The sequence below is a fragment of the Leptodactylus fuscus genome, chromosome 8 (assembly GCF_031893055.1).
Source record: "Leptodactylus fuscus isolate aLepFus1 chromosome 8, aLepFus1.hap2, whole genome shotgun sequence".
Classification (NCBI taxonomy): domain Eukaryota; kingdom Metazoa; phylum Chordata; class Amphibia; order Anura; family Leptodactylidae; genus Leptodactylus; species Leptodactylus fuscus.
In genome coordinates this window covers 59,930,793-60,002,669 of record NC_134272.1, presented here as the reverse complement: position 1 = coordinate 60,002,669, position 71,877 = coordinate 59,930,793, and the positions used below count along the sequence as shown (strand labels likewise).

At 42.1% G+C, this 71,877-nt stretch overlaps 5 protein-coding genes across 5 annotated transcripts; all 5 read left to right on the top strand.

The window, feature by feature from the left end:
- Positions 1-21,391: 21,391 nt before the first annotated feature.
- LOC142217251 (hemoglobin subunit alpha-5-like) lies at positions 21,392-33,075 on the top strand. Its single transcript, XM_075285446.1, has 2 exons — positions 21,392-21,477; positions 32,823-33,075. The coding sequence occupies exons 1-2, from the start codon at positions 21,392-21,394 to the stop codon at positions 33,073-33,075; spliced, it is 339 nt and encodes a 112-aa protein (XP_075141547.1).
- Positions 33,076-37,179: 4,104 nt separating this feature from the next.
- On the top strand, positions 37,180-38,766 carry LOC142216925 (hemoglobin subunit alpha-5-like). Its single transcript, XM_075285038.1, has 3 exons — positions 37,180-37,323; positions 37,633-37,837; positions 38,622-38,766. The coding sequence occupies exons 1-3, from the start codon at positions 37,229-37,231 to the stop codon at positions 38,748-38,750; spliced, it is 429 nt and encodes a 142-aa protein (XP_075141139.1). The 5' UTR covers positions 37,180-37,228; the 3' UTR covers positions 38,751-38,766.
- Positions 38,767-47,303: 8,537 nt separating this feature from the next.
- LOC142217669 (hemoglobin subunit alpha-5-like) lies at positions 47,304-48,719 on the top strand. Its single transcript, XM_075286003.1, has 3 exons — positions 47,304-47,448; positions 47,652-47,856; positions 48,579-48,719. The coding sequence occupies exons 1-3, from the start codon at positions 47,354-47,356 to the stop codon at positions 48,705-48,707; spliced, it is 429 nt and encodes a 142-aa protein (XP_075142104.1). The 5' UTR covers positions 47,304-47,353; the 3' UTR covers positions 48,708-48,719.
- Positions 48,720-55,691: 6,972 nt separating this feature from the next.
- LOC142217667 (hemoglobin subunit alpha-5-like) lies at positions 55,692-56,811 on the top strand. The gene is made up of 3 exons (XM_075286001.1): positions 55,692-55,831; positions 56,103-56,307; positions 56,642-56,811. The coding sequence occupies exons 1-3, from the start codon at positions 55,737-55,739 to the stop codon at positions 56,768-56,770; spliced, it is 429 nt and encodes a 142-aa protein (XP_075142102.1). The 5' UTR covers positions 55,692-55,736; the 3' UTR covers positions 56,771-56,811.
- Positions 56,812-67,710: 10,899 nt separating this feature from the next.
- On the top strand, positions 67,711-69,420 carry LOC142217668 (hemoglobin subunit alpha-5-like). The gene is made up of 3 exons (XM_075286002.1): positions 67,711-67,862; positions 68,433-68,637; positions 69,232-69,420. The coding sequence occupies exons 1-3, from the start codon at positions 67,768-67,770 to the stop codon at positions 69,358-69,360; spliced, it is 429 nt and encodes a 142-aa protein (XP_075142103.1). The 5' UTR covers positions 67,711-67,767; the 3' UTR covers positions 69,361-69,420.
- The last annotated feature ends 2,457 nt before the right edge of the window (positions 69,421-71,877 follow it).

Here is a 71,877-nt window from a genome sequence, read left to right as displayed (position 1 = left end):
GATAAGAGACATCTGGAATATTTTACACTGTGTACATTACATATGTTGTGGCTAAATTTAAATCACAGATAACTTAAAGTGTAAAGTAACATTTATTTACTTTTTCATAAATCAATATGAAATAAATTCCACACCAAATTCAGCGCCATTTTCCTCTGTGTTAATGTACCCTACTACTATGGCAGTTGCAAGCATTGAAAATGGAGAAATCTGCATGTGGATGGGCTTTCTCTCAACTGCTCCTACACAATTTGGAAAATGGGTCACCTCCCAGAACTTGGCTGCAATGTCCTTCTATTGCTCTGTTTTTGGATGTGAAATAAATTCTTCATGCAGCAAATCCAACAGGGCCTGGCAAGTATCCCGGACAATGTGGGTGACAGTTGACTTGCTAAGGGTTGGTTCACACTAGCACTTGTATTACGTCCGGAAGGAGTCTGCATGGACACCCCCCGGAGGGAATATAATCGCAGTTGCAAGAGATGTGCTGGCAAAGCACATGTGCTTTCCGCGTAGTGCGGGCAGTGCGCGGCAAGCACACGGAGCCCATTATAGTCTATGGGGTCCGTGTGTAAAAATAACACTCCCATTGACTTCAATGATATCTTTTACACGTGTAAGAAAACACGTCACTTTTTTTGGCGCGTTTTTTATTGAAGTCAATGGGAGTGTTATTTTTACACGTGTATTCTATACATGTATAAGATGCAAAAATACACTCGCATTAACTCCGTGTGCACGGGCCATAAGACGGAAGTGGAAGTGCATGGAGGAGAAGCTCTAGCCTGTTGCCAGATAACCTTGAAATAAAAAGAAGTCTCTGTGGACTCTCTGCTTCAATAATATGTATAAGGAAAGTACTGGTGTTTCCGTAGGTATAGTTGACATGCCCCCAATGTTTTTGGACAACGTCTCAGCTGCGTATATTTTTCTGCAATGTGTGGATGGAATTCACTAGACTTCAATGTGTGGATGACATTGCAATGACTGTACAGTGGGACCCTGGCTTATAGCACACAACATATCACATTTGCTACCAAAATAAAGCCATTTCTGCAATCTGCATGAATCACCATAACCTTATATATGCAGAGATAATAAGTGTCTATATCACTATGTAATAATTATGTATAAATTGGTTAACATCATTTACATTTATCTACTAGTGCAGATAGACTTTTTATTATACATGAAGTTTACATTGAGAAAATAAATGCACTACCTTACTTCACATAGAGATGGTGTATAATCTATCACAGGGCAGCAGTTATCCATCCATCTGGACATTTCTAGATGTCAGTATAGCTCAGATAACAAGATACTGAACTACTGCTCAAAGAAAGTGATGAGTTTGGACATATGTGGTTTCAGGTGGAGTTGTGCGGTTTACACTTGTTTATGGAATGTCAGTATCAGTAGAGCAATGTTCTCTACATATCTGAGCTTTAATGTACATTTTGTTTACTTCACACTGCTATATGCAGAGAATATTGTATATTTGCTGCTACCAGTGGCTGCATTGATATTAACAGTAATCAGGAAAAGGACCATTGCGTATCACATTGAAAGCAATAGGGAAAAAAGCCTCCCATTGATTTCAATGGGTAGCGCACGTAGGCCAGCACACCGGCACCCATTCAGATCAATAGGAGCTGCTTGTTACGTGCTCTTTCTGAACAAATTTTACGTTCAGAATGAGCAGAGCGTAACATCGTGTGAATGCTCCCTAAGGCTGAGGCCCCACATTCCGGAAACACAGTTTTTTTTGGTGCAGATTTTGCTGCAGTTTTTTTACAGTTTAAAAAAAAAAAAAAAAAAAAAAAAAAAGCTGCGTTTCTGCAACGTGGGGCCTTAACCTTACCGTTTCCACAATTCAGCAGTTATACTTTCATCCTGTATTAAAAGGAACCTGTCATGTAGAAAATACAGTTCTATCTGTGGACAGCATGGTATACAGATTAAGGAGCTGAGCAATGTGATAGGGTGCATTCACACTGAGTAAACGCTAGCTTATTCTGAACGTAAAACACGTTCAGAATAAGCGGCGTCTGAAGCAGCTCCATTAATTTCTATGGGAGCGGGGATACGAGCGCTCCCCATAGAAATGAATGGGCTGCTTCTTTCACTCCGTGCAGTCCCATTGAAGTGAATGGGGAGTGCCGGCGTGTACGCTCCGGCATGAGCAGAGCTTGCCGTATACGCCGGCACTCCCCATTCACTTCAATGGGACTGCACGGAGTGAAAGAAGCAGCCCATTCATTTCTATGGGGAGCGCTCGTATCCCCGCTCCCATAGAAATGAATGGAGCTGCTTTAGACGCCGCTTATTCTGAACGTGTTTTACGTTCAGAATAAGCTAGCGTTTACTCAGTGTGAATGCACCCATATATAGTTTTGTTACAAAAACTTCAATATAACTATTATTTATTCACTTAGGGCCCTGCTGTTCTGTATATTTAGTTATTTAGTGGTCTGAAAGTTCATGCAGTTCTTCAGCAAAAAAAAAAAAGTGCTGTATATCTGAAGGCGTACACGACCGAGTTTTATCTCTGACACTCGGTCCGTGTGTTGGCCAGATTTACTGGCTTCAACTTCATGCTAGGAATGGACTCCTGGCATCCTAGTTTTGTTTTTTTGGGGGGGTTTATTTTGCAGATCAGTATTTGTGAATAGTAGAAGCTACTATGGTGGTGTGCAGGAGGCCATAGCCTATATTTACACCTCTGTATATACACTTCTGTACATGTGCCGTTCACTTTTATGCACATAACTTGTATCTATTAATTGCAATGTCTTCTCCATACAGTACAAGCGCTCAAGAAAGAAACCTTCATTGAGGCAGACATTACATCAAACTGATGCAGTGAAATTGCAGACAAATGTTTGTTTATAGTCATTTACATAACCTGCTACTCGGTTCATTCCCCGACTTACATATACGGTTTTTGCTATTTCCAGGTTGTGTGGTTGGTGTTCCTTGTAATACTGCCTGTGCTTCTTCAGAATCCTAAGGAATATGTAAGGTGAGTGTGTTTCACTTGTGCAGCCTGTGAAAGATTAGGTGAGCTTATTGCATTCTGTGTATGGTCAAGTCATATTTTTGCTTTTTTTCATGTGATGAAAACTTTTATTTGTTTAGATTTTTATTTTCATGAATATATAAAACCTCCAATAATTACTCTGGTTCCATTTGCTTAACCTCATCCCACTGCAGTCATTTTTAAAATTTTTCTTTTTTACATTTTTTCTTTTTTTTTTTTAATTTTTCTTTTGACAGAGATATGAGGCCTTAAAGGGGCTATCCAGCTTCCAAAAACTGGAAATACACCTACAGCAGTGCCAAACACTCATGGTTACCTTGTGCAGCCTTTCATGGACTTTTTTTCTTACTTTCTGCTCTTTTTTTCACCATATCTTTGCACAGTCTACATTTCCAATGATTCATCTGTTGTACTCCTCCCTTCTCCACTCTTCCCTGCAATGAAATCACAAGTAAGGCCTGGTTCACATCTGCGTTCGTGGAGTCCACTTGGGGCTCCCCCTCCCGAACGGAAACCTGTACACATTAGAAAGTGGTTAGCTAAGAAACCAGACAGACCCCATAGACTATAATGGAGTCTGTGTGGTGGCCGCAGGAATCATGCAGAGAGAAAAGTGCTGCTTGCAGTCTGATGTAGAGGGAATGATATTTGTATTATATTGTGCATAATATGGTTACTATATGAAATTGGCAAATATGTCCAATCTTATTGAAAATTACGTAACTTCTTCAGGGACAATGTAAATAATCTGCAGTATGCAGTCAATCAAGACTCTCTTTCTGAAGCTCAGAAGACGGATATCATCACTATCTGGACCAAAGCTGCTGATCAGCCTTACATTGGAGCAGAAATTATGGAAAGGTAGTACCAATCCTTTCATTATTCACATACAACAGGAAAATCAAACAAATGGCAATACCTTGCAGGGCTTCTTCTACAGTCTCCAAATTCCTGCACTAGGTCAGCTGTCTCCTGTGCTGCTCAGAGGTTGCATCACTTTGGCAGTATTGCTACAGCCAACCAGTGCAGTGGATGGCTGTATATGTACAAGTCGGTAGAGGAGATGGCCAACCCTGTGCAGGAACCATACCAATCCATGATGTAATCTGTGACTTTTACTGAGTCCAGTGGCATATCTGGGTAGCAGCCATTACCTGCTGCAGTAACCCCAACAGGCAATAGGCCCTATTTACTTACCAATCCCCACTCCTGCTCAAGGCTGCCTCTGCTTCCCAGATCACATTGCTGAGGCCCCCTAGAGGGCAGAAGGGGATGTGGCGGTGAGCAGAAACGGATCAGCAAGTAAGGTCACAGACCGGCAGCAAGAGTATTTGTTGGACAAACCCCCAACAAATACTGCTATTATACTCTGGGGTTTAACTATAGCCAGTAGGTAGAGGAAGAGTATGGATAAGGATAAACTCATAAAATGCATGTTAATGCCAGAACAAGATTGAGAAACTAGAATTGATTATCAGTGACATAACTAAAGTCAGGTGGGCTCCGGTGCAAACTCTTGTCTGGGGTCCCCTGTCCTCTACCTACAGAGAATTCTTGATAGTGAAGGCTGCAGTTGCTGCAACAGTATCTCTGATACTTGAAAGGGATAGAGCTATGTAGGTTAGACATCCTAATTTCCTAGTGTTACTAATGAAATTGCTTTTCCTGCAGGCTCTTCCTGTCCTTTCCTTCAACAAAAAACTACTTTCCCCACTTAGACCTGAGCCATGGCTCTATGGATCTCTATAACCTTGGATTAATGCTTATGAATCTGATTGATAATGGTGTCCAGCACTTGGATGACCTTGCCCACGCTCCATTCTCGGTCAGTGACAGCTATTTTCAGTATCTCTTGCAGGACGCTGATAAATACTCAGTAAGTGATTCATTTTAAATACAACAGAGATGTATCGAAACTACTGTACAAATAAATGGAGAAGTTACCAATACTTACCACTGTTAGTTTGTGTGTGTGTTTTTTTTCTTATTCTGAATTAATTTTTAAAAGAAAGGTCTCACCAATTTTATTAAAACTAGATATTTTCATTCTGACTCTGTACATGATTATGGGGGCTGCCATTTTGCCTGAGTTTTACCTTGCTCTATTTAAAGAGGACCTTTCACCTCCTGGGGCACATGTGGTTTAATAAATCGCTAGAAAGCTGACAGTGCACTGAATTCAATGCTCCATCGGCTTTCCCTTTCTGTGCCCCCGATGATGAGCTATTGGTGCCAGGACTGTAGCTCTTCACCGTCAGAAGGGTGTTTCTGACAGTCAGTCAGGAATGCCCTTCCGCACAGTAGCGTCTATAGCATACCTCCCAACCATCCTGATTTCCGCGGGACACTCACGATTTTGGTATCCTGTCCCGGTCGGCGGGAGGGATGTCCCGATTTCAACTCATGAGCTGAAAACATAGGCGTTTAAAGCAGGAGCTGTCACTGCGCTCTGGCACTCCGGCATTTGTAGCCGTGATGTCACATCGCGCCTACAACTATGTGTATGGGTGAGAGAGCGGAGAGAGCGACAGGGGAGCGTTGGAAGGTGAATGGTGTGTGTTTTTTTTTTTTGTTAAACATTAAGGTGGAACATAATGTAGGGGGTCCATGAAACTGGTGGCAGATGAAGGGGGGAGAATGGCATGACACTGGGGCAGATGAAGGGGGAGAAAACGGCATGACACTGGGGCAGATGAAGGGGGAGAGAACGGCATGACACTGTGGCAGATGAAGGGGGAGAGAACGGCATGACACTGGGGCAGATGAAGGGGGAGAGAACGGCATGACACTGGGGCACATGAAGGGGGGGAGAACGGCATGACACTGGGGCAGATGAAGGGGGGGAGAACAGCATGACACTAGGGCAGATGAAGGGAGAGAGAACGGCATGACAATGGGGCAGATGAAGGGGGGGAGAATGGCATGACACTGGGGCAGATGAAGGGGGGGAGAACGGCATGACACTGGGGCAGATGAAGGGGGGGAAGAACGGCATGACACTAGGGCAGAGACAGGGGGGACATGAAACTGGAGACAGAGATGGGGGTGGGGGGGCATGAAACTAGGGGCAGATGAAGGGTGTATATGAAACTGGGGGAGAGATGGAGGGGGGACATATAATTTACGGGTGACTGTACTAGGATTATACTGTGTGGGAGCACATAAAAAATGAATGAGAATGGGCGGAATCAACAAAAGTGGGCGGAGACAAAATTGCCACGGTGTGCACCACACATTTTGTCCCTCTTTCTACTCTTCAAAAGTTGGGAGTTATGTCCAGGGCCGGCGTCAGCGCACGGCATAGTCGGGCAAGTGCCGGGGCCCACAGAGACTCTGGGGGCCCCCCGGCACTTGCCCGCCCCAGCACTTGCCTGTCCCGATTTCAATACATAATACATAATAAGCGATACATAAGCGATTAAAGCAGGAGCTGTGAGCTCAGCTCCTGCTTTAAGGCTGTGGCCCGGCGTGCGTGTGTAGGCGCGATGACGTCATCACATCGCGCTTACACACGCAAGCCGGGCCGCAGCTTTAAAGCAGGAGCTGAGCTCACAGCTCCTGCTTTAATCGCCTATGTGAATGGAGTGAGAGAGCGGAGAGAGGAGCGTCGGGGGAACGATGGAAGGTGAGTGTAAGTGTTTGTTTTGTATTAAATATTAAGGTGGAACATAATGAAGGGGGCCCATGAATCTGGGGGGCAAATGAAGGGGAGGGGATGAATGGCATGACACTGGGGAAGATGAAGGGGGTGGGGAGAGAACGGCATGAAACTGGGGACAGAGATGGAGGGGCCCAATGAAACTGGGGGGCAAATGAAGAGGAGGGGAGGAACAGCATGACACTGGGGAAGATGAAGGGGGTGGGGAGAGAACGGCATGAAACTGGGGACAGAGATGGAGGGGCCCAATGAAACTGGGGGGCAAATGAAGGGGGGGGGGACGGCATGACACTGGGGAAGATGAAGGGGGTGGGGAGAGAACGGCATGAAACTGGGGACAGAGATGGAGGGGGCCCAATGAAACTGGGGGGCAAATGAAGGGGAGGGGGGAATGGCATGACACTGGGGAAGATGAAGGGGGTGGGGAGTGAACGGCATGAAACTGGGGACAGAGAAGGAGGGGGCCCAATGAAACTGGGGGGGCAAATGAAGGGAAGGGGGGAATGGCATGACACTGGGGAAGATGGGGGGTGGAACGGCATGACACTGGGGAAGATGGGGGGTGGAACAGCATGACACTGGGGCAGAGACGGGGGACATGAAACTGTGAGCAGATGAAGGGGGAGAACGTGATGAAACTGGGGACAGAGATGGAGGGGGGACATGAAACTGGGGGCAGAGGAAGGGTGTATATGAAACTGGGGGAGAGATGGAGGGGGGCATATAATTTACGGGTGACTGTAGGAGGATCATACTGTGTGGGAGCACATGATAAATAAATGAGAACGGGCAGAGTCAACATAAAAGTGGGTGGAGCCAAATTTGCCACGGCGCACCGCACATTTTACCCCATTCTACTCTTTAAAAATTGTGAGGTATGGCGTTGGTGACGCCACACTCCTGCGTGACGTCACTCACTTCATCTGCGACGCACAGTGTCTCAACTCCCCCACCTCCTTTACAAGGGGGCCCACTGAGGCCATACCTCCCAACTTTTGAAGAACTGAAAGAGGGACAAAATGTGCGGCTTAGCCCCGCCCACTTTTGTGTTGACTCCGCCCACTCGTTTATTTTTCATGTGCCCGCACACAGTATAATCCTCCTACAGTCACCCGTAAATTATATGTCCCCCCTCTATCTCCCCCAGTTTCATATACACCCTTTATCTGCCCCCAGTTTCATGTCCCTCTTCCATCTCTGCCCCCAGATTCATGTCCCCACATCTCTGCCCCCAGATTCATGTCCCCCATCTCTGCCCCCAGATTCATGTCCCACATCTCTGCCCCCAGATTCATGTCCCTCCATCTCTGCCCCCAGATTCATGTCCCTCCATTTCTGCCCCCAGATTCATGTCCTCTCCATCTCTGCCCCCAGATTCATGTCCCCCATCTCTGCCCCCAGATTCTTGTCCCCACATCTCTGCCCCAGATTCATGTCCCTCCATCTCTGCCCCCAGATTCATGTTCCTCCATCTCTGCCCCCAGATTCATGTCCTCTCCATCTCTGCCCCCAGATTCATGTCCCCCATCTCTGCCCCCAGATTCATGTCCCCCATCTCTGCCCCCAGATTCATGTCCCCACATCTCTGCCCCCAGTTTCATGTCCTCTCCATCTCTGCCCCCAGATTCATGTCCTCTCCATCTCTGCCCCCAGATTCATGTCCCCCATCTCTTCCCCCAGATTCATGTCCCTCCATCTCTGCCCCAGTGTCGTATGTCCGTCTCACAGCGGGGCGAGGTAGGACATAGTGTATATGAGTTCTTGGATATTAGAGAGCTTAGATGAAGGGACAATCCCAGACAGCAGTTGTTGTTAAGGTTTTACTTCTCTTCTCTTCACACAGTCTCCACAGCTATCACATACAGTACATGAGTCTTTCATAACAGATATCACTGTATACTGGCAGTTGTACTTATCACTGGGAAAGATGGATGTCTCAATCAGTTCTGGCCTTCAGCTGCTCAGCTAAACTCCCTTCTGTTATCACTGTTCTGTTCTACAGTCCAGAGTTTCTAGCTTTGCTTCAGGACCAACATGGTGTCTCTCTTCCCTTTTCCTATTACTCCCCTGGATCACTGTCTCCCTCCCAGCACACCCTGCTGTGTCAGTGACCACTTCCTGTGTCTCTTGCTAGAGCTTTAACTCCACAGGTGCTGGATGATTTTACATCACGGCTGCAGTCTGTTTCTACCTGTCACACTCTCCCCCGCTAATTTCATGTCGTCCCTGACATTGGCCCAAAAATATGGCCTACGTATGGTTAATTTGGACCCAATTGGAACTGTCCTTACTCAAAGGTCAACACCCCTTTTTCCCTATTGTAGGACGTCTCCCACATCCAGAATCCCAGTATCTAACTGGTGGATGTCTCCATTGTCCCTTCTACTGTCCTTAGTGAAGAGGTGTGAGACAGTGTCCATAGTACTTCCTTTAACATTAACACACATCAATGATAACCATAACCTGACTAAACATAACATTAACAATAACCTTTTTTCTTCAGCTGGAGCTCTTCCTCCATCTTCAACCAGCTCTGAATAACTATAACCAAACCAGTCTATTCATCACAGTTAAAGTCCTCAGTAAAGTAGATTGTGGGTAGATACCACTCTGGTTGGTTTACCTGATCCTTAGGTGTCCACACCTGTCTGAACTGGACAGTTCTTGGTACTTCTCTTGGTTCTCCTAGAGTGTCATACGTCAGGATCACCGGTTTTCTTACTTCTCTACTTGATACTTTCCTGCTGGGTAGTTCTCTTGATGATTCAGTCCTAGCAGCTTCAATGGTCTCTGCTTCCATGTCGCTTGTTAGTTCATTCTCTGATGTGTTCGGAACTGCATCTGTAGGTCCTTGCTCTTCCATTGGACAACCTATTTCTGCATCCTCTAGGGGTTCCTCTGTTCTTACCTCTTCAACTGTTTCTTCAGTAACTGGTGACTGATCATCTGAGACCATACAATTATTGGGTGCATTTCGAGGTACAAACTCAGGAGCCTCAGTACATAACTCACCTTGTTGAGGAATGTTGGTTCCGCGTCTGTTCGGTATACGGAATACAAGGGTTTGATTTTCCTCATCTGAACTCTCACTGTCATCACTTCCATCAATAACTTCCTTCCTACGTCGTTGTCTGAGAGGTTTTGATCGACGTTTATCAACTTCCTGAATAGCTTGCTGTGGTGGCAGGTAATCACATGGTAGGAGTAGATTTCGGTGCAATATTCTTGTTTTATTATCTCCTATTTCTGTTCTTACTTCATAAACAGGGCTGTCATCAGGTTTTCTCCTCACAACCACATAAACCTTTTCTTCCCAATATGATCGAAGTTTTCCTGGACCCCCATTCTCTCGTAGGTTTTTGACTAACACACGACTTCCCGGTGTCAATTCTGCTCCATGACATCTTCTGTCATAGTATTCTTTGCTCTTTTTCTGCTCTTCCGCATTCACTTTTGATGCTATGTTGTATGCTTCATTCATACGTTCCCTCCATACCCGGACATACTCAGGATACGTCTTGTATGTTTCTGAAACTGGGGTATCGAACATAATATCAATGGGTAGCCTTGGGGATCGACCAAACAAAAGGAAGAATGGCGAGTAACCTGTTGCTCCACTCTTGGTGCAGTTATAGGCATGTACCATTTTTGTTAAGGAATTCTTCCAATCTCTTTTCTCAGCAGTTGTCAGAGTCCTCAACATTGACAGTAATGTCCTATTGAAGCGTTCTACTTGTCCGTTTCCTTCTGGGTGATAGGGCGTAGTGTGCGATCTTTGGATTCTACAGTATTTCCCTAACTTGGCAAAGAGTTGGTTCTCAAACTCTCTTCCTTGGTCATGATGTAGCTTGGTAGGAAATCCAAACTTCAGAGCAAAATCATTGAAGATCTTTTCTGCTGCTGTCCTGCCTGATTTATTAGTAGTGGCATACGCTTGAGCAAATCGAGTAAAATGGTCCATTACCACTAGGATGTATTCATATCCGCCCTTGCACTGCTCCAGGTGTAGGAAGTCTATTGAAACCATTTCAAACGGGTAAGTAGTTTGGATGTGGCCCATGGGCGCTCTGGTTGCCTTGTTAGGATGTTTGTCTTTCAAACACCCACATTTTCTGGTCACAAAACTTTCGATATCTCTTTGCATATAGGGCCAGAAGAACCGTTCACGAATTAGGTTCACTGTTCTTTCTACCCCCAGGTGTCCCATCTCCTCATGGAGTTCTTTGAAAGCCAATCTGTGGTATACTCTGGGTAACACGAACTGTTGGTTTAGTCCTCTCTGACGGTATAAGATACCATCTGAGCTGAAGTATAGCTTTGACCATTCTCTCAGTAAAGTAGTTACTTCTGGTGATTCCGACTCCCTCTCTCGTCTCCCTGGAACCCTGTTCTGGTCCATATACTGGAGGACTCTTCCAATTGTTTCATCTTCTTGTTGCGCTTTCCTGATAGATTCTTTTGACAGTTGTTGGAGGGACATGGAGGTATAATCTTGTTCCCTCACTTCCATAGCGCTTGCTACTGTCAATGGACACCACAGTGGTGTATATTCCTGCTTCTGGATTTCTATCGCCTGAGTGGTGCTCCTAATGGTTCCCAGGCAGATTTCCTCTGAGCAAGCTTGCATAAATTCTTCAGGCTCTAACGGCATCCTAGACAATCCATCTGCGTCAGCATTGCATCTTCCTGGCCTGTACTTAATACTAAAGTTGAAGTCAGCCAGTTCTGCTACCCACCTCTGACCAGTCGCGTTCAGTTTTGCTGTCGTGAGGACATAGGTCAAAGGATTATTATCAGTGTAGACCTCAAACTCTTGACTGTAATACAGATAATCCCTAAATCGTTCGCAGATAGCCCACTTCATTGCAAGGAACTCGAGTTTCCCAGAATGTAGATGATAGTTTTTCTCTGCGGCTGTCAGTGTTCTGGAACCATAGCCGATGACTCTTAGCTTGCCATTCTGTCGTTGATACAGGGCAGCTCCAAGCCCCACCTGAGAAGCATCACAGTGAAGGACGAAAGGGTGGTTAAAATCTGGATATCCCATGATGGGCGGTTTCACAAGATAATTCACTAGTTCTTCTAGTACTTCCTGGTGTGCTGCAGTCCAATTGATTGGTTGCTGCGCAGAAACAGTGTTTCTTTCCTTCGGGTGTGATCCGCCTCTGGTCTTTTTCCTATTTACTGATGTGGGTGAGCTGATTGGCGTGCCCAAGAGGGTATATAGTGGAGCTGCAATCCGGGAAAAGTTCTTGATATATGTTCTGTAGTAGGAGAGGAATCCCAAGATCTTCCTCAACTCCCCCACTGTAGATGGAGGCTTGTCTTTCAATGACATTACTGGAGCGATCTCTGCTGGGTCCATGGTATAACCATCTCCAGACACGATTTTTCCCAGAAATCGAACCTGTCTCTTGAACAGTTCACACTTCTTTGGTGTCAACTTTACTCCATGTTGCTGGTAACGTTGGAGTACTGATCTCACATGTTCGACATGTTCAGCAAAGGTCTTGCTGTGTACCACCGTATCGTCTAAGTAAGGCTGGCAAATGTCATCTCTTAATCCTTCTAAACATGTTTCCATACTTCTCTGGAATTCTGCAGGAGCAGAACTAAGTCCAAATGGTATACGGATCCACTCGTACAGTCCCCATGGTGTTATGAAGGCTGTTAAATGTCGGCTGGATTCTTCCATAAAACCTTGGTGATAGGCCTTCCCTTGGTCAAGAACAGAGAACCAGGTACTTCCTGACAAATTATCCAGCATGTCTTGAATTTTAGGGATTGGGTGCCGGTCAGGAATTGACTTCCTATTCAGTTCCCTGTAGTCACAACAGAGTCTCAATGTACCATCTTTCTTCCTGACACATACGATCGGGGAGGAATAGGATGATTTAGACTTTTGGATCCATCCCCTGTTGATTAGATCCTGCAGGTATTCTTTCACTTCTTGGTGTAATGGTTTAGGTACAGACATATAACTTTTAGTTACTGGGGTAGTGTCTCTCAAATTGATCTTCAGGTTCAATGATGGTATACAGCCTATGTCAGAGTCATCTTTAGAGAATGCATGGCATTCTTCCCTCAGCATCTGTTTCACTACCGGCAGTTCTTCAGCACTCAGCTGTTCCAGAGGTACTGGGGGATCCCACAGTTCTGGTGTAGTTTGTACAGGTCTTTCGACTAGACAACCATTGTTACTGGGTTGTACCACCGAATTCATGGAAGAGAACTGCGCTGGTCTCACATTGGCAGGATACACAGTCTTAATGGTTTCTAGATGGCCTAACACAGTTTTGGGGTTCAGCCTCACTTCATGCTTTGTCGCATTTCTCACCAACACAGCCACCCGAGCAAAACCACCAGTAGGTATAGTCAATATGGTCTCACCTTGGATAATGCCCTCAGGAAGATCTGAAGAGTCTTTCGGTACAAACAGTCTCTCTTGTGGTTTTCTTCCTGGTTCCATTCGTACACCACACTTCACTCTCACCGTTCTATTTGCAGGAATGATGGTTGGACGCGAGCCGAGTTTGACTTCCTTCAACCTCACTGTGTTCTGTGCTTCCTTTATCCTGCTGACCACCTTCTCCGCTTCCCTGCCAGATATGGTAAACGAGGTGGCTATAGCATCTATTAACGGTGTCAAGGAATTAGTTCGCTGAATGACCTCATGGATCACATTGTACCCAAGGATCGGTTCTTCAGCCACCTTTGGATCACTTGTGACTAGAAAGGGTACGAGTAACTCAATAGCGTTGTTCTTCTTAGCTTTCAGCTGAAACATCACTTCCACCCAACCTAGAAAAGGGATTTCAGTTTGGTTCACGGCTCGACCACAGAGTTCTACCGGACCCATGAGTTCTGCAACTGGATGAAGACAAGTTTGCGGCAAATGACTCCTTCTCCAATCTTCATTTATAATGCTGGCTTGAGCTCCTGTGTCCCACAAAGCTTTCACTAGGAGTCCATTTAGCTTACATTGAATCAAGCACTTCTCACCAATTAGGCTAATGAGTCTGTCTTCACTACCTGAGAACTGTCCTTGGTTCTGGGGATGCCTGATCAGACTATCACACTGATCGCCGAGTGGTTGATGCCCCTGTCCGCCTTGCTGTAACTGTTGAAGACGATCACATACCTGGGGATAAGACTGATACAACTTCTGTATATCTGAAGCTGTTCTGGTGAGGGGTGGTGTTTGTTTTTGGGACTTCATCTGCTTAGAAGATCGTGACTTTGGACATCCACTGGCATAATGCCCTTCTTCACCACACCCCCAACAATGGACACAGGCGGCACTTTGATTTGACACTCGACATGCTTCACAAGCAGGTCGTCTTCTGTTCTGAAAAACCCCTCCAGATCTGACTGGTCTTGGCTCTGGTTTAGCGCGAATCAACTTTTTCACTTCCGCTAATTCAGCTCGGAGTTCCCCAAATGCTTTCTCCCAATTAGTGTCGGCTGTTCTCTCTATCAAAGATGATTTGGTGTGCACCGCATGTGTAGGAAAATCTTCTCGCCTACCTTCCGGCTGATCATTAGACATATTCATTTTCAGCTGGCCCAGCTTGGTCATTTTAGTTATAGAGCCCTTCTTTAATTTTTGTTCACTCTCAGACTCCAAGCTAGCTGCCTCGTTCATCTTCTCAATTAGGGTTTCATCTGGAATGTTAGGATCTTCCAGGTACTGCTTCATTTGCAACTTTATGTCTTTACTTATTAACCCGGTTCCTAAAGATCTCAAAAACTTCTTCTGTACTAGTCCTGCATCAAACCTTTCCTCTGCATCTACTTCACTGGATGCAAACAACAGCTTGTCTTTGAGTTCTATGGCTCTGAACAAGAAGCTTTGAGGAGATTCCTTGGTATCTTGAGAGATGTTGATGAGTCTATGGAACAGCTCTGAGGTGTTTTCTTCTTTGTAGTGCCCTTTTAAGATCATTTTCAGTTGTGGTAAGGTCAAGTGACTTTTCATTTCTAGCATGTTCCGCAAATTCAGTCCTGGGCTGATAGCTTTTACCACTGCCTCGATAATTTCTTCCGGCAGATAGCCTTTCTGCAATCCTGCCTCTATCTGGTGCATCAGGTTTGTGTAAGACAGTTTCTCTTTTTGTTCACGTTCTCCAATCTGTCCCAGGATCTTGAAATCTTTCCTGATGGTGATTTGTGATGCTAGAGAGGTCTGTTGTCTTGACTTCCCTAACCTGGGTGGGCTAAGAGTTCTACTGGGTTCTGCTGCTTGTTCAGGGGATTTGGTTGATTCTTGCACAGCTCTCTTCAATGCTACCAATTGCTCTTTTAATTCCTGCAGCTCAGTCTGTGGAAGGGATTTCTCACTCTCAGTGTCTCGCACTGCCTCTTTACTCCCCGGTCTCAAACTGGTGATGAACTTCATTAAATCATTAAGGAATGTGCACAAGACATCCTCCTCCTCACTATCCCCTAGCTCATCCATCTGCTTGTTGATGGCTGTTAAGAGCTGTCTGTGGTTGCATGTCTTAGAGATCTGTTCTTCTGACACCTTCACATGTGCAGCTACAGCACCCAGTTCCTCATAAGTCAATTGAAGGAGCAACTTACTGATGCGGTTAAGCCGTGTCTCAACATCCATAGCTGTCTGTTTGATACTGTGTCTTTAATTGTTGTGGCAGTCCTTACCCAGAATCCCACTGCTGGCAGTCTGATCTTGTCTCTAAATATCCCCGTACGGGCCACCAATGTCGTATGTCCGTCTCACAGCGGGGCGAGGTAGGACATAGTGTATATGAGTTCTTGGATATTAGAGAGCTTAGATGAAGGGACAATCCCAGACAGCAGTTGTTGTTAAGGTTTTACTTCTCTTCTCTTCACACAGTCTCCACAGCTATCACATACAGTACATGAGTCTTTCATAACAGATATCACTGTATACTGGCAGTTGTACTTATCACTGGGAAAGATGGATGTCTCAATCAGTTCTGGCCTTCAGCTGCTCAGCTAAACTCCCTTCTGTTCTCACTGTTCTGTTCTACAGTCCAGAGTTTCTAGCTTCAGGACCAACATGGTGTCTCTCTTCCCTTTTCCTATTACTCCCCTGGATCACTGTCTCCCTCCCAGCACACCCTGCTGTGTCAGTGACCACTTCCTGTGTCTCTTGCTAGAGCTTTAACTCCACAGGTGCTGGATGATTTTACATCACGGCTGCAGTCTGTTTCTACCTGTCACACCAGATTCATGTCCTCTCCATCTCTGCCCCCAGATTCATGTCCTCACATCTCTGCCCCCAGTGTCATGCCGTCCTCTCCATCTCTGCCCCCAGTGTCATGCCGTCCTCTCCTTCATCTGCCCCCAGATTCACGTTCCACCTCCACATTAAACTTACCTTCTCCTCCGCTCCCTCGCCGCTCTCTGCCCGCCTCTCTCACTGACACATGCGTACATCGCGTCTACAAGCCAGGAGCCGGCGGCAGCGGCGAAGCGAGGAGCTGACACAGGTCAGCTCCTCACTTCAGCCGCATGTGTCAGCGAGAGAGAGACGCAGCGGCGAAGCGAGCACGCGAGCAGCTTCAGCCGCATGTGTCAGGGAGAGAGGCGGGAAGCGGCGAAGCGAGGAGCTGACCTGTGCCAGCTCCTTGCTTCAGCCGCATATGTGTTCAACTCAGATCTGCGTCCTCTGGACGCAGATCTGAGTTGAAATCGGGACATACCTCCCTCCAACCGGGACCGCGGGACATGTCACCCAAATTGTGACTGTCCCGCAGAAATCGGGACGGTTGGGAGGTATGCCCACTGAGGCTCTGTTGCCCAAGGGCCCATAAAAACCTGGAGCCGGCCCTGGCTATGTCTATAGTGCTGTACTGTGAGAGGAGGCGCGTTCCTTACAGCCCAGTGATGACACTGAGCGGTGATGAATGCCTGCCCCCAACCCCCCCCCACACACACACACTTGAATACTGTGAGGAGGGGAGGGGGCGTTCCTCACCTCGCACAGTACAGCGCAATGGACGCTGCTCTGAGAAAGGGCAAAGGAATGGAAAGCCGATAGTGTGCTGAATTCAGCGCACTGTTGGCTTTCTAGCAGTGTATTAAACCACATGTGCCCCAGATGGTGAAAGGTCCTCTTTAAATGCACTTGGTAATCTGCTTTGCAGCAAATGCATGGCCATATGCACCAATAGTCTGGGGCTGACTCAAGTCATGGAGGTCTATGGGTAGATCTGCTTTGTGCAGAGAGAAGTAAATGAGACACAAGATATACAAAGTTCATTTATGCATGCAATGATGTGTTTTCTATTGTAATCCTGTCTTGGTTTTAGTGACTGGACACTTTCATTTCCATGATACAGTAGGATGGGGTAGTAGCATCTTGTAGATGACTCTGCATGCTGAAGGAAACAAAACCATCAAACAAAGCACATACATTAACAAGCTATTGGCGGAGGACTATACCGCTAAAACATTAATTTTGAGTGGATGTATTTATTTGATATCCTTATTCCTGTCTCTCTTGTATTGTAGTTGCTGTCCTACTCCATACAGATAGAATTTGCTTATCTCTTTTCCAGCGACTTCACCCCCGCTGCCCAGGCTGCTTGGGACGATTTCCTGTCTGCTTTTTATAAGCCCAGATAAACCAAACCTCGGTGTAATAGCTGTGTGTAAATGTCAAAATTGTACAATAAAACTGAGACATTCATGATTGTCTGTCTGATTTGAGAACATCAGAAAGCTAGCGGATGGGCTAATACCAAGACGATAAGGCCCAGTTCACATCTGCATTTGGGCCATTCCGTTCCCGTCAGGGCCCCCCAGAGCAGATTTGCTTGGGACACATGGCATCGCAATAGGTGCCGGTCTTACGCACGGTACACATTGAAATCAATGGGTTTAAAAGCCTCCCATTGATTTCAATGTGTAGCGTGCGGAAGACCGGCACCCATTGAAATCAATGGGATTCCGTTTTACAGCAGTCACTCTGACACGTGTTTACGTAACGTAAACGCCACGTTGTAGAGTGCAGGCAAAGTGGATGGGATTCATGCGAATCCCATCCTCACTTTGCAAAAAAGATCGCAGCGCGGACACGCTGCGATTTGCAAAGTCGTTGCGGCTTTGCAAATCGCAGCATGTCAATTATATCTACGGAAACGCCAGCGGCTTTCCCGTAGATATAATGTTAAGAGAAAGTCTGCAGAGGAAAAGTCTAAACTTTCTCTTAAAAGCACTGCGGAAAGAACCGCAATGCGTTCATGCCGCGGTTCTTTCCGAAGCGCTTTAGCGCTGCGATTACGGCCCTTTTGGCCTTAGCCTTAGGCTGAGGCCCTACATTGCAGAAAAGCAGCTTTTTTGGTTTTTGCTGCATTTTTTTGAGCCAAAGCCAAAAATGGCTACAGAGGGAATGGAGACTATATAGGAAGTTCTTATACTTCTGCTCAATCTGCTCCTGAGTTTAGCTAAAAAAAAAAAGGCAACAAAATCTGCAACAAAAGAAGCTTCGTTTCCGCACTGTGGGGCCTCAGCCTTAATCTGGTTTTAGGTGAGATTTTTATATTGCCCACACCTGTTACTTGCCACAGGTGAGTTTGAAGAAGCATCACAGGCTTGAAACAAAATTTATCCACAATTTTGAAAAGTTGCGAACACATTTTGTTTGTAATGATGTCCAATTTGCCTTTTTTTCTGTTTTTTTATTTTTATGTTGTTCCAATACACACATGAAATAAACGTGTATAGCAAAAAATAATTTTCTGGGAGAAATACATCATTTTCTGGCAACATTTCAGGGCTCCAACACTTATAGCCAAGGCTGTATATCAAATAGACAGGGGTATCTGCTCATTACACTTTCAGAATTCACCATACTTATACAGATACATCAGACTGCCAGAGTCACTCCAGGGGCAGCATGCTTTGAATGGTATAATCAATGAGCCTCAGCAGTGACTTGCTTCCTCTTTTCAATAATATCACGCAGTTGAATGTCTAGTAAAGAGCGTGTATAACTGACTTTTAATAATGGTGGCATCTTATTACATTACCACATTTGTTCAGTGAGGTTTTTTTTTACAACCAGCCGTTCGTTCACGAATGTTTGTAAAGGCAGACTGCATGGCTAGGGTCTGGATCCCTGACAAAATTGTGCCTCGGTCAAAGCTGAGCCAGAGGAGTTAATGCCCGCAATAACTGCAGGCACTGGTCATGCGTGGGCATTAGCGCCGGGTCTCTGCTGTATTTAAACACCTGACATCCGCAGTACTATTATGGCGGATGTTGGGAAGGGGTTAAAGAGACTGCAGCATTAGGGTGAGCGTTGGAGGCTCAGCATTTATCAAGCACAGTGACGTACATTTGTTCAGCAACTATGCTTGGCGATCAGGTCATATGACTGATAAACGTGACATTATATAACCGGTGAAGGGGAAGTTTCACTCAAGGAGCATCACTGTTGCTTCAAATAGCTTATCTGCGGGGTCCTGGGTGTGGGATCACACTGATCTTCAAATGACCTATCCCAAAAAAGATCATTAAAAAGTCCCATTAAACCCCTTTAACTTCAAGTTCTGTATCATTTACAAGGTTAAACCCCTTTCAGACTAATGACCCTCGTTGCGCAACCACAGTGTTTTTTGTTGCAGTTTTTTAAGCCAAGCCAACAATGACTACAAAAGGAATTGGAAATATATAGGAAGTGCTTATACTTCTACCTTTTGCTAAATTGACTACTGGCTTTGATTTAAAAAAGAAAAAAAAAAAAAACACAACAAAATCTGCAACAAAAAAAGTTGCGTTTCCGCAATGTGGGGTATAGCCTCAAATAGATTTTTTTTCGAGAGACTCTAGAACGATCCTGTAAAAAAATAAAATAAAATAAAAAAAAAATATATATATATACATATATATATATATATATATATATATATATACTGTATATACACTTTTAATATGTTTATGTAGTAAAACATTTATTTACATAGAGGGTAGCTCAGCTGATCCGGCTTTATACAAGTATCCACTGGTGTGCCCAGGAGGTGCAGGTTATGCTGCCAGCGTCTCGTGTCATCCTGCTTGTGCAACTTGCCAACACGACAGAACACTTGTGTAGCCTGTGAACATCACAACATTCATAAGGTAAGTCTTCTTTTTGCTTTCCATTTGGATGATATTTTTGTACAATATCTTCGTTTCCTGAATATATAGAGTCTCAGTAATAAGATTGATGACTAGTGATACTTTTTTCCAGAATTGCACTTTTACACTTCAGATATGTGACAAACATCTGAGAGTCGAATCTGAAATACTTTTCCATGATATTTTATATATTGCACGTTACATATGTTCTGTCAAAACTTTAAATCTAAATAGATTACAATCGACAATTATGAATTTTGGAATGCTGAGATAGAAAATACTAAAATTTACCAAGCCATTTACCAAGCCTTAAAGGGGTTGTCCTGTACTTGGATATTTTTGACACTGATGAACTAACCACAGAATAGTTAATCAATGTCAGATCGGTTAGGGTCCGACATCTGAACCCTGAACTGATCAGCTGATGCAGCCACCAAAAGTCATATACTAAGCATACAGCTAGACGCAGTCTTGCTCCTTTTCAAGTGAATAGGAACGGCGCTGCAGTTCCAGTGGCCCCAGTGTACACAGCTCTGTACACTGTATGGAGCTTCCAGCCATTAAAGTGTAGCGGCGGTGACTGGAACTGCAGCCCCGTTCCCATTCACTGACTAATATATGGCCTCCAGTGGCCAGATCAGCTGATCGGTTTGGGGTTCGGTGATCTGATACTGATGACGTATCTTGTAGCTAGGTCATTAGTATCAAAAATCCTAAAATTCTGGACAACCCGTTTAACACCCAAGTTACCCTGGAGTAATAAACAATATTACAAGTTTGTTCCCTGCATCTGCACTATTGATTTGTAAAAAAAAAATAAAAAAATTTTTACTTATACTTTTACTAAAATCTCAATATATGTCCATTTCAGTTTGTGATTTTAATCTAATCACTTGACAAGGTGAAAGAAATACAATTTAGGAATGAGAATCATAGTGTCCAACATAAGCAAAATATAGTATTGTCTTATCTGATTGTCATAATATGAATTGTATTATCTTGAGCAGAATGTGGTTACTGTATAGGGAGATAAAGAGAATTAAAAGATAAACTATTATAGACAGTATGGATCCGTGACATACAGGGGTGTAGCTTTTGGGGTGCAACAGCATTGATTAACACCCCCTGAACTGTGAAGGTCCCCAAAGCTCCATCTGCTAAAGAAAATATAGCAGTAGTCTACATGTCACTAGGTAGGTAGGGGGCTCTGTTATAGATTTTGCATTGTGGTCCATGAACTTTACGTTATGCCTCTGCTGATGTATTTTTTTGTATTACAGATAAGTGTGAGATTAGGAATTTACCTTGTCAAAATGGGGCTGTGTAAGTCATTGCAGTTTTATAGTAGACACTGTAGACACATAGTAGCACTGTTTCTTTGCAGCACTGAAGTTCTGGGCTCAGATCCAACCAAGGATGAAATCTGCATGGGATTTGTATGTTCTTAGCATGTTTTTTGGGGTTAGTACAGGTAGTCAGCGGCAATGTATTTGCGTATTGTTATTCAATTCTCTATAAAGAATATATGACAAAATCTTTAACTCAGGGGCTGTCCAGTTACTCTGCACTTACCTGAACCAACCATGAGTTTACCTGAAGCTGAGAAGACGGCCATCACCTCCAAGGTTGCCGGCCATACTGTTCATTTTGGAGGAGAGGCTCTAGAAAGGTAACACCTCTTTCATCGTTCATTTACTAAGTTTTCAGTAGCTGTCCTATAAGGCTCTGTTCACATCAGCACTGTGGCTTCCATTTACAGCTTATAATGGAGAGTGTCAGGTTCAGCTGAGGTGTCTCTTAATTTGATGGATAAGATAGCTCTGCATGTTTGTAGATTTTTTTTTCTGTTAAAAATTACAGACCCTGTGCTGTAGCTCACTAATGAAGCTTAAGACTCATGTAAATAGGGTCTAAGTTATAATCAGTAATGTTCTAATATCTAATTTGTAGCTCAACATTTGACTTGTATTTTAAAGAGGTTGACTGAAGTTTTCCTGCTTTTATGTCAAGCCTTTACCTTTCTTGTGCACTCTCACTGATCTCCGGCAGTGCTCTAGAGAATGATTAGAGAATGCCTCTATTCCCATGCTCAATGGCAACCCAACGGTTGGACCCCTACCAATTGGCATTGTATCTCCTGCTCAGTAGGAACAGGGGATGGTGAACTTCCCTCACACCAAAAGTTATTACATTTGTAATTCTCTAGTTGAGTCATATTACATATACATCTGTTATCCATCAATACATATGGTGTAACGTCTCTACCTGTCCAGGTCTCTGCGCCACCCTCCGCTTGCGCACTGCGGCGCAGGAGGTGTCTCTAGTTTGATTCCTTGCTTAGAGTTTTTGGTTGCTTTATCTGAACACTGCTCTATTACTTATCCTCTGTAATTGAATTTCCACAACACATATCTCCTGCATCTTGTTTCCCTCTGTTCATCAAATAGTTAATTTTAACCTTGTCTGTGTGATTGATAGCCTGTCTACCAATCAAGTCTGGGGCAGGTCCTGGACTTCCTATATACAGGTCATCAGCCCACACAGGTTTGCTGGCTATTGTGACTCTGTCCTGTGACTTTGTCCTCGCTAGCTTCCTACTTGCTCTTACTATTGTGTTACCTAATTCACATGGGACAATTGGGATTGGTGAATATTAATTTGCTATTACTGTATCTTGATTCCTAATGACAATTTGTTTCTTTTGCAGCCATTGTCCAGCTCCATCAAGGAAACTCTGGCCGACAACTTCCCCGATGAGTTCAATGATTTTTCTCAGGCTGCTTGCGATAAATTGATGTCTGCTGTGTTCATTTCCCTGTGTACAAATAAAGCTGGATGTCAGTGTGATAGCTGGTAGCTAACATGTCTTAACCATTTGTTCAATAAAACTGATTGAGCAGTTCATGGCTGGCTGTCTTCATTGCTAGAATTTGGAGATGTGTCATTTTATTAAGCAGTATATACTAAAATCAATAAGGAGAAGGCTGCACATAACTAAAACGCTGTTACAGGTCCACAGTACAGCTGTGGGAATACTACCCAAAATCAGGTAGACTTTGCCTGAAGCTCAGCATTTCTTTTGTGGGTTTCAACATTTGCAATACAGATGCCAGTGGGTAAAACAATCTGCAATGATTGATTCAATAATACACTGGGCTGGTGGTACCAAGAATTTACAAAATAAACACAAAAAGGGTACCCCTATTCATACTGATAAAGCTAAAACATAACTTTTATTTAATAATTAATTAAAATATATCCCCGTGTCCCCACTCAATACAGATACAAACAGGTTGTTGGTAATTACACACACACCTATTTGCAAAATTTTCTATAAAAAAAATAGGGTGGAGAGTCCCCGATGAAGGTAATATTCTTGATGCCCAATACTAAATGTGTAGCAAGTGGGCTGCTTCTAAATAATGGGGGCAGTCAACTCCATTCCCCTAATCAAAGACCCCAGGCAAAGCTATGGTAGTGGAGTTCTATGGTCCAGTGATCGCTAAATGCATAAAATGTCACCAGTGCATAATGGGTACAATTAATTGAGGGCTGCGTTGTGAAAATTGATCTGTAGAAATAACATATGAATCACGCCAATGGGTCGGTATGGCACACGTGTCTATGTCTAGTCTTGCAGATTTCCTCAATTTCCCCCCAGGTGTACACTAAATCATATGATAGTCCCCTCCACTGCCTGTCTTCCATATTCAAATCTAAATCTCTCTACGCGTTTCATTGCATACTCATCAGGAGAGTGATACATGCAGTTATGGTAGTCAAAATAATAAAGACTGCGGTAAAAAACACAATTCCTGCGGCCCAGATGGTGGGTCGCAGTACTGAAGTGAGTCCGAGAATCTGCAATGATTGACATGCTGCGGGTTTAAAGCACAGTTTTTAATGCACCATGTGGATGGCATTCCTCCCGGCTCACACTGTACAGCGCTATAGGCGCTGCTGTGGAGAAGGACGTTCCAGCGGTATATAACACCGCATGTGCCCAAATCCATGAAAGGTCCTCTTTAATTTCCCTGCACTGTCGGCTTTCTACCTGTATATAAAACCGCATGATGTGAAAAACACAATTTAAGATTCTGTTCACAACTACATCATGGCTTCTGTTATAAATCCAAAACACCACATAGTGTTGACTTCATCTCATGGCACATGTCACCTTTACCCAACAGATTTCATGACTATGTAGCTGTTTTGTTAGTAAGGGTGCATTCACACTGAGTAAACGCTAGCTTATTTTGTAGAGTAAAATTACACTTGTAAATTTTGCTATCCCATTGACTTCAATGATATTTCTTTACAAGTGTAAAAATACGCCTGTAAAAAATACGCCTGTAAAAAATACGCCTGTAAAAATACGCCTGTAAAATGTCATTGAAGTCAATGGGATAGCAAAATTTACAAGTGTAATTTTACTCTACAAAATAAGCTAGCGTTTACTCAGTGTGAATGCACCCTAAAGCTGATATTTTCAGTTTGTAGCTGAATAATGATCCCAGTTGAGCCCAGTGGGCTCAGGTATTTGCCTGGGTTTCCCAAGTAATGGAATTAAACACTCAAGTCAGTGGGATATGTTAGTGCTTCGCTGGTGTCCACCATATAATAGTTCCAGCAATGTTATTTCACTTTCTCTACTCCTCTTATGGAACAAAAAATGTTTTTCCAGGGCTTACATGTTGATGATTGATCGATGACAGTTCAACACCAGTGACATGTGCAGATCAGCTGTTTGAAGAAGCCGCAGCTGATCTGCCAATAAAACAGTCACTAGAAAGACCCCGCATAGCTCAGTCCTACAAACGACTACTAAAATGACAACAACAGTATATAAATAAAAATGAATGGGTTTTAAAGCTGGGGGCTGACGACAGAAACCCGGCGGAATGACACAGAGTGGTCACGGGCACGGGCACAAGTGTGAACGCCCCCTAACACAGCAGGCCCATACAGAAGACAGACATTTAGGAATATTTGTTTCCACTTTTTTTGCTATGAATAAACCATACATTTATTGTCAGATAAAGTAGTTAAAGTATTTACACACTATTATGCACTCATCCTATTGGTTTGGATCCAGTTTATTGGTCACTTTTTTCACAACACAGCAAGCTCTGAGTATTCTTAAAAAACACCATTACAATAAAAAAAGTTGGATTGTTAATATGTGTTGTTAATAGAGATTATAAAACCAGAAAATAACTCTGTGCAAAGGTTTCCAATACCTTTCACACGGCTCTGCTTCTCTATTTCTTTAGTATTACTTACAATATGTATTTATTCAGTTTGCTTATATAGTGCCAGCATACTGTACTTCACAGTGCAGAGATATCTATCGCTCGCACCACTCCATGTCCCTCCATTTTTCCTGCGGTATTTCCTCCGCGGGCAAATCGCAGCGTTTCCAACCTGGAGGGCCCTGGTGTTGGGTTTTTTTGTCTTTTTTTCTTCCAGTGAAATGAATGCGGGCGCAGATGTGTCCCATTCAGCAGGGGCACACTTATATTCAACTGCATTCAGGCTGAATTCATAATGGTGATACAAATGGCCCTGTTTTTAGGAGTGGTGGTCTATGATAGAAGATAAATATGCTTTGTAGGGGGGGGGAGGGGCAACACAGTAGCTCAGTGGTTAGCACTGCAGCCATGCAGCGCTGGAGTCCTGGGCTCGTATCCCACCAGGAACAACATCCTCAAGGAGTTTGTATGTTCTCCCCATGTTTGTATGGATTTCCTCCCATTATACAAAGACATACTAATAGGAAAAAAACCCATGATGCCTATATGGGGCGCTCAATCTACATTAAAAAAAAAATGCTTTGTGGTGTAGCCCCTTTAAAGTTGGGTTGACAGCAAATAAACATCACTAAAGCACACATAGTATTTACTTAAAGAATTTAATCCATTTCTGCAATCTGCATGAATCACCATAATCGTATATATGCAGGTATAATAAGTGTCTATATCAGTATGTAATAATTATATATTAATTGGTTAACATCATTTACATTTATCTATTAGTGCAGTGAGACTTTGTATTATACATGAAGTTTACATTGAGAAGAATGCAGAATAAAATGCACTACCTTACCTCACATAGAGATGGTGTACAATTATCAGAGGGCAGCAGTTATCCATCTATCTGGACATTTCTAGATGTCAGTCAGCTCAGATAACAAGATACTGAACTATTGCTCGAAGAAAGTGATGAGTGTGGACATATGTGGTTTCGGGTGGAGTTGTGCGGTTTACACTTGTTTATGGAATGTCAGTATCAGTAGAGCAATGTTCTCTACATATCTGCGCTTTAATTTTTGTTTTTGGCACTCGTGATCATTTTTTACTTTTAAAAAATGAGTTTTTTGTAAACCTACAACATGATACTATATGCAGAGAGCATTTTAGAGAGAAAGAAACAATGGGGAGGTTGCTTGTTTTATTTTGTTGTTTTTATGCCAATAGTGACAGTGACAAGTGACATTGGTAACTACAGAATTTGATGAAAGATTTGTAACACACTATCACCGTGCCGGCCAATTGACTTTCTAAAAAGGCACAAAAAATTATTCCTTTAAGGTGACATGCGCGGCACTGTCGAAATTTCAGAATTTGAAAGAGATGACATGATGCTGCAGTCGTCCCTTCTATTTGAGTGTGTCCACTTTCTATGTCTTTACTCATTGTTTTTATTTGTAATTGTCCTCTCATTAGTCAAAATATCCTCCATGATTTGTAGGGTCCAGTGCACATCTTTTTCCATACATGCTCAATGTGAACAGCCATTCAAGGTGGTACATTGCTTTGCAAAATGTAAGAAAGTTGTTGATTTGGAAGCCCAATAGTGAATTTTGAAGTTCTGGGTGACAAAATACAATGAGGAGAGGGGAAATTGTCAGGTGTGAAATGGCACAATCCAATAAGTTTGCCAAATTGGCAGATGAGGGGGTTTGAATACAGAAGTAAACTGCTGCAGAAAGATGCTTCCTCTGATAACCAGGAAAGTATCTTTAAAGGGTATGACATGGATAAACAGATTTTGGCAAGGTGGAAAAAAAAAACGAAATATACTCACTTGTCTCCAGTGCGCTGGTCTCTCCCACCACAGTCCAGCACCGCTGCAAAGCTTCTTCCTCACCGCACATGACCACTGATGTCGATCAGCAGCCTAAGGAAAGCAACCACAACATCATTCACATTACGTCACCTGTAATGTCCTGTCCCGTGAACCTGGGCTAAGGTATGTCACTGGGGGTGAATCAGAGAGTGGGAATGAGAACAGTAAGGCTAAGTTCACACAGAAGTTTTTTGGCCAGGATTTTGACTCAGAATCCACATCAAAATCCTGCTAAAAAAAACCCTCCCATTCACTTCTATGGGAGGCGGTCATTTCCGCTCGCGGAAAAAAAGAAACAACATGACCTTTCTTCAGGTGGATTCTGCAGCTGATTCAGCCGCAGATGTCCGCCTCGCCACACTCCCTCCCAACTAGGCCCATTCATTTGGGACTAATCCAAAGTGGAATGCAGTGACTGGATGGCGGTGCACTGTATGCACTGCACCGGCATCCAGACACAGCTAACCGCTTCTTGGACAGGATTTTGAGATGGCCTCAGAATCCGGTCCAAAAATCTCTCGTGTGTTCCCGTGTGAACTCAGCCTTGGTAGGGAAAAGCAGAGAGATCAACATAGGAGAACCCTTCACAGGGTAGTTGGTGAACGGTAAATCACAGCAAAATCGGGAGTGGCCTTTATAAAAGTAGATAGCTACATATATTCAGACCGTATATAATAAAAGTAGATGTCATTAAATCTGTGTTTGATTTCCTTCTTTTATCAGGTATAAGGCAGAGGATTGAACCCAGGACATGATTCATAAAAAGCAGGCGCCTTATTGACTGAGCCACAAGGTCTATCAGTCTTGATGTAAGCTTTTTTCCCTTACCAAATCATTCTTCTCTCTCAATAATGTATTGGTATATTGAGAAAAATCTCTATATTCATATATATTTTTCAGCATGCAGTGTACTGACATACAGAGATATGCATTAGCCCTAGTTACAGCAGGAATGCAGCCTACTAAGCTATATTTTAGGCTAAGGCTCCACGGGCCGTAAACGCAACGCTAAAGCGCTGGGGGAACAACCACGGCGTGAACGCATCGCAGTTTTTCCCGCAGCGCTTTGAACAGAAAGTTTACAGAGTTTTCCTCCGTGGACTTTCTGTTACAATTATATCTACAGGGAAGGCGGCGGCGTTTCTGTGGATATAATTGAGATGTGCGATTTTCAAAACCGCAACGGTTTTAGAAATCGCAGCATGTCCGCACTGAGATTTTTGCCGCAAAGTGGGCATGGGATTTGCACAAATCCCATCCACTTTGCAAATATTGTAAAACACTGCGATTTTTCCTGCGGCATTTCCACCGCAGGCAAATCGCAGCGTTTCTGGCCGTGCGGCCCCTGCCTTAGAACTTATCTAGATCCTCTGGGACACAGCAGTTCATACAGTTCCCAGCCCCTGGTGTTCATGTAACTACTGGGCCAGAAGTGGAACCACATCATGTTTGAGTATCCTTCCAGATGTATATAGTCAATGGGCGCTCTGGGACTTTAAATAAAAGTGCAAACAAGGGGGATACTGCAAATCCGTAGATGGATAAAGTAAAAATAAAACCTGACATACATGAGAGAACTGCAATCACAATTTCCATGAGGTCAATTTTGTGAAAATTTAAAATTTTAAAATTTGAGATCATGGCTTTTTTAGCAACTCAGGCACAGAGACTTCCAAGGCATAAAAAAAAGCAAATGTTAAAAAAAAGTGCAAAGAAATTACAGACATGATAAATGATCCCCAATATGTTTTAAAGACAGATGTGTGATGGCTACACAACAGTCATGTGATGGCTTTTTTTTCTTGTTTGTGTGAATAAGGCCTTATGCATTGAGTTGATATAATCTCAGTAAAAACTTCAATTTCATGGGGCCCCTGTATAGTGGTTCTCTAGTATCACATCCATTTTTTTGTAGATTTTGTGAGACGCATAGATTAAAGCATATGTCATGTGTGAGCCATGTCTTTGGGTTTTTTTTTTCCCTTTACATTTGGTTGTATGTGCCTAGTCTGTCTCCTCACTGTTGTTTGGCCTTGATTCCTGCTTTCTACAATCTGTCCAGGTGGATTTGATTAGCCAGAGACTTCATAAGGGATCTACTGACTAGTCACAGCTTAGCCTGAGACCATAAGGTGATCTGCTCATGTGAGTGGTGTCTGTAGGATGGGGGGGGGGGATTAGCTTGGCAGCAGAGGTGTCATATCTGATACATGTTGTTGTGAAGTGGATAGTAAGATTGTTGTATTCATTTTTGCAGATTTTCTTGAGTAGTGTGTATGTTGTCCAAGCCTTTGTTTGTTTGTTAAATTTGGTTGCATTTGCATGGTCTTCTCTTTGTGGTACCAGCACTTATGTTTGGCCCAGGTACAAGAAACTGTATAAGGGCTCTACCTACTAGCTTTCACTCCTTTTACGGAGACCATATAGTAAGGTGACATTTTTATGATCTGTTTGTATGAATGGTGTTATGTGATGGCCACTATTGCAGTGGTGTGGCTCTGAGCCTGGGGGAATTGCTTGGCCCTCAGGGTGCTGCTGGGTTGCTCCCACAGGGGGCGCAGTGCTGTGGTGATTGCTGTGCAGTGCTTTATCCAATAGTTTAGGGGTTGCTGTGAAGTGGCTAGTGTGCTTATACACCTTTGGTCAAAATGCATACTATGAATCTTTTGTTCATTTCTGTAGCCTTTGCTGGGACTGTATAGTACTATGATGCGAGGTCCCGGTTTCTCTCTTTTTTTTTTTTTTTTTTTTTTTTATAAACTTTCTTATATAATAAAGCTCCTCTATACTGGTGCTGTGTTTATTTAGAGAAGAGTGCCTTTAAGGCCTGGTTCACATCTGAACGGAATACTGAACGCATTGGCAAGCGATGAACAGTGAAAGCACATGGATCCCATACACTATAATGCGGTCCTTGTGTTTTCCGTGCGGGATCCGCACGCGTCATGCATAAAGGAAAGTAGCTCGTGAAGTACTTTTCTGTCCACATGTTCCATTATAGTCTATGGGGTCCATGTGCTTTCATTAGCTCACCACATGCCAGTGTGTTCGGTAATCCATTTGGGAGGGTCCCCATGCGGACTTCCCGACCGGATTACCGAATGTACATGTGAACCAGTCCTGTTTTTCTAAGGGCTGATAAAACGTAATCTATGCTAAAATCTTATAAAAGTGATGGCAATATCAAAAGTGGAGTAGAATATATTCATGTACAATAACTGTTTAATAAACTGCCGTTATAAGCCTCCTGGATAGTGACTTGTGTAACATATAAGGAGAGCTTATGGCACGTGTGCAGCCTGTGGACACTACAACACTTATTTGTAGTTTTATAGTTTTTAACATTTTCATATGACTAATATTTCCGTGCAGTATTGTTTTCCTGAATGACATAAGACTTTACTGAGGACTCCTGGCTTTGGGCTTGGACACACCGCTATTCTTTTTGTACATGGGCTGTGCTTGGTATAGCCACTCGGCCTATTTACTTGAAAGGGATAGAGCTGGGATAGAGCTGTGATAGGGCAATGTGGCCTGAGAAGTGGAAGCCACCTCAATCAGCTGATCTGTTGGGGTCCCAGATATTGGACTCCCACAGACCTTCAGATGATTACTTGTCCTAAGCCTAGGTTGTCACTTCAGAAGTATCAGACTTTCATAACCTGCAAGGTATTAACTGTGCACAATGTAGTTGCTCTGAGACGATGACACTTAGCTAGTCAGGAACTATAGATTTGCTTATTGTTGTCAGTATCCAATTGCATTGAAAAATATATAAAAACTCTATTTCAGGAATGAATGTTTTAGATAATCTGCTTTCAAACCAGCCATGAAATTCACCGAACATGAGACGACTGTAATCTGTGCTACCTGGTGCACGCTCTTGAGTTCTGGCCAGTTTCTTGATATTGGAACAGATGCCCTGGAACGGTAGAACCAACTTTTTTTTTCTTTTTCATGTCACAATTGTAAAATGGTTATTAATTTAGTCACATATTGACAGGAGGCGCAACATAGGAATGTTACAGTACTGTTGACTTGTTTTCTTACGGTAAATGTTTTTTTATAAGACTGGTCAGGAGGGTTAACAACTTCTATAAAAGTCTCATGACTCTGACTATAAATGCTCTTTTCCCCATTTTCTTACCCTAATCACTATGATGATGTCTTATGTGAAATATTTGAGAACCTTTTGGCCTTTGCTTTTGCCGCCACCTCCAGCTTCTATGGCAGTACGAAAGTTTAGATCAACATACCCCTGAATTAATTCAGACCCTGGATATAACACATAAATAAACTCAAACCCCTAATCAGACTGTGTGTGGTTTTGCCTTTCACCTTAAGCCCGGGTTCACACTGGGTTTTATAGGCCAGATTTTGACATGGAATCCATGTCAGAATCTGGCTCAAATAACCGCCTCCCTTTGAAATCAATGGGAGCAGGTCATTTCCTTTTTCCGTGAGCAGTTTGTTCCTACTCGCGGAAAAAAGAAGCGACGTGTCCTTTCTTCAGGCGGATTCTGCAGCCAATTCAGCGGCAGACATATGCCTTGCGACACTCCCTCCCAACTAGGCCCATTTGGGTGGAATCTGAGGCGGGCTCCATGTCAAAATCCAACCAAAAAAAAACCCAGCGTGAAGCTGGCCTAATGCTTGGTAGTGTCACCTTTGGGGTCTGGAACTAGGGTCGCCTCTCCTACACCTGATCCCCCACAGTTGTAGGGAAAATCAATGGACAGGACTGTGGTTATCCTCATTTTATGGAATTGAAGAATTGACTCCATTCAGCTTTTTTTTTTTTTTTTTTCAATTTTAAGATGCAAAAAAACAAAAATGGAAAATAACCAGCAACAAGGAATGTTCCAGTTTGTCTTTAGCCGGCATCTATAGTATCATCTTTTCATGTCTGCTGGTTCTCGGTATGTCCTGTGATTTTATGATCACGTGATGTTAAGGTTTCTAGGCATATGGACGGCTCCTCCTTTCGTCACGTGACTGGTTTTGATCACGTATTTCTATTGTAACATCGGTGTCCATGGAGCTAGTTTCTCTGTAATTCCCGAGTGGATAGGACAAGTGTCACCCTTTTGGATTATATTTATCTATTTTCATCTGCCGTTTTGCTTTCATCATATACGGTCTTTTTCATGGTTCATTCGGTTTATTTCGTATACAACAAAAAATGTACCTCTAGGATTCATGCATGTTATATATGTGTTCTATGTGTTTGTTTATGTGGTTTATACATCATATGCAGTAGTAGGTGTTATAAGTTCTATTAATTGCAGTAGACAGATTACCAGGGGTATATATCTGGCGTTTCAGTCACTGTTCAGTATTGCTATGACTAAGGGGCTAACGCCCTGAAACGCATCAGCGGGTCACTACTTGGTGTCTTTCATGGTATGTTTTTGTAATTTTTACTTTTTCTCACTTGATGTCTTGTGGTGGTTTTTACTATTCCCCCCCCCACACACACACACACACACACACAAACACACCATTAAAAGTTAAATTTTATGTTTATTGGAACGTTCCTTGTTGCTGGATACTTTCTATTATTTTTTTTTTGTATTTTCACACTTACCATGATCAGGAGGATTCCATGCAATCAGGAGTTCCTATGGAATGAGACTATACAATTTGTAGGCTGTGGACTACAGTGTCCTCTGTCTACCTGCCAAAAAACAAACCTTTCTCTGAATGGAGTCTATGGCTGATTTAGGATAATCAAAAGCGGTATCGCTGTAAACACAAAGCAATTGAAATATTTTTTTTTTTTATAATAAAAAACGTAATAGAAAAGCTGTGCATTACACCATTCATGAGCCGCTTGTTCATCTTCCTAGTTTCCTACTACCACTAAACAAACTGCTTTTCCTGCAGACTCTTCCTGGCCTTTCCTTTGACCAAACGCTACTTTTCCCACATGGACATGAGAAATGGGTCAAGGGATGTCCAACACCTTGGAAAACTGTTTATGAGAATGATTAATAATTGTGTCGAGCACCTGGATGAGCTTGAGCATCATAAAAGTCTCTTCTCTGTCAGTGACTGCCATTTTCAGCAGCTCCTAAATAACCCTAGTGAATACAAAGTAAGTGATCCATTTGCTATACAACAAGGAAGATTTGTCTAAATTGCCAACAGTAGCTATTGAGTATTCAGTTTCTTTTTCAACAGGAATTCTGAGAAATGTATTAAGTTCTGAAAAATTTCATCCATTGAACTTATCCACTCATTCTGCAACAATGAATGAATAGCCTTCACTGGCTACCCATACCCATCCACTGGGTAGCCATTGCCCAGTAGATGGATATGGGTAGCCAGTGAAGGGATTGGCATAGATGAGCAGCTTATGAAAAATGAAGGTGGAGGAGGGGAGAAAAGTGGTGGATTAGTGGGAGTTGGGATGAGACTATTGTAACATTGTTCTCCATGGGCTCTAAGTGGGAAATTGAGGGCTTGGACTAGAATTTCCGTAGTGTCAGGTGAGGAAGGAGCAGAGTCCATGGATGTTCTTGAGTTGGAGACAGCAGGAGGTGTTGATGGCTTGGGTGTGTACTGCAAGGACTGAGTGAGCTTATTTGTGTCGGTGTAGCAGTGATATTGAAATCTGAGATTGAGTTGACCAAGGGTGTACATGGAGAACAGGAGGGATCCTAGGACACCTACAGAAAGAAGGCATGGTGAGAAGGTAGTGTGAGATTCTGAATGTGCAGGTGTTGCGGCATGAGAATAACTGAGAGCCAAGTCTGTGAAGTTTGTAACGAGGGAATGGTTGATTGTGTGGAAGTAAAGGATGAAAAGAGAGTGGTACTCCTTAAATTTTGACGCTAGGACAGTTTCTGTGGAGCGATGGGGTCTTAAGCCTCACTGTATTCTGTGAAATATTAAGTTGGAGAGATAGGATAGCTCACACTGTAAGAGTTGACTGGAGAAGATGGGTCAAGGAATTGTTTAAGGCTGCATGTGACAATAGTGTGTTTGAAAGCAGAAGGGAAGGAACCTCTGGCTAGAGCAGGAGTGAAGAAATCTGACATGGGGGGGGGGGTTGTAAGGTGTGACTGGATTGGGGCAAGCACACAAATAGTGAGGTGGGATTTTCAAATTAAGGTGTAGATATTTTCGTTGGCGAAGCAGGTTAAGGATGAAGAGCGCTAAACAGTTGGGTAGAGTGGTTATGGGGGGTGTAAGTTGAGAATCTCTGGTGTCTATTTTGAGGCATAGTCTTCAGATGAGAAAAGTAACACTGGAGGGGGCACAGAAGGACGGAGAAAGGAGTCTATTGTATAGAATAACTCTTTAGGGTTTTGGGATGGGGAAGATATGAATGTGGTGAAATTGACCTTCTTTGCATAGGGGAGTACATTTAGGATAACTGCCTTTTTATACCTGATTAAGTCTTCCAGAGATTCTTCCAGAGATTGGCTTCCCTTCCAAGCATTTTGGAACCTGTGAAGCGAATCTGAGGGTTTTTTTTTTTTTAATCAGGACTGTGTGCTATGGTTGCCTATTGATTGGCTGAGTTCAGATGTTTGAAGAGGGCTACCAAATTGAGGGCATCTGCATCCTGTAGTGAGGATATGCCAGTGTGTAAGAAATCAGGGCGTGCAGGTGTTAAGGTTCCTGTGGGGAGTGTTTAGTTTTGGGGGATGAGAAGGTTAGTAAGTTGTAGTGGGTGAGTTAGAAGTTGGATAGAGAGCAGATGTGAGTGACCGCCAGGACCTACCACTGTCTTCATTGCCCTGGCTAATGCACTTCCTATCTAGACACCCCCACTATCACACTGGGTGATTTCAACATCCCCCATTAACTCAAGCCACCCTTCTACTTCCAAACTCCTATCCCTTACCACCTCCTTTGGTCTCTTTGTGGTCATTCTCTGCCACTCACAAAGCAGGAACACACTGGGCCACTTTTTTTTTTTTTTTTTTTTTCCAATCCACTCATACCTCTTCAATAGAAAATAACTCATTTGTTCCATCTTGCTTTTGTTAAATAATGATCCCATTGGTGGTTATTGGTTCTAGATTCCATTGACTGTTACTGGTTCTGTATGTATGTTAAAAACTGAAATATAGAGCATGTCAATTTAACTGATTTTGCTTTTCTGTCATCAAAAAGACAATGGTGCATTATGTTTTTGATTTTGGGGAAAAGCTGAAGACTTGCTGTAGAATTTTTCTCTTTGCATACCAAAGATTGAAGTACACAAACTTCACAATATAAATTATTGGGTGGGGGTATTAATTTCCTATCTGTGTTCCTAATCATGGTTCTTCTCTTGTATTATAGCTGCTGTCCCACGCACTCCAAATATCTATGGGCTTCCACTTTCCCAATGACTTTACCGAAGCTGCTCTGACTGTTTGGGACAAGTTTCTATCTACACTGCCCAAGATCAAATAAACTGGACGTCAGTGTAATGTGTGATAACATGTCTTACGTTTAACAAGTTTCACAATAAAACGGACTTCCTAGTAGTCTTTTTTTTTTTTTTTTTTTTTTTCCCTATGTCTTTGTGATTTATTTATTTTTTTATTTAATTTCTTTAGACTTGCAACTTTTAGGGCTGGGGTTAATGTTACTCCATGTGGAAATGCCACTTATTTGTGCGTGGCCATGATGGTCATACCAACTACCATAAAGCTAAAGATGGCTGACCAGGAAGTAACCTGAGGGTGAGATTGCCTCTACTATCCGATACACAGCAGGCCCCCTCATCTCTGCCACACTTGAGTAACTTCCCAGTTAGTCCATATCAGATCCATTAAAATGTTTTGAAACTTGACTGAGGACTATAGGAAAGCTTGAGTTTCCATTAAGTAGCACATACTAAAATCGGAAATGGTAATAAAAATACTATAGAATACTTTCCGCCCCAGACTCTGCAAGTCTATACTGTATAACCATAAAAGCTATTTACAGCAGGTACCAAATGAACTGACATTCTTCTACTGCATGCCTATCTAGAGGCAATGTGCTTTACACCCCCTCCACCTATAAGCCATGAGTGCTCACCAATCCCACTGTACTGTAACTATGTGGTCTGCCACTCTGGTTGACTTGCTGTGACTCCTAAATGCATCCTCTTCGCAATAATACCATAGACAGTTGTGCAATATCTAGGTGAGAAGTTTGAACTGATTTGCTAATGTCATTACAATGCCATGCTGAAATTCAATGAGTTCTTTAGAACACCTTGTTCTTTCACCAATGTTTGTAAGGCCGGGACTGATGTGATGTAAATGCTGCGGTTTGGACATGTTGGAAACGTTTCGGCAAACCACGGCATTTTACAGTCCATGCAAAGTGAATGGAATTCTAGTGAATTGTGTTCACACACTGCAGAAAAATACACAACAGAAATGCTGCGATTTCCAAAACTGTTGCAATTTTTGGAAATCGCAGCATGTCAATTACACCTATAGGGAGACAGAAGGCATTTCTATAAGTATAATTGAAGCAGAAAGTCCACAGAAGAAAACTCTTTGGACTCTAGAATAAGCCCTGTAGGAAAAACCGCAATGAGTTTTCATTGTGGCTTTTACTTCAGTGCTTTTTTTTCACTGTTGCCTGCTGAATTCCATGATTAAGAGCGGAGTAAATATTGGTCATGGTTACATCCCTTACATGTTACCTAGTGCAAATTTTTAACTCCTTAGATGTCAGGACCACCTATGCCAACCCAAGTATTTAGGATACTTAAAGTGTTATAATTTTTTTTCTTTTAATCAGGATATATAACACATTTACCTAAACCATTGTAGAGTAATATTGTACCCCTTGTTTGTGTTTTCCCATATCTATTTCAATAAATTTGTATAATTGATAGATTTTGACTCTTCTCTTTTGTTATCAGCTACTATTGAACAGTGTTCAATATGGTATATGTGAATTATGGGGGACTAATGGTTTGATACCCATTGCTTAAGATATGAACCTTGGGAATGTTTATGGTGTTAATGTAAAATTTTATTTACAGCTCAATGTGACAAATATACAGTAATATTATGTATTTTGCGTATGTCACAAAATACTATGGGCTGTATTGTGCATACTGCAGTTACAATGGCTCTATCTCTCCATTCAGTATCAGGCAGTATGGACCCTTGATGTAGTTTTTTTTTGTTTGTTTGTTTTAGAGATAACAGTAAGGGTGTAACTCACAGGTAGCCAATGGCAATGTGTTTACTTGTTGTTGTCCAAGTGTGAATTGCTTTAAAAGGGCATGACAAAAGCTCTGCATCAGGGACTGTCCAGTTACTCTGCACTGACCTGAACCAACCATGACTTTCTCTGAAGCTGAGAAGAAGGCCATCACCTCCATCTGGGCCAAGATTGCTGGCCATACTGATGACATTGGAGCAGAGGCTCTGGAAAGGTAACACCATTCTTTGTTTATATACTCATAATGAATATTTCACAGTATATTGTTTTCACACTAACTTGCAGTATAATTTGCTATTGTTGTCTTAGAAGTTACTAAATTTGTACCCCTATAGTGGACTCATATTTTCCTTACCAACAGTCCATTCACTATCCATCAATCAATGTGGTGTGTGTGTGTGTGTGTGTGTGTATATATATATATATATATATATATATATATATATATATATATATATATATATATATATATATATATATATATATATATATATATATAATCATAGTTTTCCTTTTGTTTCAGGCTTTTCTCAAGCTTTCCTCAAACCAAAACCTACTTCAGCCACTTTGACCTGAGCCACAACTCCAAGGATCTCCGTAGCCATGGAGGAAAGGTTCTGAATGCCATTGGTAGTGCTGCCCAGCACCTGAATGACCTTGACCATGCTCTGTCCAAGCTCAGCGACCTGCATGCCCAGAAACTCAGGGTTGACCCTGGAAACTTCAGAGTAAGTGATATATTCAAAGTATAAGGGGGGAAATTTATCATAACTAGTAAATTGAGCAGCTGTCCCTCACATTCGATATGAATTCTGCTATTTTGTTCTAAAAATTCCCTGAATTTTGGAATCTACTTGGCTGCTGTGAGCAATTACTTCACTTTTCCATTGCAACAGTTTTGATAAATTTGCTCCGGATTAATCTGCAATGGAGTTAAAGGGGCTGTCCAGGTTTTTGCTATTTAGTTTATGCATAGGATAGTTCTATATAAGGAGAGTCTATAAAAATTGAGAAATTGCTAGAGACTATATTGGAAAATTGAATATTTTTTTCACTCATTGGAAAGTGGACAACCCCTTTAAAAAAAATAAATAAATAATAAAATTAATTAGGGCTTGTTCACATCTGCGCCCGGTCTCCATTCATGCAGGACTCCTTCAAACCTATTCATTTGAATGGGTTTGAAAGATGTCCAGCCATGAGTGCCGCTGAGCGTTTTATGCTCTCCGCAGCGAAACCATTTTTATTTATTTTATTTAAAAAAAAAAAAAAAAAAAAAAGTTTCAAGGTGGAGAGCATAAAACTCTCACCGGCGTACACGACCGGACCCGGTCTGACAGCTTTCAGTCTTCTGCAAGCTCAGAACGGACTCCGGGTGCTAGTGTGAACCTAGCGTAAGTAGAATAGGTTTATAGTTTCTAAATGATATACTAATAATGAAATGGTTACATATGAGGTTAATATCCATTTGCTGTTATCTTGATTCCTAATGACAATCTCTTTCTCTTGTAGCTGCTGTCCCACGCCATCCAGGTGACTCTGGCCGTTCACTTCCCTCAGGAATTCAATGCTGTTGCTCAGGCTGCTTGGGACAAGTTCCTGGCTGCTGTGTCTTCTGTCCTGGTCTCCAAGTACAGATAAACTGGGGCTCAGTGTGATCTGTCATGTCTTAATTAGAGATGAGCAAACACTATTCGAAATGACAGTTTCGAATAGCACGCACCCATAGGAATGAATAGCGTCCATTCCTATGGGTGCGTGCTATTCGAAACGGGAGTTTTGAATAGTGTTTGCTCATCTCTACTCTTAATCACTTCAATAAAGTTTATTGAATGATGGCTGGCTGTGAATAACTATTTATTACATAGAGGACTGCACTTTCCATCTTTCTCAGCCTCCTGGGTACTATGTCCTAACTCAATCCTCTCCTCATTCTTCACATATGGGTTCCTAAGCAGATTGTATGGGGGAATTATTAAGACTGGTGTTCTGTATGTCAGTCTTAATCATGTCCTGGACTGGCTTGAGATGTATCTATTAGGAGGCTGTCAGTTGCCCCCACATTATCATGTCTTCACTCCAGGTTGCCCCCACAGTATCATGTTACCTCACCCCCCCAGGTTGCCCCCATAATGTCATGCCCAGACCTCCTCCCCCCTCCGTAACATGTCCTCAACCCAGGTTGCCCCCACAGTATCATGCCATGCTACCCCTGGTTGCCCTCATAGTTTCATGTCCCCCTCAGGTTGCTTCCACAGTTTCACCTCCCCCCAGTTTTCCCCCATTGTTTCACGCCCTTCAAGATTTCCTCCACAGTATCATGTCTTCACCTCAGGTTGCATCTATTGTTTCAAGTCCCCCCACTGTATCTATCAAATTAAAAAAAATAAAAATAAACCTTAATACTCATCATTCTCCATTCCCCTGTTCATTCCTCTCTGGTCCCGGATTCTTTAAATAGTAACAGGCACGATGTAAGTGACATCACTACATTGTGCCTTCTGCTCCCAAAATACCAGCAGCAAAGACAGCGACCAGGTGGTGAGGCAGCTCCCTACTACTTCACTGGTTTCAACTCCAGAGGACACCGATGAGTTGGGGGATAGCCTGAATCCACTGCCCTAGACAGCAAAACAGCAAATGTAGGACTGTCCCACTGTCCACAGGGGGTCTCCTCTACCTTATGGCCTGGGGCAAGTCCACCATTGGCCCTATGTTTAAAGCGGCCATGATTGGGTCATTACATACCTGTCTGCTTCACAGTCCCGCTCCTTCTTGCTCCGGGTGTACTGATATGACGTAATGTACGCCCAGAGCAGGTAGAAGCAGGAGGTGCTGGAGAGCAGACAAATATCGAGCTTAGCTTGTAGGCCACAGGCTCAATGCAGCCTATAAGCCTGTGAGTGGTAGAGCAGAAAGCCTATGTCTTTCTGCTCTAGTAGCAGAACTGGGTCAGTGGCACCACTTCTCCCTGGTTTTGCTGTCTGGTTATTACAACTGGATTTCAAAGCTGGGGAGAAACTGGCTGCATCACTTACACTCACCGGCCACTTTATTAGGTACACCATGCTAGTAACTGGTTGGACCCCCTTTTGCCTTCAGAACTGCCTCAATTCTTCGTGGCATAGATTCAACAAGGTGCTGGAAGCATTCCTCAGAGATTTTGGTCCATATTGACATGATGGCATCACACAGTTGCCGCAGATTTGTCGGCTGCACATCCATGATGCGAATCTCCCGTTCCACCACATCCCAAAGATGCTCTATTGGATTGAGATCTGGTGACTGTGGAGGCCATTGGAGTACAGTGAACTCATTGTCATGTTCAAGAAACCAGTCTGAGATGATTCCAGCTTTATGACATGGCGCATTATCCTGCTGAAAGTAGCCATCAGATGTTGGGTACATTGTGGTCATAAAGGGATGGACATGGTCAGCAACAATACTCAGGTAGGCTTTGGCGTTGCAACGATGCTCAATTGGTACCAAGGGGCCCAAAGAGTGCCAAGAAAATATTCCCCACACCATGACACCACCACCACCAGCCTGAACTGTTGATACAAGGCAGGATGGATCCATGCTTTCATGTTGTTGACGCCAAATTCTGACCCTACCATCCGAATGTCGCAGCAGAAATCAAGACTCATCAGACCAGGCAACGTTTTTCCAATCTTCAATTGTCCAATTTCGATGAGCTTGTGCAAATTGTAGCCTCAGTTTCCTGTTCTTAGCTGAAAGGAGTGGCACCCGGTGTGGTCTTCTGCTGCTGTAGCCCATCTGCCTCAAAGTTCGACGTACTGTGCGTTCAGAGATGCTCTTCTGGCTACCTTGGTTGTAACGGGTGGCTATTTGAGTCACTGTTGCCTTTCTATCAGCTCGAACCAGTCTGACCATTCTCCTCTGACCTCTGGCATCAACAACGCATTTCCGCCCACAGAGCTGCCACTCACTGGGTGTTTTTTCTTTTTCGGACCATTCTCTGTAAACCCTAGAGATGGTTGTGCGTGAAAATCCCAGTAGATCAGCAGTTTCTGAAATACTCAGACCAGTCCTTCTGGCACCAACAACCATGCCACGTTCAAAGGCACTCAAATCACCTTTCTTCCCCATACTGATGCTCGGTTTGAACTGCAGGAGATTGTCTTGACCATGTCTACATGCCTAAATGCACTGAGTTGCCGCCATGTGATTGGCTGATTAGAAATTAAGTGTTAACGAGCAGTTGGACAGGTGTACCTAATAAAGTGGCCGGTGAGCGTACATCTCCCTGCTTCTGCTCATGGCCTCTTCTCTTCCTGCAGCAGCCTGGGCCCTGTGCTTTCCAAACACGTTGTGTTGACATAATGCATGGGGGGGAGACGGTGAATCCCCTGGTGGGCCAGTCCATCCTGGATAACAATGGTATGTTGTTTAACTGTAATGTGCTCTGTAACATGGTGATAAGAGCTAAGTATGCCAAGTTCACACCGGTGCCCTGTCTCCGTTCAGGGTTTCTGTCCCTGAATCCACTTAAAAAATGCATCAAGAAAAGTTCTGTAAAGACCCACAGAACAGTATTGTGGGTGAGGGATGGTTCATGGCAGTTGTAGGCTGACAGCAGGAAGCTACCCATGTAAATAAACGCAGAGGATGCCATGAGCTCGCATATAAACTCAAATCACTCAAAACACTGTTAAGGTATCTTGGTGCAATTAAAACCCTTTTAAGGTGAAACTTATATCCGTAAATACTGGCACAAATCTAGATAAATACACTGCTGTGTAAATTATATACACAAGGTACATAGTGTTATCTATATTAATAGCAGACCTGTACCATGGAATGCTGCGACCTCCACCTGAAGCCCCATTAGTGTAAAAAAAAAAAAAAAAAGCTCTTCAAATTACCAGAGTCCAGCACTTTCAGAAAATCTACACATTTCAATGAATTGGACTTTGTTGTAAAAATGTAAATATAAAACATTTTGCGATATATTCACTTTTTACATTTTGCATTGTCCCTATACATCTGATTTATTCAGCATTGGTTGCCATATTTGCTGCATGTGTTAGGTGGTGTGGGCACAGGGCTGGTGTTAGGGGGAGGCAGACTGAGCAATTAAACAGGGCCCCATCCCCAAAGAGGCCCCCAAGCAATCTGGGGCACCAGATTTTTGACATTTTGCCGCAGCACCCCTTTCAAGTGAACCAACGTCCTCAGAACTCTAATACAGTTTACACCTGTATGAAAGCGAAGGGAGGCAGAGGCTCCTGCCATGCTGTAGGCCACAGGATTACACGCACTGTCCTGGTGCAGGCCACGTGATGACAAGACCGCATTGTGCAACCTGTGCCGGACGTCTGACTTCAGGAGAAGGGTTGTTTCTCTGTTACTCGGGATCAGGTAAGGTGAGGAGAAAATTGTTATTTTCTTTAAAATGGAGAGGATACTATAAGTAATGAGGAGACACTATAAAGGAGGCACTATATGTAAGAGGGGACTATAACTAATAAAGAGAAGCTATGTTTTATAAGGGGCACTGCAAATAATAAGGGGGCGACTATAACTAATAAAGAGAAGCTATATTTTATAAGGGGCACTATAAATAATAAGGGGGGACTATAACTAATAAAGAGACACTATGTAATAAGTGGGACTAAAACTAATATGGTGGAGCTATATATAATAATGTAGAGGCATTATAACTAATAAAGAGGTACTATACATAATAGGAGGCACTAAAAGTAACAAGGGGGGACTATAAGTGATAAAGAGAATTTATATATAATAAGGGGGGATTATAACTAATAAAGAAGATCAATATATAATGAGGCACAATATATAATTGGGCTATATCTAAATAAAAATGAATTATATTTAAGAAAGGGCAATATATGAAGTAAGGGGGACTATAACGAATAAAGAAGAACTATATGAAATATAAAAAACAAAAAACTTGATAGTCTTCAGTAGTTGATACCTTTTTTTAATGGCTAACTAATAATGATTTTTCGCAAAAATATGATAATGTGTTTTTCCAGCTCACCCTCTCATCCAGCCGAATGCACGGAAACGCAGGTGGACTTCAACCAGCAGGAATACAAATTTTTCGCAAAAAGATGAATCCAGCATAAGGATGGGTTAGATGAATAAAATTTAACTTTTATTAAATCTTCATAAAATATAGTAACGTGCTTTTAGCAAGATCCAAATTGCATGGCAACTAATAATGATGACAGATTACAAGCTTTCGGGATATCTCAGAACCCTTCCTCAGGTATAGTTAAAAACAATTTCTGAAGGATTCATATTTATGCAAAAAGAGACACATAGTAATAGAACATACCTCCCAACCGTCCCGATTTCCGTGGGACAGTCACGATTTGGGTGACATGTCCCGCGGTCCCGGTTGGAGGGAGGTATGTCCCGATTTCAACTCAGATCTGCGTCCAGAGGACGCAGATCTGAGTTGAACACATATGCGGCTGAAGCAAGGAGCTGACACAGGTCAGCTCCTCGCTTCGCCGCTGCCCGCCTCTCTCCCTGACACATGCGGCTGAAGCTGCTCGCGTGCTCGCTTTTCCACTGCGTCCCTCTCTCGCTGACAAATGCGGCTGAAGCGAGGAGCTGACCTGTGTCAGCTCCTCACTTCGCCGCTGCCGCCGGCTCCTAGCTTGTAGACGCGATGTACGCATGTGTCAGTGAGAGAGGCGGGCAGAGAGCGGCGAGGGAGCGGAGGAGAAGGTAAGTTTAATGTGGAGGTGGAACGTGAATCTGGGGGCAGAGATGGAAAGGACATGAATCTGGGGGCAGAGATGGAGAGGACATGAATCTGGGGGCAGATATGGAGGGACATGAATCTGGGGGCAGAGATGGAGAGGACATGAATCTGGGGGCAGATATGGAGGGACATGAATCTGGGGGCAGAGATGAAGTGGACATGAAACTGGGGGCAGAGATGGAGAGGACATGAATCTGAGGGCAGAGATGGGGACATGAATCTGGGGGCAGAGATGGGGGACATGAATCTGGGGGCAGAGATGGAGAGGACATGAATCTGGGGGCAGAGATGTGGGACATGAATCTGGGGCAGAGATGGAGAGGACATGAATCTGGGGCAGAGATGGAGGGACATGAATCTGGGGGCAGAGATGTGGGGACATGAATCTGGGGGCAGAGATGGAGAGGACATGAATCTGAGGGCAGAGATGGGGGACATGAATCTGGGGGAAGAGATGGAGTGGACATGAAACTGGGGGCAGAGATGGGGGACATGAATCTGGGGGCAGAGATGGAGAGGACATGAGTCTGAGGGCAGAGATGGGGGACATGAATCTGGGGACAGAGATGGGGGACATGAATCTGGGGGCAGAGATGGAGGGACATGAATCTGAGGGCAGAGATGTGGGACATGAATCTGGGGGCAGAGATGTGGGGACATGAATCTGGGGGCAGAGATGGAGAGGACATGAATCTGGGGGCAGAGATGGAGGGACATGAATCTGGGGGCAGAGATGGAAGAGGGACATGAAACTGGGGGCAGATGAAGGGTGTATATGAAACTGGGGGAGAGATAGAGGGGGGACATATAATTTACGGGTGACTGTAGGAGGATTATACTGTGTGCGGGCACATGAAAAATTATCGAGTGGGCGGAGTCAACACAAAAGTGGGCGGGGCTAAATTTGCTACGCGCGCCGCACATTTTGTCCCTCTTTCGGTTCTTCAAAAGTTGGGAGGTATGATAGAATGTTAGGTGGGAGGGTACATGGTCATTGGTACACACAGGTAAACAATTAATCAGTTCACAAGGACCTTATCAGTTCAATGATTGGTCTTTATAGCTCCCGCATATCGCAAGCTGACAGGGATCGTGACGAGATAGTGGCATAACACAGGTACTTGGGCATGTTAGATGCCCCCAGGCATGCTTCCCCTGCTGTCCCAGTTTCATTCCATGGTGTTTGCATCATTTCTTGGGGTGTCATAGTGGACTTGGTGACTCTCCGAAGTGTGGCTTCCCCTGAAACGAAGCATTTTTGCCCATAGACGATAATGGGGTTCGATATTCGTTCGAATAGTCGAATATTGAGGGGCTAATCAAAACGAATATCGAATCTCGAATATTTCACTGTTCTCTCATCTCTAATTATTACTATGATGGGGCAACAATGTGGGCATCAATACTGTTTAGGGACACGGATGTAGGAATTGTTAACATGTGGGGCATTATTAAATTTTGTTTAAATAAACAACCCAACTTTACTAGGATAGAAGTGTGTTGTCACTTAGGGTGTGTAATACAAAAGGTTGAAGTATCACTGTGTGGTGCATTACTACCGTCTGCAGGATAACTAATGTTTTGGGCATTACATGGGGCACTGCACTGCATATACACTTATTTGTTGGGACACTGCCTTGAACTACTTGTTTTCATGGACAAAAAAGAAGTGGTATCTATCACTGTATGTAGGGGTATAACTGGCAAAGACTAGATCTCAGCAAACTTTAAACCCTCAGCAAACTTTAACTGGGACCCTCACCCCACCTCTACATGGTTTAATGCTCCCTTTCTGGCCCCATATGGTATAATGTCCTCCTTGCTTCTTCAACCCTATATCACCCATTTGAAAAAGTATTTGTCCCTCTAAAACATATTCTGCATTAACTTTACAAGTCATAGGTTAATGAACACATATTATTTGAGATTACAATGTGACAAAGAGATTAACATATAACACAGCAGTAATGATAATTAGGGTTGAGTGATCGGAATTGGAAAAGATCGGATTCCGATCGGCGATCGAGTAAATTTCACAATGGCGATCGGAATTCCGACTCGATCTTTTCTAGCGGGATTGAGATCGGAGGTTATCTCAAGATCGGCTCAACCCTAAAAATGACTTTTCCCATAGAGAAGCATTGACTATGGTTGAGGATCGGGATCGGAAAAGATCAGATTCCGATCGTTGATCGAGCAAATTTCACGATCGAGATCGGCTGGAAAATGATCAGAAATCGGATTTTAAAATCGATCTTGAAATCTCAAGATCGATTGAACCCTAATGATGATCTTTATCACGCCCTGTGATACCACAATAGAATCTATTAATTCTATGGCCCTTGAATGACTTTGACTTTCATGTACATTTTAAAGTGCCAATGTTTTAAGTTATGTTGAATCCTGTACTGCCTTTGTCTTGGTTACATCCCTTACATGTTACCTAGTGTGAATTCTTAATTCCTTAGGGTGCATTCACACTGAGTAAACGCTAGCTTATTCTGAACGTAAAACACGTTCAGAATAAGCGGCGTCTAAAGCAGCTCCATTCATTTCTATGGGAGCCGGCATACGAGTGCTCCCCATAGAAATGAATGGGCTGCTTCTTTCACTCCGAGCAGTCCCATTGAAGTGAATGGGAAGTGCCGGCGTGTACGGCTCGGCATGAGCAGAGCTTGCCGTACACGCCGGCACTCCCCATTCACTTCAATGGGACTGCTCGCAGTGAAAGAAGCAGCCCATTCATTTCTATGGGGAGCGCTCGTATGCCGGCTCCCATAGAAATGAATGGAGCTGCTTTAGACGCCGCTTAATCTGAACGTCTTTTATGTTCAGAATAAGCTAGCGTTTACTCAGTGTGAATGCACCCTTAGATGTCAAGACCACCTATGCCAACCTAAGTATTAAGGATACTTACACAAGTGTGTTATGATTTTATCTTTTTTATAATCATCTGGAAATGATAATACATGTACCTAGGCCATTGTAGAGTGATATTATAGCCTATGTTTTGTCTTCTATTTTCTTAATAAATACATTCATATACAGTCATTTTTTAAGTAATAAGTTTTGACTCTGTTCTTTTGTTATAAGTGACTATTGAGCAGAGTTTACTATTTGTGAATTATGGCCATTCCTTAAACTTGGGAATGTTTTTGGTGTTGATATTAAATTTTATTTACAGCTCAGTGTTACAAATATACAGTAATATTATGTATATATTTTGCTTATGTCACAAAATACTATGGGCTGTATTGTGCATACTGTGGTTACTGAATGGGGAGATAAAGAGCCATTGTATCAGGCAGTATGGACCCTTGATGTAGTTTTTTTGTTTTAGAGATAACAGTAAGGGTGTAACTCACAGGTAGCCAATTGCAATGTGTTTACTTGTTTGTGTCCAAGTGCAATCCCCTTTAAAAGGCCATGACAAAAGCTCTGCATCAGGGACTGTCCAGTTACTCTGCACTGACCTGAACCAACCATGACTTTCTCTGAAACTGAGAAGAAGGCCATCACCTCCATCTGGGCCAAGGTTGCTGGCCATGCTGATGACATTGGAGCAGAGGCTCTGGAAAGGTAACACCAACCTCTCTTTCTGTGTATATATGCTCATAATGAATATATCACAGTATATCTATCACAGTATATCATCTCCACATTAACATATAATATAGTTTACAATATAGTTCACTCATATTGTCATTACCACCAGTCTATTCACTATCCATCAATCCATGTAGCTTAGATATATATTGATCATAGTTTTATTTTTGTTTCAGGCTATTCTTGAGCTTTCCTCAAACCAAAACCTACTTCAGCCACTTTGACCTGGGCCACAACTCCAAGGATCTCCGTAGCCATGGAGGAAAGGTTCTGAATGCCATTGGAAGTGCTGCCCAGCACCTGAATGACCTTGACCATGCTCTGTCCAAGCTCAGTGACCTGCATGCCCAGAAACTCAGGGTTGACCCTGGCAACTTCAGAGTAAGTGATCCATTCAAAGTGTCTAAGCGTGAAATTTATCATAACTAGTAAAAAATGAGCAGTTGTCCATCACATTCAATAACAATTCCGCCATTTGGTTCCAAATGTTTTCTGAATTTTGGAATCTACTTGGCTGCTATGGGCAACTACTTCACTTTTCCATTGCAATTGTTTTGATAAATTTGCTCTGGGTTAATCTATAATGGAAACATATTAAGTTAAAGGGGCTGTCCAGGCTTTTGATATTTCGTTTATGTTTAGGATAGGTCATTAATGTCAGATCTGTCAGAGGCCTGACACCCAAAAACCACAAATCAGCTGTTCTCAGCAGTTGTCAAACTATACACAGCTCGTTAGCAGGCAGATCTGATTACTGTGCTGTGACTATAACGAGCTGTGCACATCACATGACTATAGATTGGATATCACATGACCGTAGACTAATTTTTATCCTGTGGAAGTAAGCAGAATGAATGATAGCAAGGAGAGATCTAGTAAACTGATCAGACATAACTAAAGAGACTTCATTAGAAAATTGTATAACTTTTTCATTAATTGGTCTGAATGTGGACAACTCCTTTAAAAATTAACACTTAAGAAGAACACTGTAGAATAGGTTTATAGTTTATGAAATGGTTAACATATAATGAAGCAGTTACATATGAATTTAATATCCATTTGCTGTTATCTTGTTTCCTAATGACAATCTCTTTCTCTTGTAGCTGCTGTCCCACGCCATTCAGGTGACTCTGGCCGTTCACTTCCCTCAGGAATTCAATGCTGTTGCTCAGGCTGCTTGGGACAAGTTCCTGGCTGCTGTGTCTTCTGTCCTGGTCTCCAAGTACAGATAAACTGGGGCTCAGTGTGATCTCTGTTTGTTAACAAGTCTTAACAAGTTCAATAAAGTTTATTGAATGACTGATGTCTGTCTATGTGAATTACTTTATTTGTGACATAGAGGACTGCACTTTCCATCTTCCTCAGCCTCCTGGGTACTGCATCCTAACTCAATCCTCTCCTCATTCTTCACATATGGGTTCCTCAGCGGACTGGGTGGGGGATTAGTAAAACTGGTGTTCTGTATGTGAGATGCATCTGAATTATTAGTCGGTTCTGGACTCTTAAAGGGGCTGTATCATTGGGAAAAGTAATTTTTAACTAAGCACATCATTGCATAGCCTTTAGAAATGCTATTTCGCACCTATCTTTTGTATGTAATTGGCCTCAGTCCGTTTTTATTCATATGCTAATGAGCTTCCAGCCAGCACAGGAAGTTCCCAGCAGCACTCCTTCCTGCTATTCTCTCCTATCTGTGTGTACAAACAGGAAGCAGGAAGTCATCCGTAGCAGCAGCCTGTGCTGTACACATACATAGGAAACAATAGGCAGAGGGTGCACAATGAGACTTCCGGCGTGCACCGAGAGGCTAATTAGCATATGAATAAAAACAGGCTCATTCAAAAACCACTGAGGCGATTTACATACAAAAGGTAGATGTGGAATAGACTTTCTAAAGGCTATGCAAGGATGTGTTTATCTAAAAATTACTTTTTCCAATGATAGAGCCCCTTTAATAAATCAGGCCAAACCCCGGGCATCACAATCTAAATCCACACCAGTCAGTAACTGGGGTATAATTCAGGTATAACTCACACCAGGCTTTTGACATGAATTATATTAACTTTGTCCTGGACCCAGCCTGCCTTGCTCCATACACTTTCATAAAAAGTGACATATATGACAATAGTATGTTGTATAACTATAATGTGCTTTGTAACATGGTGATAACAGCCAAGTAGCTTAGAGTACATGGTAGACCCCTTTAAAGTCTTGCCACAGCATCTCAAGTCAGGATTTGGGCTCAGCTTCTGAGATTCAGATTATTGTCCTTCTGCATAACTCAACTGTGCCTAAGTTTTAGGTCACATCACAGTCACAATAATGGGACATACTGAAAGCTTGCAGAGACACAGCAGACTATACGACTAAGAACTCCTCCATACGGGTGGGTTCACACTATCGTTGGATGTCCATTCTGATAGTGTCCATTTGAAAAACAAACAAAAATAGGGACACCTATCATAACAGACATTAACAGACACTAAAGCTAGGTTCACAGTAGCGCTGGGTCTCTGCCTGGGGATTACATTCCCCTAAATTTTATGTTACATCACAATATGACAGTTAAGACCATGTGGGTGATATGGAAAAAAAGGAGAGATACCCCCAAATGGAAATATTAATATTATAATAATAATAATAATAATAATAATAATAAAGGTGACCATCACTGCATAAGATTACAGGGCATTGAAAAGATCAGGCCATGAGTAAGAAGAAGCAACTGGCACATCCTCATCCTAAGGAAAGAGTCTCAATAGACATCTAGAAAGAGGATTTACTTGCAAAAGAAGTAAAATGGAATAAAAACCGATATAAATATGGTATTGTCATAATTGTAATGACCCACAGATGGAATGTTATTTTTAATGCACAGTAAATGCTAGAGATGAGCGAAGTTTTGAAAAATTCAGCAGCTTCTCTGGATTTCCCAAAAAGATTAGATTCTATTTTAATTAATTTGCGCTGAATCGCGTTAAAAAAACCAGCTATTTCCTAGCTGCAGAGATCCTGCATACGGGTGTAGAACACTGTGCCTTGCAGTAACACACATAGTGAGTCTGCTGTGGTAGTGAAATAATACAGTGAGTGGGTATGACACGCACATGACAGGCTTCCCTCTTAGGACTGCTGCACACTTCACTTATTTGGCCAGTTACGGGACCAAAACTGACCAACTAACTCAAGTGTGAACTCAGCCTTGCACGTTGATGTTAGTGACAGGTATAGAGAACCGTGCAGAGGGTCAAAATCCTACTGTAGCGTGAAAGAGCGCACTCCTTTGACGCCCTCGTCTGCTGATTCCATACAGATATCTATAGAACCTGTACTAGTAATTACATATAAAAGTAGAGCTCCCTGACAGAGTGAAGAGGGCGTCAAAGTGATATAGCGACATAATGTTGAGGTAGCAGCAGCATGAGTGTTAGGAGTAGGGCTGGAGCTTCCAAAACGCGGTGCAGAGGTTGCTGGCCCTCTCATCTCGCTGCTCCTGGTCCCCTTGTTGGGAGTAGGGCCAGAGCTTTCACAACGCTGCCACATCATCAACGCTGTGACACAATGTGGGCCCCGCCTAGAGATGGCTGTGGAGACCCACCTGGACAGGAAAGTGGATAGGGGATTAAATAATTGGCTGCTACCTATTGCAATAATTCAATAGGTAGCGACTAGAGATGAGCGAATAGTGAAATATTCTATATTCGTTTCGAATAGCCCCTCAATATTCGACTAATTGAAGAAATATCAAATCCCATTATAATCTATGGGGAAGAAATGCTCGTTTCAGGGGAAACCACAATTCGACTAAGGAGGGTCACCAAGTCCACTATGACACCTCAGCAAATGATGACAACACCTCTGGAATGCAACTGGGACAGCAGGGGAAGCATGTCTGGGGGCATCTAACATGCCCAAGTTACAGTTTTACCCCACTATCACAGACCATCAACTACACACTTTCCACACTCCATACAACCTCTATGGAAAGTGGAAAAATACCTGGAAACCTTCTTTCCTCCCCAATTGTATGGACAGAAACCCAAATTTTACGCTAATGAAACCTTAACGAGAATCCCTTTAAATAACATTGCCCATGACAACCACAGATGGAATAGGCAATGGAAAATCCATCAGTACCCACCCTGAACTGTCATTTTGGATGTGTGTGTGGGTGTGAGTAGTTCATCACAAGGCTGACAGACCCAACTCCAAATGCTGCAGCACAAGCAACCAGCAGTCAGACTAAGACTGTCCCTTCTTCAAGTAAGACACAAGATTCTTTGGAACTAGAACAGGAAAACCCAGTGATTGCCATTGCAGCAGTGCCTGGGCCATCTGTCAGAGCAGTTCATTCAACGATTGAATTGGAGAAAAATAAGAACATTTAATGTGATCGAGTCTTCATGCACATTAGTGGGCATGGACAACCTAACGTACAAGATCCTCATGCTGAGCTGGCCTCATTACTGAACAAGATAAACCAGAATAATCAGGGCTGGAAACAGCCATTAGATCTTATCGAAAGGAATCACCATTGGTTTGGAAAGAAGCCATCTAAACATTGCACCTTTAATTGAGTTGAGCATTGCACCAGCAGAATGTTAGGTCCTTTGGGTGAATTGAGCCTTGCACCAGCAGTGTTTTTGGCCCTTGGGGTGAGTTGAGCCTTGCACCAGCAGTGTTTTTGGCCCTTGGAGTGAGTGGAGCCTCTAACCAGCAGAGTTTGGGGGAATCAGGGTGGATTAAGCCTAGTAGGAGCAGAATTGTGCAATGCTTATGGTGGAGGAGGAGGAGGAGGAATTGTAGAGGTTGAGCACACACATAAAACTTCATGTCGTGGTGCTTGACACTGGTGGACATGAAAATGATGGGTCTATCTAGTGGCTGTTCATTTTGATGAAAGTCAGCCAGTCAGCACTGTCAGCTAACAGCCGGCTGCGCTTATCCGTGATGATACCACCAGCTGCACTGAAGACCCTTTCCGATAGCATGCTGGCGGCAGGGCAGGAAAGAACCTCCAAGGATTACTGCGTAAGTATCATTAATGCAATTGGGCCTCCCCTCTACTGGAATAAAAGTAGAGATATTATTTTTATACCGGGAGTCGAAGATTGCAAAAATCCAGTATTGGCTGCTCTCCAGGATTTTGACAATGCGTTTGTCACTTGAAAAGCACCCCAACATGAATTCAGCCATGTGTGCCAGAGTGTTACTTGGCATGACTTCGCTGCCCCCACCGGAATGGTCACTCTCTATTTCCTCCTCTTCCTCCTCCTCCATTTCGCACCATCCATGCTGCAGCAATGGGATGCACTGAACTTCCCCGCTAGCCTCCTGTGTGACAATGAGATCATCTGCCACTTCGTCATCCTCCTCCTCCTCCTTCTCTTCCTCCATTAATATACGCTGTGAAGCGGACAGGAGTGTGCACTGACTATTCTGCTGGGATGGTTCTGCTCCTGTGTGAATGAGGGATTCTCACATCACACACAGGAGCGGGATTGTGACACTAGTGCATCATCACAGATGACCCGCTTGGTGGACTCCTCAAAGACACGCAAGATCTGGTATAAGTCTGCCATCCATGGCCACTCATGGTGCAGAAACTGCGGGAGCTGACTCTGAGAATCCCTTGGGTTTCGGAGATGGTACACCATCAAGGGTTTCTGCTGCTCACACACTCTGCTCAACATGTGGTACATCTAGTTCCAGCGTGTGGGGACGTCGCACAACAGCCGGTGTTCTGGCAGATGGAGGCATTTCTGGAGTGTTTTGAGGCTAGCATCGGCTACTGTAGACTTGCGAAAGTGGGTGCACAAGTGCCACACTTTCACCAGTAACTGGGGTAAATTGGGGTACATTTTTAAAAACCGTTGCACCACTAAATTGAAAACGTGGGCCAGGCATTGAACGTGTTGGAGGTTGGCAAGCTCCAGAGCCGCTACCAGGCCGTTATCAGATACGACCATGCCTGGGCCCAGGTGCAGCGGCGAAAACCATATTGACGTCTCATCAAGGAGGGCATCCCTCACCTCGGAGGCAGTGTGCTGTCTGTCCCCCAAGCTCATGAGCTTCAGCACGGCCTGCTGACATCTCCCCACGCCAGTGCTGCAGCGTTTCCAGTAGGTAGCTGGGGTCGATGTGATGGCAGAGGCAGAGGAGGAGGAGGGTGGTGGTTCAGAGCCCCGGCCAGGAATGTTGAGCGGGGAGACGAGCTAGACCGCCCCAGTTTGTGACCGGTCCCAGCCTCAACTACATTCACCCAGTGTGCAGTCAGAAATACTGTATAGCATCCCTTTCCACATGCACTTGTCCACGCGTCGGTGGTCAAGTGGACCTTTGTGCAAAGCGCGGAACTTAGGGCCCACCTGATGTTGCGTGACACATGCTGGTGCAAGGAAGGGACGGCACACCGGGAGAAGTAGTGACGGCTAGAGATGGCCTAGCGAGGTACCGCACTTGCCATCAGGTCATGGAAGGTCTGAGTTTCCACAAACCGGAGCGGCAACATCTCCTGGGCCAGGAGTTTGGAGATGTGCGCGTTTAAGGGCTAGTTCCCCAGGGGGGCAAAGAGGCTGATTTTGATAGCGGATTTCACTTCAAAATACTCCCCTTTACAATAGTAATGTAGACTGCTATCTTTTTTTGCTAGTAGAAAAAAAGAAGCGACATGAGCTTTCTTCAGGAGTTTTCCGTTTGAAGAAAGCAATAGAAGTGAATGGGAGGCGAAAAACGCGCATTTTTTTCTGGTGTTTTTTGAAGCGTTTTTTTACAAAAAAACGCTACAAAAAAAAAGCTACAAAAAGCGCGGCAAGGTCCAAAAAAAGCTTCCTAATTAGGAAGCATTTTTTTCCGGTGCCAAAATAAGCCACACGTAATTTACGTGTGAACTAAGGCTTGTGCGTGTGGGTGAGTAGCGCTGTACTTTTGCCTGCGCTCAAACATCTGGGAGATGATGGGTTGCTGGAGGTATATAATGGAGGAGGTACAAAAATGCTAAACTTGAAGAATGCCAATTTTCCTCGGCTGAAGGATAACCTTATAGCCATAAACTGGGGCAGTATCCTTAAAGGGGCTATCCATTTTCTGCTATTAATGGCCTATAATTAGGGATTCATCTCAGACAAACTAAAATGGCCACCCGCAGTCATCTTCACACATGGGTGCCTCTGCAGGCAATGGGACAAAATTATTAGGAATGTGTTCCTCTTCCATGTTCTAGAACCACTTCTAGTTTTTACTTACAAACACTGATGCAAAATACCGACCAAACCCCAAGTGTGTGAAAGCGGTTGAATGTTGTATCCACATATTTGCATTTTGCAGATGAGTGATGTAAATGCTATTCATGGACAGCACCTCATCCTACTAATCTGAGTGATGAGCTGTCCATGGTGGGATAAAATCACATTTTTTCAAAATTTCATTTTCTGTAGTTTTTCTGTCTCCGGGTCCATAAAAAAAAAAAAACGATGACACATGGATGGTTTTTCAAACAGATCCATACATTTTTATTGATTGGATGCATTCATGATATATCACTTAAATTATATATATATATATATATATATATATATATATATATATATATATATATATATATATATATATATGTATATATATATATATATTTATGTTAAGTTTTTCAGACCATGAAAAAAAATCTAACTGAAAACATTGACATGGATGGGTAGAAATGTGTACAGTATACATACGTGAAATGGGGGGAGGGGAGGAATATAGTGTGGTCATTTTTTCATATGTATTTGCAGGAGGAAAATTTGCAGCATTTATAGTAGTCTCACAATGGATGAGATGGAAATAAATCTCAAGGAATACATTTCCAATATACTTTTTATTTATTGCATTTTTGATATCACAATATCTAATTTATGTGAGTTTAGAAAAATAAATTGAATTAATATCAATATTATTAAGGACATGTTATTGGACTTTCAAGAAAAGCAAATATACAGTACACTGGTCTAAGACTGCATCAAAAAAATAGGTGCTAAGTGCTGAATTGTGCATATTCTGCTTGCTGTATGGGTAGATAAAGAGATATGCCCTTATATCAGGCAGTATGGATCCTTGACTTTTTCTTTTTTTGTTTTAGAGATAAACAGTCAGGGTGTGACTCTCAGGTCGCCAATGGCAATGCATTTTCTTATTGTTCTCCAAGTGTAGTTCCCTTTATAAGGGTCTAACAAAAGCTCTGCATCAGGGACTGACCAGTTACTCTGCACTGACCTGAACCAACCATGACTTTCTCTGAAGCTGAGAAGGCAGCCATCACCTCCATCTGGGCCAAGGTTGCTGGCCATGCTGATGACATTGGAGCTGAGGCTCTGGAAAGGTAATACAAACCTATATTTCTTTGTTTAGATGCTCATAATGAATATATCACAGTATATAATCTCCACATTAACACACAATGCACTATTAAATAGCTGTCCTAGAAATGACTAGATTTGTATCATATTTCTACTATCATCAGTCCATCCACTATCCTTTGATTTGTGTTCATTAATAATATATTATGCATGTGCACACACACAGACATTTATGTGAAATATATATATAGCTGTATTTATGTATTTAATGGATTTTTTTTTCCTTTCCTGCAGACTCTTCCTGAGCTTCCCTCAAACCAAAACCTACTTCAGCCACTTTGACCTGAGCCACAACTCCAAGGATCTCCGTAACCATGGAGGAAAGGTTGTGAATGCCATTGGTAATGCTGCCCAGCACCTGAATGACATTGACCATGCTCTGTCCACCCTCAGCGACCTGCATGCCCAGAAACTCAGGGTTGACCCTGGCAACTTCAGAGTAAGTGATATATTCAAAGCGTAAGGGGGAAGATTTATCATAATTAGGAAAAAGTGAGCAGTTGTGCATAGCAAGTGCAACCAATAAGATTTCTGTTTTCTTTCTCCTTCCATTGCACTCATTTTTCGAAAATAAAATTAATATGTAACAAGAAACTATAGATAGTAAATTACTGTGTAATCAACAAACTGTTATTTTACAAGAAAATACTTAAGTACAATATTTCTATAGTTTCATGAATAGTCCGTATTTACTATAATGAAGCAGTTACATATGAGCTTAATATCCATTTGCAGTTATCTTGATTCCTAATGACAATCTCTTTCTCTTGTAGCTGCTGTCCCACGCCATTCAGGTGACTCTGGCTGTTCACTTCCCTCAGGAATTCAATGCTACTGCTCAGGCTGCTTGGGACAAGTTTCTGGCTACTGTGTCCTGTGTCCTGGTCTCTAAGTACAGATAAACTGGGTTTCAATGTGATCAATGGTTGTTAGCATGTCTTACTTCAATAAAGTTGGTTGAAAAGTTTAAAGTTGTCTGGGTTGATCATTTGGCATTGCATATATACAGTAAATGTACACAATTAAATAAATACATATATACAGAATATATATATATATATATATATATATATATATATATTTATACACGCAGCATTTGCTCTCCTCATTCCTTCTTTGCTGGGTGCCTTTACAGCCAATATGCTGACATCGGTGCCAGTGTCAGGATGTTGTGTGATGGCAACCACAAATGAAAAGTGCAAACAAAAAGTTTTTTGGAGCTCACCACACTTGATCCTGTGTCCAATTCAGGGTGCACGATAGACTTTTGGACCGAAAAAGCCAGGAGATAGAGGCAAACAAAATAGAGAAATCGGCATCACTTCCGAGGACAGTGAAAAAATTTTTTTTTTCTATTTTTTTGCCTCTATCTCCTGGCTTTTTCGGTCCAAAAGTCTATCGTGCACCCCGAATTGGACACAGGATCAAGTGTGGTGAGCTCCAAAAACCTTTTTGTTTGCACTTTCAGTATTGGACCTTTGTGTAGCTACCATATATCCTATGTGAATATAAATTTATATAACTTTTTCATATATGGTTACAAGACTTATATATTGGAAGTATCACTTGGCATAAAGTTAGTCACAATGCAAGACAATAGTAGATCTGGCAAAATCGCTTCCATCTTTGGTCTTTGTGTGAACACCACCAAAGAAGAATATACTTCTGCTAGAGAACTGTTGTTGCAAAAAGAAAAATCTATGATACATGAAGTAAAATTATTTTGGGATCATGCCACATTACAACAATATATTAAAAAACAAATGATCCCTAGAGGTTTACGTCTTCGCAAATTGCCTACTTTTTCATATAGTGATGAATTTATTGAAACTTGGCACAGAATTCTATCGGATTGCTCCATTAAACTTATGGAACTCATTGTTCAGCATGAACAAATTAAACTAGTTAAAGTACAAGAAGAAATCAATGACATTCAGAAAAAATTGGATGCTTTAAAACTATCTGATTCCCTTTTGGAATGGAACAACAATATCCAAAAAAAAGTGGAAACAGTTGAACAAAAAATTATGGAAATTAAAAAGAAAAAATTTAATAGAGACTCTGATGATTATGCTTCTGGACAAATTTATAAACGATCATCTGATTTTCAACATCATCATCCGAAATCTATTTTAAAGAACCAATATAAAGGGGGTGCACGACGAAAATCTAATAGAAGAGTTTCCTTTAATTCCTCTGAAAATATGGAATCATCTTTTTCTACTTACCGCACTGACTCTTCCTCTGAAGGCTTCAATACATCGCATGACTCTAATACTCTTTCCTCCAATAAGAGAAAATTCTCTCCGTCAAAAAACGGGGGAGAAGAATTGGAAGACGACATAGAAAGAGTACCCAAAAGATCAGTAAAACCGCATTATATGATGAGACGAAGACAATAACACCTTCTGAACATGAATCTAGCGTGGTTAATTTATCATCTTTTCCTTTGAATTCATACCAAATTAATCTTTTAAACAAAGGTATGAACTTTGTACCCACAGCAGGGTTCGATATGTTCCAAACGTTATTGGACATTAACAAGTTCATGCGTATCCTTACTGTTAAAAAACATTTTTTTAAGGATGACACTAGTGACGAATTTACCGAAAATGCTAACTATTGTTCTATAAAAACTTCTGAAAGGGTCAATATAGAATCATCTTTGGATCTTAAATTCAAAGAACATCTAGCTTTGAATGTTTTGTCGGAATTGGAATATCAAAATAGCACTCCTGAAAGAGAGGTGGATTCTATTAGGGTTTCTACTTGCAATCCATCTTTCTATCCCATTAATTCTAGAGGAAATAGTTTTTCTGCTTTCCAACATAAGGTTGAACAAGAACTTTTATTGTTAGAAGAAACATCTAAAAAATCTAAAAATAAAAAATTCAATCTTACATATAAAGAACGTTTAGCCCTTAAAGAACTACAAAATCACAAAGAAATCATTATAAAAAAAGCTGATAAGGGAGGGAAGGTGGTGGTGTTAGATAGAAATGACTATAGAAATAGTTGTTTGGAAATCTTAGATGATCCCAACACATACCAACGCTTAAATAGTGATCCCACAAATTCTTATTCATTAATACTAGAAAATTTAATAATTGAGGGAGTAGCTCTGGGAGTTTTTTCAGAAAATGAATCCAAATATTTGACTAATTCCAACCCTAGCATCCCAATAATGTACGGTCTCCCCAAAATTCACAAAAATATAACCCCGCCACCACTCCGTCCCATCATTGCCAGCAATAATTCTTTAAATGAAAATCTAGCTATTTGGCTGGATAGCATTCTACAGCCCTTTGTCTTCCGGTTACCTGGCTTTATCAAAGACAGCAAAGAGATTGCCAGGTGCTTTGATGACTTTGCATGGCAAGCCAATAACACTTGGATCACGTGTGATGTCACTGCTTTGTATCCTAGCATTCCGCATGACCGAGCCATCGAAGCATTGGCACATCACTTATATAAATATGGCAACTTTGTAGAACCAGTGTGCGAATATATCCTTTCTGTTACTAGGTATCTTTTGAAACATAATTTTTTTATGTTTGACAATGTGTTTTTCTTGCAGATTTGTGGGGCGCCTATGGGCGCCCCTTTTTCTCCTTCCTTAGCGTGCCTTTATATGGCATTTTGGGAGGAACGTTATGTTTTCACCATTTTCAACCCTTTTCATTCTTACTTGTTCTGGTATGGGCGCTACATCGATGACATACTCATAGTATGGTCTGGTGATGTAGCGCCCATACCAGAATTTATTATTTATTTGAATGATAACGAATTTAATTTAAAATTTACTTTCAATTATAGTTCTGTTTCTGTTAATTTTCTCGATGTTACCTTAAGAGGGGATGTGAACATGGGTAAAGTTGTCACTAAACTGTTCCGCAAAGAATCTGCAGGAAACACCATACTAAGAAGAGATAGCTGTCATCCCCCACATACTACTAAAGCTATTCCAGTGGGAGAACTGGTGAGAGCTAAAAGATCTTGCTCTAAAACAGAAGACTATAGGGCTGTTGTTAGTGATACTTTTGATAGACTGAAACACAGAAATTATCCCAATTGGATACTTAAAAGAGCCGATGACCTGGTGACTAAAAGGGAACGGTGTTCTCTGTTGGAGGATCCCTCCCCTAAAAATATCTCTCATAAACCCAACATAGTTTTTTCTACACCGTATAGTAGGGAGTATAATAAAATTGTTTCTATTATCAAAAAAAATTTGCTCATTTTATGTACTGACACTGTTACTAATAAGATTTTAGAAAGAGGAGTGTCATATGTGGCCAAAAAAGGTAAATCTTTACATGATTTATTATCTCCTAGTTTCTTTCAGTCCCCTAGGATCCATAATAACTATTGGCTTTCCCAAAAAGGATTTTTTATGTGTGGGAAGAAGCGATGTACGGTATGTAAATATACGTATAAAACTGCGTGTGTAAAGAGTTATGCTTCACAATGTTCAGTTAACATAAAAAGCTATATGAACTGTGACACACACCATCTTGTATACTGTATTAAATGCACTGCATGCCAACTAGACTACATCGGCTGCACTATTCGAGCAGTTAAAGTTCGTGTCTCTGAACACATATCTGATAGTGGTAAAAGTCTGGAAAATGGATCAGGAGCCTCTAAGCATTTTTCTTTAGTGCATGGAGGTAATCTTGAGAGCATGGTTTTTTGTGGGTTGGAGATGGTTAACAAACCCCCTAGAGGTGGTGATTGGAGAAAAAAACTCCTCCTTAGGGAGGCTTATTGGATTCTCCAATTTAATTCTCGTACACCCCAAGGTATGAATATGAGATCTGATCTCACTTATATTTACTAAGTTCCTCCCACTTTTTTGTATACATCTCAGACTTTACATTTGTTTCAAAAATTGTTTCTATATGAAAAGTATATGTATATGCCGTTCTACGCTTCATTATAACATTTCCCATTTCCATCTTAATTAGATACTTACCTTCGGCGTTTGTCTCTTCTTGGGTCTCCTTATTTTCTTCTCTGATGGACAGCTGTGTATTCGCTTATCTTCATTTTACTTCATGGGGAAATTTACCATCTGATTACAGACGATGTTTATCCGCTGTTCGTGGAGTTAAACCCTATTGGTCCAAATGCGGTCACGTGTTTCAGCTCTGTCATGAATGAATCTTCAGTATCGTCATCTCATTGGACGACAGCCGTCAGACAGAGGATTTCTATTGGTCTAATCCTGTCACGTGACCTGGTTCTTTTCATGAATGGACCTCCGCTATTAGTACACTACGGGATGTTTGTGTAGGAGTTTTATTGCCATCATTGAAATGGACTATGATTTTTCTAACTCCGTTCATTCTAGAATGCCATTGTAGTAGGATGGACTTATCTATTAGTCGTTCGTAATTATTTCAAACATTTTGTCTTTTTGCAGCTCAGAAATTTGCCCTCATTATATTGGTCTTTAAATGAAAGTTTTCCACTTTTTGTAGGTGTATATTCTTACATGTTCCATTCTATATGGATATATGGGTGTCATAAATATAAAAACATATGTGAAATTTTTAATTCTAATCCATATGTAGTTGCATATGAACTACTCCATTTAAATCTATGGTGCTGTTATTTTCTGACATCGTGGGTGTGCTTAGTTTCTAGACACAGGTCTTACTAATTAATGATTGTGATTACTTCCTTTATATACTAGTCAGTTTGTATTTAGTCTAGGATGCCATGACTAAGGAACTGGGTGTTCCGAAACGCGTTGGCGTTTTTTAATGTTTTTTGTTCTGTTTTTTCATTTCTTTTGCACTGTCTGTATTTTTAATATTTAATACAAATGAAAAGAACTGCAAGTTGTTGGAGTGAGTTTAGGAGAGTATCTGTTGGTCTGGGGTCTGTATTATTATAGTTTAGGGAGTCTGGTCTGCTGTCTGTATTTATTTAGGGGGTCTGATCTGGGGGTCATCATTTGCTTATGGCAACTAGTTTAAGAGCTATATTAATATAGGGGTCTGATCTAGGGTCTATAGTTGTTGGAATGAGTATAGGAGAGTATCTGTTGGTCTGGGGTCTATGTTAATATAGTTTATTATTTATAGATTATGAATAAGGGTTTTTAATCCAATCAATAGTGAAATCACCGTCGAGTATGGCCCTTGTCTCGGTTAGCATTGCAGGACACTGTACTGCAGTCTCACCAGAATTCAGAGGCAGTGTGCAGGTGTAAAATTTCCAAAAGAGCTGGAAGCATTAAGGATGTGACTAAAAATGAAAGAAGTGTTTCCAAGCAGCAGAAGTAAGTAGCATAGATGAACCACATTTGTCTCAAATTCTCTCAAAGTTTTGGTTTCAACCTGGAGGCCCAGGGGGGACACAGAAACATAGCAAAATGTCTCATGCTCCCTCGGTTCCCTTTCTAGCATCCTGTGTGACCTCATTGGCCCCAGGGGACTGCTGAGACCTGTTATTGGGACTTTGCAGTCTGTGGAGCATATTATACTGTACGATGACCACTATGGAGCATATTATACCATGTGGGGGCCACTGTGGAGCATTCAATCATGCAAGGGCCACTGTGGAGCATTATATCATGCAAGGGCCACTGTGGAGCATAATATACTGTGCGGAGCCACTGGGAAGCATTATACCATGCATGAGCCACTGTGGAGCATAATATACTGTGCAGGGGCCACTGTGGAGCATTATTCTTTGCAGAGGCCACTGTTGAGCACTATACCATGCAGTAGCCACTGTGGAGCATATTAGACTGTGCAGGGTCCACTATGGAGTACATTATGCTGTACGTGGGCCACTGTAGAGCATTATACAATGCAGGGGCCACTGTAGAGCATATTATACTTGTGGGGGCCACGGTGGAGCATTATACTGTGTGAAGGCCACTGTGAAGCATTTTATCATGCAAAGGCCACTTTGGAGCATATTATCCTGTGCGGGGCCACTGTGGAACATTCTACCATGCAGGAACCACTGTGGAGCATATTATACATACAAGGGACATTGAGAAGCATTATACTGCACAGAGACCACTGTGGAACATAATATACTGTGCAAGGGTCACTGTGGAGTATTTGCAGGGGCCACTGTTGAGCACTATATCGTGCAGGGGCCACTGTGGAGCATATTAGACTATGCGGGGCCCACTGTGGAACATATGATACTGTGCACAGGCTACAATGGGGCATTATGCTATGCAGGGACCACTGTGTAGCATATTATACTGTGCATGGGCCACTGTGGAGCATTATACCATGCAACTTAGGGCCACTGTAGAGCATATTATACTGTGTGGGGGCCACTGTGGAGCATTATACTGTAGGGCCACTGTGGAGCATATTGTACTGTGCAATGTCCCATGTGGAGCATATTATACTGTGGGGGCCACTTTACAGCATATCATACTATGCGAGGGTCACTGTAGAGCATTATACATTGATGGGGCCATTGTGGAGCATTATACTGTGCAGGGGCCACTGTAGAGTATATTATACTGTGCATGGGGCCACCGTGGAGCATATTATCCTGTGCGGGGCCACTGTGGAACATTCTACCATGCAGGAACCACTGTGGAGCATATTATACATACAAGGGACATTGAGAAGCATTATACTGCACGCATTATACTGCACAGAGACCACTGTGGAACATAATATACTGTGCAAGGGTCACTGTGGAGTATTGGCAGGGGCCACTGTTGAGCACTATATCGTGCAGGGGCCACTGTGGAGCATATTAGACTATGCGGGGCCCACTGTGGAACATATGGTACTGTGCACAGGCTACAATGGGGCATTATGCTATGCAGGGGCTACTGTGTAGCATATTATACTGTGCATGGGCCACTGTGGAGCATTATACCATGCAACTTAGGGCCACTGTAGAGCATATTATACTGTGTGGGGGCCACTGTGGAGCATTATACTGTAGGGGCCACTGTGGAGCATATTGTACTGTGCAATGTCCCATGTGGAGCATATTATACTATGGGGGCCACTTTGCAGCATATCATACTATGCGAGGGTCACTGTAGAGCATTATACATTGATGGGGCCATTGTGGAGCATTATACTGTGCAGGGGCCACTGTAGAGTATATTATACTGTGCAGGGGCCACCGTGGAGCATATTATACTGTTCATGGGACACTGTTGAGCATATCATACTGTGCAATGGACATTGTGGAGCATTACACTGTAGGGGCCACTGTGAAGCATATTATAATGTGCAAAGGGTCACTGTGGAGCATATCATACTTTGCCGGGGCCACTATTGGAGCATTATGCTGTGCAGGGCCACTGTAGAGCATATTATATTGTGCAATATCCACTGTGGAGCATATTATACTGTGGGGGCCATTGTACAGCTTATCATTGTGCGGCTGTCACTGTAGAGCATTATACTGTGTGTGGGCCGCTGTGGAGCATATTATACTTTGCTTTGGCCATTGTGGAGCATTATTCTGTGCAAGGACAACTGTGAAGCATATAATTGTGTGCAGGGGCCACTGTGGAGTGTTATGCCATGCAAGGGCCACTGTGGAGCATTATACTGTGTACATGCCACTGTGGAGCATTATACCATGCAGGGGCCACTGTGGAACATTATACTGTGTAGAATGTTATACTGTGAGGGTCACTGTAGAGCATTATACAGTGATGGGGCCACTGTGGAGCATTATACTGTGCAGGGGCCACTGTGGAGCATTATACCATGCAGGGCCACTATGGAGCATTATACCATGCAGGGGCCACTGTGCGATGGTCACTGTGGAGCATTATACTGTAATGGCCACTGTTGAGCATATTATACTGTGCAGGGGCCACTGTGGAGTATATTATACTTTGTAGAGGCCACTGTGGAGCATATTATACTGTGCAATGTCTGCTGTGGAGCATAATATACTGTGGGGGCTATTGTTCAGCATATCATACTGTGCGAGGGTCACTGTAGAGCATTATACTGTGCGGGGGTCACTGTGGAGCAGATTATACTGTTCAGGGACAACTGTGGAGCATATAATTGTGTGCAGGGATTACTGTGGAGCATTATAGTGTGCAGGGGCCACTGTGAAGCATATTGTACCCTGCAGGGACCGCTGTGGTGCATTATACTGTGCAGCATTTCATACTGTGCGAGGATCACTGCAGAGAATTATACTGTGCGGGGGCTACTGTGGAGTATATTATACTGTGTATGGGCCACTATGGAGCATTATAGTGTGCAGGGGCCACTGTGAAGCATATTGTACCCTGCAGGGACCACTGTGGTGCATTATACTGTGCAGCATTTCATACTGTGCGAGGATCACTGCAGAGCATTATACTGTGCGGGGGCCATTGTGGAGCATTATACTGCACAGGGGCCACTGTGGAGTATATTATACTGTGTATGGGCCACTATGGAGCATTATAGTGTGCAGGGGCCACTGTGAAGCATATTGTACCCTGCAGGGACCACTGTGGTGCATTATACTGTGCAGCATTTCATACTGTGCGAGGATCACTGCAGAGCATTATACTGTGCGGGGGCCACTGTGGAGCATTATACTGCACAGGGGCCACTGTGGAGCACATTATACTGTGTATGGGCCACTATGGAGCTTTATATCATACAGGAGCCACTGTAGAACATATCATACTATGGGATAGTCACTGTGGAACATTATACTGTAGGGGCCACTGTGGAGCATATAATACTATGTAGGGGCCACTGTGGAGTATATTATACTGCGTATATGCCACTGTGAAGCATATTATACTGTGTAGGGCCACTGTGGAGTATATTATATGTGTAGGGGTCACTTATTTATATCTGGTGTAGTGTTATTATAAAGGTCACATCTTGGGTTGTATTTATTTCTGTCATCTGTGACATATTTCTGGCTCTGGTTTGGGATCTGTATTCATACTGGTGTCTGGTCTAGGTCTGTATTTATTCTGGGATCTGGGCTCTGTATTTATTCTATTTATTCTTGGAGCCTACATTATTTCTGGAGTCTTTTTTCTTTCTTTCTGGAGTTTAATCTGGTTTATTTTGGGGTCTGATCTGCAGTCTGTACTTATTCTAGTGTCTTTTCTGGGTCTGTAGTTAATTATGGATCACATTCAGTGTCTACATTTATTCTGGGGTCTGTTCTTGGGTATGTATTTGTAACTATTTTACATTCGTTTTGGGGTCTTTTCTTGGTCTGTGTTTATTTTTGGGTATAATTTGGGGTCTGTACTTGTTCTGGGATCTTGTCTGGGTGTGTGTTTACTCTGGAATTTGGTCTGGACATCTATATATATTCTAGGTCGTTATCTGGAGTCTGCATTTATTCTAGGGTCTCACTTATGTCTATTTTTTATTCTAGGATCTTATCTGGACTTTGCAATTATTCTGGGGTCTTCTCTTAGATTCTTTAATAGTTTAAGGAGGTCCCTGTTCTTAGGTTTGACATGGGTCTGCAATTATTTTGATACTGTACTTGTTATTAGTGTTGGGTCTGTATTCATTTTGTAGTAGGGCTTAATTCTGCATACATAATAGGTCAGTGTTTGTGGTCTGAAATCATGTCTTGACTTCTTGTCTTTTCTGTTTGTTCCTACTGGAAGAATGATCAAGTCTAGAAATCTTAAACCATGATGAGAATTTAAAAAAAAAAAAAACAATAATTCTCAGATACAATAAAATATATATAATCAATATTAATTTTTAGTAACAAATAAGTCAATTTCATTATGTTGCAAAGAATAAAAACAATTACAATCAATCAAAAAAGCAAATGTGGTGCACACGGATGGCAAATTTATAACCACAACATAATTTTATAATAACCACATGATAGAGTCATACAACAAAACTAAAGCCCAATGAATTCTTGCAAAAGATATAGCACAAAGTAACAGCCAATGAATAAAAGTGCACAAGTGCAATGTGCAAGGTACAAACAACTACAACCAAGGGCTTATCACGTATAATCTGTTATAGGATAAATCACATAATCAATAACAACCAGCCATCCTACCAAGGAACCTGTGACTACATAGACCACCAACTCATTTTGATTATATATGATTTATTGTATCTGAGAATTATTATTGGTTTTCTATTTGCGCTTCTTCTTGGAGTTCTCTTGCTTTATATATATATATATATATATATATATATATATATATATATATATATATATGCTTATGAGACCTGATATTCTTTTTGGATTAAATTATGATGAGAATTTGGCTGGTGCTATAACATAATACTTATATACATGTACATTATATTCATTTGTCCATGCAACAACGTTTGATAAACATATCTGGGGGGATGCAACCAAAAGAATGGGTAAGGATGGACATATTTGTAAAAATACTTTTGAAAAACAGTTTTAATTTCCTATAGTTACTTAAGGCTCAGCTTACACTGGAGCTCACAAATCCAAATCTGTTAATATATATTATTTCTGTAATTAATAGCCCTTATGTAGCTTTAGGTTATGAATCCATTAATATTTATGAATACTATATGGATAAGGTACAAACATACTGTACGATACTTTTACTAGAAAACTCTAGATTCTGATAGAATAGAAATAGGTCTTTGTATGAAGTTGCAAAGTTAGCCTTATTCTAGGGATGATTCAGCATATACTGTTATCATATTGAAAGACTGCGTGTAGCATCACAATATGCTGAGGTAACAAACTATTCTACTATTATATCGTTAGCAGACATTATAGAATCCCTGACATAATTATTTTGTTAGAAAGATAACACAGTGGGTGTAACTAAGAAAGAGAACCAATGAGGCTGAGTTTTCTGGGGCTATGGCATCCGCAGCTCTATAAAAGTTTGAGTCAAAGGTGGCTAGTTACGGACTGTCCAGATCATCTGCACTGACCTGAACCAACCATGACTTTCTCTGAAGCTGAGAAGGCAGCCATCACCTCCATCTGGGCCAAGATTGCTGGCCATACTGATGAAATTGGAGCTGAGGCTCTGGAGAGGTAATAAAAACCTGTTTTCTTAGCATTTACATGATTAGCAATTTTTTATAGTGTATTATTTTTTATGAATTTTTTTATAGTGTATTAAGAAGTATCCTAATCATATCTGTTTAGCTAACCATAACCATTAGTTTAATATCAGCCAAAAATACCAATGTCATTGAGACTAATTGTCCATCTAATGATTACAATGGTCTTGTGACTATCCCCGATGGAATGGACTTTCTACTTCTCTCTACTAATAAAACATAATAAAAGCTTTGCATAACCATATAGTTGTTCTCAATACCTTTAGACTAATATAATATTTTTAGCATATATAATTTACAAATGATGCAAATTAAAGGGATTGTCTCACAATGATGCCAGATTTGCGGCTTTGTCCAACTGGCTTTGTTATGGGGCAATCCCTTTAATTATCATATAGTGAAGATGTCTAAACTCATTCTATGTTATATGTTAATATCATAAATCCAGCCAATATCTTCATAGTGAAGTACTTCTAAAGTGGAATAGTAATGTATCATAATATGTAATAGCCTATATTCATTGTATGATCTTTTCCTTCAGGCTCTTCCTGAGCTTCCCTCAGACCAAAACCTACTTCAGCCACTTCAACCTGGCTCATGGCTCCAAGGATCTTGCCAGCCATGGTGGAAAGGTTCTGAATGCCATTGGTAATGCTGCCCAGCACCTGGATGACATTGACCATGTTCTGTCCAACCTCAGTGATCTGCATGCCCAGAAACTCAGGGTTGACCCTGGCAACTTCAGGGTAAGTTACCGAATCATATAATTAATATGACACAGCAAACTTACAACTATGATTTTTTTTATTCTAGTGACCAGTTGTATAGTTTTAAATGTTTGCATTGACTTAACCCATTTTGAGATTTTGGGGAATATTTTGCATCAGAATTTATAAGGCTAAACCAGGACTGATACCAATGCACACTGTTCCATTATACCTAATCTTTATAGGTTCCACTTCAGGTTTTGGCTTACAAATACAGATGCAAAATATTGACCATGATTTCCTGAATTATTAAGACCTTATCCATATGTTAATAAATATCTGCTTCATTATATACATGGAGTAAAGTAATTTATAGAAATGTTTTACATGTCAGACATATTGGACAGTTGTCTGATCTACTTTACAACAAAGTTATGCTTCAAATATATACTAAAAATAATCTTGGATAAAATATTGATGCCCATTATTGATAATCACTCAAAATTCATTTAATGACAGCTAGTGCGGGCACTTTAGTAAATACATTGATCTATGTCAGAAGAGCCTTAAAGATGTGATTAATATCCGTTTGCTGTTATCTTGATTCCTAATGACAATCTCTTTCTCTTGTAGCTGCTGTCCCACTCCATCCAGGTGACCCTGGCTTCCCACTTCCCTCAGGAATTCAATGCTACTGCTCAGGCTGCTTTTGACAAGTTCTTGGCTGTTGTGTCCGCCGTCCTGGTCTCCAAGTACAGATAAATTGGATGTCACCGACTTGTTAACATGACTTTGCCAGTTATGTAATAAAGCTCATTTCACCAGCACACAGTGGTTTATGTCATCATTCTGTTTTGATTTGGACAAATAGTTGTATAATTGTGAAAATGTGATGTCCAACTTAAAGGCGATGTCCAAGACTTCATATTAATTGCTTATCATAGGACCCATGGGGGTCCGACAGTTGGCACACAGCCAATCAGCTGATATCTGCAACATAGTTCAGAGAGGTAGACAGACAGATAGAACATCAATATGAAGTCTTGGAAAACCCCTTTAAATACAGACAGAGGCCTAACATGAAAATCATGAACCCCATTGCAAAATCTGTTCCAGGCCATCTAACTATAATGTATTGTTTGTAGCACTGGTCTCCCCATATTTGGAAGAGCTTTTGGGCCCCCAAAGGCCCCAGGGCCCTGTGCAACCACAGCCAAGCACCCAAAGTGCAAAGTATAAAGCGTTATCATGACCGGTCTATTGGGATATTATAAGAAATTACACAACAATGTAGTAGTGTTTATAATAACTACAAATAAAATACAGCGAACTTATAGTTATGATCCCACAATATTCATCAGCTCCCATCTCTCTCCTTCTCCCCAACTCTATAATTAAGGAATCTAGCAGTATATATAGTGCCGTATTCTTTCATGGTGGCCATTTATAAAGTGTGTTGGCCTAAAATCCCAACAAGTCATTATATTAGGTTGACCTTAAAAAAGCAGCATAGTTTGCTTTTAAAAAGTTTAGATTCCTAAAAGAAACTTGATATTTCTACAAAAGAAAATATTTTATAATATAAGTTTTATTCCTTATTTAATATTGCAATGTGGTGGATCAATTATTAGAACTGTTTACACAAATTGCACAGTAGATGGGAACTTATAACTTGTTCCAAACTGATGCTATTGGCAATATATGGGTTAAATATCTTTAGGCATTTGTGCCATTGTATATGGGCCACCATTTCCTTCCCAATGTTCTGCATGCCCTCACTTGGTTTCTCATAGATGAATTCATATAATGTATTGGAAGCACACAAAGGTACAGTGGGGGCCAATAGCAAACTAGGTGTGCCATACATTTGAGCTACACAATAAAACTCTGAACGGCAGGGGCATAACTTGAGGGGGTGCAGAGGGTGCAGTTGCACCGCGGCCCAGGAGTCTTAGGGGGCCCATAAGCACTGGCATTAGTATTGAGATTGCAGCTTCCATCTGGCCCATAAGCCAAGAAGACCCACAGATTACCCCTAACCACACTAAATGTGCTTAAACTCCTTAGCACTGTGACCATCACTATCAAGAATTCGCTGTAGAGATGAGATAGGGGGCCCTGGACAAAAGATTGTATCGGGGCACACAAGACTTTAGTTATGCCACTGCTGAATGGTCACCCTCTTTTGCCCTTAAGTGGATATGTCACCAAGTAGAAACACTAGATAAATTTGATTCTTGCCATTTCCCTAAACAATTTGGTATTTGAATTTTTTAAAATCCATCCATCCATTCAAAAGATATGGCCCATTATATGTAAGCTAGCTCTGATTCTCCAAGTGGGTGTGAACCTTATGTTTTTCTATGAGAAAATTAAAGGTTGCCACCCATATGGAGAATCAGATCTAGGTCACATATAACCTTCAAAGACCCATATCTATTGAATGGGTGAACGGATTTAAAAAATAAAAACACCAATTGTTCAGGAGAATATCAAGAATCGAATTACCATATATACTCGAGCATAAGCCGAATTTTTCAGCACAGTTTTTGTGCTGAAAAAGCCCCCCTCGGCTTATACTCGATACAAGTTAAAAAAAGTGTTTTATTTCTTTTTTTTTTTTTTTTTTTTTTTTTGGGGGGGGGGGGGGTCTATGACCAGCCGCAATAGTAATGTATAGTATAGAATCTCCCATAAAATAGTAAAAAAAAAAAAAAAAAAAGCTTAAAAAAATAAAATAAATAAATTTAAGTAAATAAAAGTTGTAAATCCCTCCTTTCCCTAGAATACATATAAAAGTAGAAAATGACTGTGAAACACAAACACATTAGGTATCCCTGTGTCTGAAAGTGTCCGGTCTACTGAATATAGGGTATCTGCAGTGCTCCTGTTCCGTCGGGAAGGGGTAAATAGGAGCGGTGCAGATACCCTATATTCAGCCAGGCTGAATTCCAAGTGGGGGGAAAAAAAACTCAGTTCAGGGAAGAGGCAGACAGACAACCAAAACACCCCTTCCCCAGCACCCAGCAACTACTGCACCCAAAAACTCCGACCATTTTAATTTTTGAAATTTTCCAGTAGCTGCTGCATTTCCCCCCCTCGGATTATACTCGAGTCAATAAGTTTTCCCAGTTTTTTTTGTGGTAAAATTAGGGGCCTCAGCTTATACTCAAGTATATATGGTATGTATTTTATTTAGCCTTTTCTACTTGGTGTCAGATCCTCTTTGAGGTTAGGGCCCCATGGTTTTTGCCACCGCGTTTTACAGTCCCTGCAAAG

Bases quoted from the DNA above. Each gene is read 5' to 3' on its own strand.
- LOC142217251 (XM_075285446.1), top strand. From the start codon at position 21,392: ATGAGTTTACCTGAAGCTGAGAAGACGGCCATCACCTCCAAGGTTGCC. The intron at 21,478-32,822 runs GTAACACCTCTT...CTTTTCCTGCAG, and splicing joins GGAGGAGAGGCTCTAGAAAG to ACTCTTCCTGGCCTTTCCTT.
- LOC142216925 (XM_075285038.1), top strand. From the start codon at position 37,229: ATGACTTTCTCTGAAGCTGAGAAGAAGGCCATCACCTCCATCTGGGCC. The intron at 37,324-37,632 runs GTAACACCATTC...CTTTTGTTTCAG, and splicing joins GGAGCAGAGGCTCTGGAAAG to GCTTTTCTCAAGCTTTCCTC. The intron at 37,838-38,621 runs GTAAGTGATATA...TTTCTCTTGTAG, and splicing joins TTGACCCTGGAAACTTCAGA to CTGCTGTCCCACGCCATCCA.
- LOC142217669 (XM_075286003.1), top strand. From the start codon at position 47,354: ATGACTTTCTCTGAAACTGAGAAGAAGGCCATCACCTCCATCTGGGCC. The intron at 47,449-47,651 runs GTAACACCAACC...TTTTTGTTTCAG, and splicing joins GGAGCAGAGGCTCTGGAAAG to GCTATTCTTGAGCTTTCCTC. The intron at 47,857-48,578 runs GTAAGTGATCCA...TTTCTCTTGTAG, and splicing joins TTGACCCTGGCAACTTCAGA to CTGCTGTCCCACGCCATTCA.
- LOC142217667 (XM_075286001.1), top strand. From the start codon at position 55,737: ATGACTTTCTCTGAAGCTGAGAAGGCAGCCATCACCTCCATCTGGGCC. The intron at 55,832-56,102 runs GTAATACAAACC...CCTTTCCTGCAG, and splicing joins GGAGCTGAGGCTCTGGAAAG to ACTCTTCCTGAGCTTCCCTC. The intron at 56,308-56,641 runs GTAAGTGATATA...TTTCTCTTGTAG, and splicing joins TTGACCCTGGCAACTTCAGA to CTGCTGTCCCACGCCATTCA.
- LOC142217668 (XM_075286002.1), top strand. From the start codon at position 67,768: ATGACTTTCTCTGAAGCTGAGAAGGCAGCCATCACCTCCATCTGGGCC. The intron at 67,863-68,432 runs GTAATAAAAACC...CTTTTCCTTCAG, and splicing joins GGAGCTGAGGCTCTGGAGAG to GCTCTTCCTGAGCTTCCCTC. The intron at 68,638-69,231 runs GTAAGTTACCGA...TTTCTCTTGTAG, and splicing joins TTGACCCTGGCAACTTCAGG to CTGCTGTCCCACTCCATCCA.